The sequence below is a fragment of the Hemiscyllium ocellatum genome (assembly GCF_020745735.1).
Source record: "Hemiscyllium ocellatum isolate sHemOce1 chromosome 27 unlocalized genomic scaffold, sHemOce1.pat.X.cur. SUPER_27_unloc_1, whole genome shotgun sequence".
Lineage (NCBI taxonomy): Eukaryota > Metazoa > Chordata > Chondrichthyes > Orectolobiformes > Hemiscylliidae > Hemiscyllium > Hemiscyllium ocellatum.
Window position 1 is genome coordinate 2,584,033 of NW_026867476.1, and position 72,089 is coordinate 2,656,121.

At 52.5% G+C, this 72,089-nt stretch overlaps 1 protein-coding gene across 8 annotated transcripts; it reads left to right on the forward strand.

The window, feature by feature from the left end:
- The first annotated feature begins 662 nt into the window (after positions 1-662).
- Positions 663-31,299, forward strand: LOC132807018 (interferon regulatory factor 1-like). 8 transcript variants are annotated; one of them, XM_060821306.1, is made up of 16 exons: positions 663-748; positions 5,260-5,460; positions 6,235-6,418; positions 7,236-7,351; positions 8,157-8,307; positions 9,273-9,388; positions 11,172-11,322; positions 14,234-14,346; positions 19,411-19,558; positions 23,496-23,570; positions 24,086-24,130; positions 24,409-24,468; positions 25,054-25,113; positions 28,200-28,259; positions 29,628-29,687; positions 30,985-31,299. In XM_060821306.1, exons 2-16 carry the CDS (start codon positions 5,284-5,286, stop codon positions 30,999-31,001), a joined length of 1,533 nt encoding a protein of 510 aa, XP_060677289.1. In that variant the 5' UTR covers positions 663-748; positions 5,260-5,283; the 3' UTR covers positions 31,002-31,299. The 8 variants fall into 8 exon arrangements, 7 of the variants coding, with proteins under 7 accessions (XP_060677289.1, XP_060677292.1, XP_060677291.1 ...); XM_060821309.1 differs by having other exon boundaries at positions 11,175-11,322; XM_060821308.1 differs by having other exon boundaries at positions 8,160-8,307.
- The last annotated feature ends 40,790 nt before the right edge of the window (positions 31,300-72,089 follow it).

The following is a 72,089-nucleotide window of genomic DNA, read 5'->3' on the forward strand; positions in this document are numbered from 1 at the left end:
AACTGAATGGCAGAGTGGGCTCAAGGGGCTGAAAGGGGTACTCCGGTTCGTATTTCTCACAGGCTGATGGTCTCTTTTCCTTTCTTGGCAAAGGCACCGCCAAGCATTCCCCAGTTTCACAAATGCTGTCAGACCTGCTGAGTTCCTGAGCAATTTTCCTTTAAGTCAAAACAAACAAAATAAGATCTGTGCACATGCATAAACACATGCACATAAATGCACTCATACAGAGAAATACAAATACGCACACATATAAATATACACTCACATTTACATACATATAATTACATACAAAACATATCAAGATATGCACACAAATTCACATATAAATACACGCTCACATTTACATACATGTAATTACACACATGTAAATACATGCACACAGAAATTAACAGACACAAATGCATACAGACATATATATGCAGACATGCGTGCATACACCGTGTGTTTGTTTTTATATGTACACTTCCATGGCAGACCCTCCCATTCAGGAAATGGCTCAGTTGGAGGGGCTGAGACGAAAGAGAGCGCGCGTGCGAGGAGAGGGGCGCATGGGCACTGCCCCCGGCGCCGGGAACGACACGCATGCGCGGGGGCTGCGCGAGTACACTCGCATGCGCGGTTGGCCCAACGGTCGACGCTGAGCCGACGCCGTCGCCATCGGGGACGGAAGGTCGGGGGGAGAGAGGAGACACACACGTCCTCAAGACCCAGAGACGGAGCAAACCAAAACCTCCCCATCCAACCGGTAACCGAAACGTCACGCTAACCGACCCTCCAACTCGGGAGTGGTGATGTTTGGGGGGAGAGGGAGGGGGGGGGCTAATGTTTCGCGGGATGGGCGGAGGGAGGTGTTGGACGGCTGGAGCCGAGCGCCATGTTCCCTCGAGCACCCGTTCGGGTTCTGTCCTCAAAATGGTGGCGCTCCCGGCCTGCCCCGCGGGCCAGGGCGGGGTGCAGTGCGCCTGCGCCGCGCCCGCAGATAGACCGCTTTCAGCCGCGCGGTGCATTGTGGACGCTGCTGCCCGCCATCGCCAGCCTCGCTAGCCCCGCCCCCCCGCTCGAGATCCCGCAGGCGAACCTTGCTCTGTCTCTGGGCGGTGTCGAGCTTCCCCAGTGATGTTGGAGCTGACCCCTCAGCCCACCCCATCCGGGGCAAGTGGGGAGTATTGCCTCACCCTCCTGACTTGTGGGACAGGGCTTTGGGGAGAGTCAGGAGGGGAGTGACTCCCTGTGAGAGTCCCAGCCTCTGACCTGCTCTTGTAGCATTGTATTAATGGTCAATGTTAATGCTTGATCAATGGTAACCCTGAGGATAGTGGGGAAATCAGTGATGGTAGCACCATTGAATGTCAAGGGGCAGTTGTTAACATGTCTCTTGTCAGTAATGGCCATTATCTGGCATTTGTGTGATGCAGATGTTACTTATCAGTCCAAACACTTGATTACTAGTGAGGCCGAGCCATTGAGTAAATTCAAGGGTGTGACGGACAGCTCCTTGGTCAGTAATTGAATCAAGGGTTATGGGGGAAGTGCAGGAAAGTGGGGTTGAGGAGTTTTGAATCAGTTGTGATTTTATTGAGTGGAGGACTTGATGCCAACTTCTGGTCCTATGTCTTATGATCTTCATTGAGTAGGAGAAAGTGAGGACCGGAGATCAGAGCTGAAAAATGTGTTGCTGGAAAAACACAGCAGGTCAGGCAGCATCCAAGGAGCAGGAGAATCGGGCTTATGCCAGACACGTCGATTCTCCTGCTCCTTGGATGCTGCCTGACCTGCTGTGCTTTTCTAACAACATACTTTTCAGATCTTCATTGCCAAAAACTGAGAAAATGGCTGCCAGCGCTTGTACAGATGGGTTGGCTACATGAGCTGGCTACAATGCTCTTTCTTTGTATGGATGTACTGGTTCCTAGCACTGCTGCCTGACAGCGTCAGGGACCCAGGTTCAATTCCCGCCTCAGGCGACTGTGTGGAGTTTGCACGTTCTCCCTGTCTCTGCGTGGGTTTCCTTTGGGTGCTTTGGTTTCCTCCCGCAACCTAAAGATTTGCGGGTCAGGTGAACTGGCCGTGCTAAATTTCCCATGGTGTTAGGTGCATTAGTCGGGGTAAATATGGGGAATGGGTCTGTGTGGATTATTCTTTGGAGGGTCGGTGTGGATTTGTTGGGCCAAAAGGTCTGTTTCCGTACTGTAGGGAATGTAATCTAATTTACATTGGATGGTAGCATTCATGCGCAGCAGGTCAGGCAGCATCCAAGGAGCAGGAGAGTCGACGTTTTGGGAATGAGCCCTTCTTCAGGAATCATGCCCGAAACGTCGACTCTCCTGCTCCTTGGATGCTGCCTGACCTGCTGTGCTTTTCCAGCAACACATTTTCAGCTCTGATCTCCAGCATCTGCAGTCCTCACTTTCTCCTGGTAGCATTCATGATAAACCCACCCTTACAATAAAATGCAACATTTCACTTGCCTTTTAAACCTTTGTGATTCATGTACAACAACACCCAGAGCATTCAGCAGTCTCATCCCCCCTTTTAAGGATATCTTGCTTTTTCTAATATTCTATCCCATTAGAACATTCTAATATTCATCAAATGGAAACTGCTGATTTTCACGCATTATGATGAGCCTGGCAAATTAGATTAGATTACCTACAGTGTGGAAACAAGCCCTTCGGCCCAACAAGTCCACACCGACCCGCCGAAGCGCAACCCACCCATACCCCTACACTTACCCCTTCACCTAACACTACGGGTAATTCACCTGACCTGCACATCTTTGGACTGTGGGAGGAAACCGGAGCACCCGGAGGAAACCCATGCAGACACAGGGAGAATGTGCAAACTCCACACAGTCAGTCGCCTGAGGCGGGAATTGAACCCGGGTCTCTGGCGCTGTGAGGCATCAGTGCTAACCACTGTGCCACCGTGCCTCCCAATTGTTGCCAACTAATCTTTGTCCTTTTGCACATTCTTTGTATCGTTCTGCCAAACCTCCTGATGAAGTGCTTTTGCCCGAAATGTCGATTTTCCTGCTCCTCGGATGCTGCCTGAACTGCTGTGCTTTTCCAGCACCACTCTAGTCTAGACTCTGGTTTCCAGCATCTGCAGTCCTTGTTTTTACCTACAAACCACTTATTAGATTACTTACACCGACCCTCCGAAGAGCAACCCACCCAGACCCATTCCCCTACATTTACCCTTTTACCTAAAACTAAAGGCAATTTAGCATGGCCAATTCACCGAACCTGCACATTTTTGGAGTGTGGGAGGAAACCAGAGGAAACCCACACAGACAGGGGGAGAATGTGCAAACTCCACAGTCAGTCGCCTGAGGTGCTGTGAGGTAGCAGTGCTAACCACCGTGCCACCCCACTGCCACTGTGCCACCCCACTGTGCCAGCTGCAAATTTGATGATGGTACAATCAGTCCCTTCATCAAGGTCATTAATAAGGATGAAAATAGCTGAGATTTCGGCATTGCTGCCTGTGGCATTAGTTACAGTCTGACCTGTTTATTCTGACCGTCTACTTCCTGTTAGTCAGGAAATCCTCTATCCACGTGAATGCATCACTCTCCAACACCAGGTACTTTTGTCAGGCGTGATAACCATTCTACATGACACCCTGAGTGACTTTTGAAAATCCAAATACCTCACATCTACTGACTCCCCATTATCTACCCTGCTTAGCAGATCCTCAAAGGATTCTAGTAGATTCATCAGCCACCATTTCACTTTCCCAAAACCATGCTTACTCTGCCTGACTGTACTAAAACTGTCTAAATGCATTTTCATTAAAAATAGATTCCAGCATTTTCCCAATGATAGAGGGATTAGCATCCAAGATCAGTGGGATGGGGAAGGCAAATGGAACATTGGTCTTTAAGTCAGAGGGATATGGGCAAGTTTTGCTAAATCTGTGTGAGGCATATAATCAGACCACTGCGAACAGTTCTGGGCCCCTTATCTAAGGAACGACATAATAGCATTGGAGATAAGGTTCACTCGGCTGATCCTGGACATGGAGGGACTATGTTATGCGGAGAGGTTGAGTAGTCTGGAGGTGTTGGAGTTTAGAAGGGTAGCGTTGGAAAAGCACAGCAGGTCAGGCAGCATCCGAGCAGCGGGAGAGTCTATGTTTCGGGCACGAGCCCTTCATCCTGATGTCGTCTCTCCTGCTGATCAGGTACTGCCTGACCTGCGGTGCTTTTCCAACACCACCCTTCTCAACTCTATCTCTCCAGCATGTGCTGTCGTCACTTTCTTCATGTTGGTGTTTAGAAGATTGAGAGGCGAGAGGAAACATACAGGATCCTCTGGGGGACTTAACAGAATAGATGGGGAGAAGTTGTTTCCCCTTCCGGGAAAGTCTAGGCATCAGAGGGTATCATCTGAGTGGGCGGGACACCCATGAAAGGCAGAGATAAGGAGGAATTTCTTCACTCCTGGGTGGGGGTGGGTGTAACTGTGCGATTCTTACCATGGAGTGCTGCTAAGAAAGGGAAAGCTTGTGATCGAGTGAGTCTATAAAGGGGAGGGCGGGAGACTGGCATTAGACAGTCAGAGCAGAGGCAGTGAGCTGGGCGACACTGAACTTTTCACAAACAACAAATAACAGAGCAACCCAGCTGCTGCCAAACCGGGACCAGGATCAGGGGAAACGTAAGTCTGCCAGGGAGAAATCTCAATTGTTTTTCCTTAAAACCAGCATCAAATCCTGAACATGGATTTGGGGTAAAGGAGGTGGGACGTCATCTTGGAGAGACTAACTGGTTAACCCTGTCATTGCTTATCTGGGCCTGGTTGACCCGGTCAGTGAAACTCAGTGAGTCCCTACCTCCCCTCCCTCTGTCTCTTCCACAGAGATCGCCTCACCCCCTCCAGCCCTTAACCTTACTTATGCACCCCGTCCACAAACCTCCCCCATCCTCCTGTCCCTTCGCTGCACTCCATCCATCCTCGCTCTATTTCCTTCTTCCCTCTATCCACTCACTGTCCTTACAGTCCTTCCACTGTCCGCTGCACCTTTCTGCTCCACACTCTCACACCCTCAGAGTGTGACCCAGGGAGGGCTCGGAGGGTCAGGATGAGAGGGGGAGGATGCTGGATGGGCCATGGTGAGGGTGGTTCAGGAGGTCACATTGAGGTGAGTGGGGGGAGTTGGGATATTCACACTCAGGGACTCTCGCCTTCTCTCTCTCTCTCTCGTCCCTCCCCCTCCTCCCTCCCTCTCTCTCCCCCCTCCTCCCTCCCACAGCCTTGACTCTCTGTGCCTCTCAGGATGTCGGGTGTACCGAGCAGCACTCCCAGGCTGAAGCAGTGGATGATCGAGCAAGTGGACAGTGAGAGGTACCCGGGCCTGGTCTGGGAGGACCGCAATCTCGGAATGTTCCGGATCCCCTGGAAGCACGCCAATCATCAGGACTACAGGCACGACAAGGATGCCGCCATTTTTGAGGTGAGACCCACGCCGTCCCCTTCTTCAATCCAATAGCAATGAGAGGCTGGGGGTCAGGGGTCATGACTGGAGTAAACGGGGTCATTCCCATTAAGGGGAATTCCTCCTGCAGTTAGGTTCCAGTGGACAGCAACAACCCTTCAGAGATTTTCAACATGCCCTTGCTGCTTCATGGGCGCCTAGGTCAGACAACACGTGATCCTGACTCAGACGCTGCACTGGGCTCCTGGGACAGTGACCGAGACCTTGGCCCATCAGCCGGATTGTAAATGGGGAAGAGAGAGAGAGAGAGAGAGAGCGAGAGAGACGGAGAGGGAGGGAGGGAGAGAAAGAAAGAGATTCGAACGTTCAGGGAGAGATGTCAACCCAGGCAGCCCCACTCTGTCCCTGTCCCTGGGAGTGTTTGATGGGGGGGACAGTGTAGAGTGAGCTTTACTCTGTATCTAACCCCGTGCTGTCCCTGTCCCTGGGATGGGGGGACAGTGTAGAGTGAGCTTTACTCTGTATCTAACCCTGTGCTGTCCCTGTCCCTGTCCCTGGGAGTGTTTGATGGGGGGACAGTGTAGAGGGAGCTTTACTCTGTATCTAACCCCGTGCTGACCCTGTCCCTGTGAGTGTTTGATGGGGGGGCAGTGTAGAGGGAGCTTTACTCCGTATCTAACCCCGTGCTGGCCCTGTCCCTGTCACTGGGGGTGTTTGATGGGGGGGTCAGTATGTATCGGGCATTGGTCTGTCTCGGTCTCTGCACTAACAGCCCGAGCTCTCTCTGTCCAGGCCTGGGCCAGGTTCAAGGGGCCGTGCCGGGATTGGCGGAGCCTGAATCCCCGCACCTGGAAATCGAGGCTGCGGTGCGCGCTCCACAAAAGCAGTGATTTTGTGGAGGTCCCAGAACGCTCCCAGCTCCACAACTTCCATCCGTACAAAGTCTACAGGATCATCGACAGCAGTTTCAGTCAGGGTGCGTGCTTAGCTATTGCTGCAGGACGGGCATAGACATGCAGGGCCAGCTGTGGCTCTGCCGCTGTGTGTGTGTGTGTGTGTGTGTGTGTACGCGTCTGTGCACGCATGTGTCTGTGTGCACCCGTGTCCATGTCTGCATGTGTGTATCTGTGTGAGTGTGTGCGTGTGTTTGTGACTGTGCGCATATATATCTGTGTATGCATGTCTGTGCTTGTGTGTCCATGTCTGCATGTGTGTCTGTGAGCATGTGTGTGTGCATGTGTCTGTGTACATGCACATGTCCATGTCTGTGTGTGTGTGTGTGTGTGTGTCTCTGAGTGTGAGCATGTGTGCATGCTCATGAATCTGTGTTTGTGTGTGTGTGTGTGTGTCTGTGCACACGTGTGCATCTGCCTCTGTGTGTGTGTGTTTGTGTTTGCATGCACATCCTGGTGCCTGTGTGTCCACATGTGAGCATCACCATGTGTGTCTGTCAGTCTGTCATGTGAGGTGGGTGGGGTGAGGGGAGTCGGTGAGAAAGCGAGTGAGAAGGGAATAAGCAAGGGAGAGGGAGGAGCAAGTTGGCGAGGGAGGGAGTTCGTGAAAAAGTGAGGCTTTTTTTGATTCGGCAGGAGAACTTCTTGGTGAGGGAAGGGGAGTGAGAATGGAATCACCCACAAATATGAGAACATTGGAGTGCGAGGGAGGAGTTGATTTCTTAGCCAAGTAGGGGATTCATCATCATCAAGGTAAAATTCCTCTCCGATGGGAGAGGTTATGGGGAAAGCCATGTCTCGCTGTCTGTTCTGACCTTTCTCCCCGGGGTATATTCTCAGAGAGGATATCGCCATCCATTCACCTGCTCGCAGTGAAACTGGAGATGAATGACAGCAATGGTATGGAGAGTTCACAGTACAGCTTACCCAGAAGGCTGCTGCGAGTGGCCGAGCAGGTGAGGAAAGGGGCAGGAGTGACCCGTGGTGGCGTTTTAAAGAAGGAGACACTGAGGGGAAGCAAGCAGAAAGGGAGGAGCACCAGAAATATGAATGTTGCCATTCCGTGCCAAATAGTGACGTTCCTGTTCCCCATTTCCCAGCAGGTAGAGACCGATGCTCCTGTTCCCCGTGTCCCAGCAGGTACCGAGTGACACTCCTATTCCTGTTTCCCAGCAGGTAGAGAATGACGCTCCTGTTCCCCGTGTCCCAGCAGGTAGCGAGTGATGCACCTGTTCCCCGTGTCCCAGCAGGTAGAGAGTGACGCACCTGTTCCCCGTGTCCCAGCAGATAGAGAGTGACACGTCTGTTCCCCGTGTCCCAGCAGATAGAGAGTGACACGTCTGTTCCCCGTGTCCCAGCAGGTAGTGAGTGACGCACCTGTTCCCCATGTCCCAGCAGGTAGAGAGTGACCTCCTGTTCCTGTGTCCCAGCAGGTAGAGAGTGACGCACCTGTTCCCCGTGTCCCAGCAGGTAGTGAGTAACACACCTGTTCCCCATGTCCCACCAGGTAGAGAGTGACACACCTGTTCCCCGTGTCCCAGCAGGTAGTGAGTAACACACCTGTTCCCCATGTCCCACCAGGTAGAGAGTGACACACCTGTTCCCCGTGTCCCAGCAGGTAGTGAGTAACGCACCTGTTCCCCATGTCCCAGCAGGTAGAGAGTGACGCTCCTGTTCCTGTGTCCCAGCAGGTAGAGAGTGACACTCCTATTCCTGTTTCCCAGCAGGTAGAGAATGACGCTCCTGTTCCCCGTGTCCCAGCAGGTAGAGAGTGAGGTTTCTCCTCTCCATTACCAACAGGCTGAGAGTGACAGCAGCTGTGAGCCCTTTTCTGGGTGCGAGGCGTCCCCTCCTGAAGAAGCGTGCCTTGAAAATACCTCCTTGCCGTGGAGACTGCTGGCCCACAACCGAGGTAGGGAGTGAGTGTTCCTTGCCTGAGCTGGGCGGGTTTGGGAGCGTGGATGGTGGTGTGAGGCTGGGTGGCAGGGATGGAGGTGGGGCTGGAGGGGAAGACTGCTGGCAGGTATGGGCGAGTTTCAGACTGGGTCGAGCTGGGTCAATGCCGACGTGGACTCTCCGGATCCTGACCTCTGTGCTTTGGATACCATGCCCATAGTGTGGATGGCATCAGAGGAAGACAGTAAGGGCAAGGGGACCTGATGAGGCCATGTGCAGTGTCTCAGTGGGTCTGTCTGTGCTGATCTGTCCCAGTGAGAGTGGCAGAGTCCGGCAGCTGGGCCGACAGTGACACAGTTCTGCAGGACATGGTTTCTAAGGGTAGAGATGGGGGACGGGGCAATGAAATGGAATCCAACGTGGACACAGGACAGTATCGGGATGGGAAGCGACAGTGGGGCAAGAATGGACAGAGGTGCTGCTTCGGCAGGCACCAAACTGGGCAGCAGCAGAACCCCTCAACCTCGGGACTGTTAGCGGAGCCTTGTGTCAGTTTGAGGGAGGGAAGGCTGCCAGTGGAGGAGGTGACAGAGAGGGTCAGGCAGGGGGTGGACAGGGCTTCCTCGTGGGAGGAGATGCTGCCAGCAATAATTGAGAGCAGTCAATGAGGAGTGTTTCCTGAGAGAGAGGGAGTGTTCGTGTTGGGGTGGGAAGATCTCTCAATGAGAAGGGTGGTGTTAGGGTGAAGTGTTTTCAGGAGCCAGTCTGTATCTCCGTCAGTGTGTGTGTCTGTCTTTCTCTCTGTCTCACTCTGTGTGTGTCTCTGTATATGTGTGTGTGTCTCTCTCTCTCTCTGCATTTTTTCCTCTGTGTGTCTCTCTCTCTCTCTCTCTCTCTCTCTCACCCCCCTGCGACTCTCTGTCATCTCTCGCTCTTTCTGTCCTTCTGCGCTGACCTGTGTTTACTGGACTCTGTTCCCAGAGAGGCCATCACTCGCCATTGACCTGAGCACAGTGAAGGTGGAGGAGAGTGGGAGCGCTGGAATGGAGAGCTCACAGCCCAGCTCCCCCAGCAGGGGTGTGGTGACATCGCACCAGGTGAGGGACGGGAAGATGCTGCATTCCGAACAGCTGGGGATCGATCACAGGGCTGAAGGGGAATGGGGAGGGTCCTGAAGGGACTGACAATCTGGTTTGCCAGTAAACCGGGAACAAAGTGACCCGGTCACCAGGTGGGAATCACAGGTTCAAACTATGACACGAAATTTGAGAAAATTTACATTTGGTGGTTCAGTAAGGAATTGGAAGCTGGTCTCAGTCATGGGACCATGACAACCGTCATCGATTGTGGTTTAAAGACAAACTCCTCCTCACACTCCCATCGTCAGGTTTACTAATGCCTCTTTTAATAGAGGAAATGTGCCCTCCTTGCCCAGTATGGGCCTCAGCATTACTCCAGCCTCCCAAAGCTTTTCCGAAAGGTTGATTCTTGCATTCAGTCCCGATGAGCACAAAGCTTCAGATCTCTTTATAGCAGTGGTTCAATAGGTAGCGAATTTCACTCCTTTTCCCCTTTCCCAGCGGGTAGGGAGTGACTGTCTTATTCCGCTTTCCCAGCAGGTAGAGAGTGACGCTCCTGTTCCCGTGTCCCAGCAGGTAGAGAGTGAAACTCCTGTTCCTGTTTCCCAGCAGGTAGAGAGTGAAACTCTTGTTCCCATTTCCCAGCAGGTAGAGAGTGACGCTCCTGTTCCCCGTGTCGTAGCAGGTAGAGAGTGATGCTCCTGTTCCCGTTTCCCAGCAGGTAGAGAGTGACGCTCCTGTTCCCGTGTCCCAGCAGGTATAGAGAGTGACGCTCCTGTTCCCATGTACCAGCAGGTAGAGAGTGACGCTCCTGTTCCCGTTTCCCAGCAGGTAGAGAGTGAAACTCTTGTTCCCGTTTTCCAGCAGGTAGAGAGTGACGCTCCAGTTCCCGTATCCCAGCAGGTAGAGAGTAACGCTCCTGTTCCCCGTGTCCCAGCAGGTAGAAAGTGATGCTCCTGTTCCCGTGTCCCAGCAGGTGGAGAGTGACGCACCTGTTCCCGTTTCCCAGCAGGTAGAGAGTGAAACTCTTGTTCCCATTTCCCAGCAGGTAGGGAGTGAAACTCCTGTTCCCATGTCCCAGCAGGTAGAGAGTAACGCTCCTGTTCCCCGTGTCCCTGCAGGTAGACAGTGACGCTCCTGTTCCTGTTTCCCAGCAGATAGACAGTGACACTCCTGTTGCTGTTTCCCAGCAGATAGACAGTGACGCTCCTGTTCCCCGTGTCCCAGCAGGTAGCAAGTGACGCTCCTGTTCCCCGTGTCCCAGCAGGTAGTGAGTGACGCTCCTGTTCCCCATGTCCCAGCAGATAGAGAGTGATGCTCTGTTCCCCGTGTCCCAGCAGGTAGCGAGTGACGCTCCTGTTCCCCGTGTCCCAGCAGGTAGCGAGTGACGCTCCTGTTCCTGTGTCCTTGCAGGTGGAGAGTGACGATCATGTTCCTGTTTCCCAGCAGATAGACAGTGACACTCCTGTTGCTGTTTCCCAGCAGGTAGGGAGTGACGCTCCTGTTCCCCATGTCCCTGCAGGTAGAGAGTGACCTTCCTGTTCCTGTGTCCCAGCAGGTAGCGAGTGACGATCCTGTTCCCCGTGTCCCAGCAGGTAGCGAGTGACGATCCTGTTCCCCGTGTCCCAGCAGGTAGCGAGTGACGATCCTGTTCCCCGTGTCCCAGCAGGTAGCGAGTGACGATCCTGTTCCCTGTGTCCCAGCAGGTAGAGTGTGACGCTCCTGTTCCCCGCGTCCCAGCAGGTAGAGAGTGATATTTCACTTTACCAGCAGAAAGTGACATCCCCTTCTCCTTTCCCAGCAGGTAAAGAGTGAAGGTCCAGCTCCCACTTCCCAGCAGGCGGAGAGTGATAGCAGCTGTGATCCCAGTTCTGACTCCGAAAGATCTATTCCCAAGGAATGTTCTGTTGGAAGCCCCTTGCCAGACCCAGAACTGGATCCCTGTGTGGAAGGTAGAGTCTGTGAGGAGGGGAGGTACCATCAGGAAGTGGTCAGGATTGGGACTGAGGTGAACGCTGTGCCCTTATTGAAGAAGGGCAGCAAAGAAAAGCCTGGGAACTACAGACCAGTCAGCCTAACATCTGTGGGAGGCAAGTTACTGGAGAAGATGCTGAGGGATAAGATATCCATGCATTTGGAAAGAGAGGGTTTGATTAGAAGTAGTCAGCACGGCTTTGTCTGTGGGAGATCGCGCCTCACAGATTTGTTAGAGCTCTTTGATGAAATGACCAGGAAGGTTGACCAGGGCAGGGTGGTAGATGTAGTCTATGTGGATCTCAGTCAGGCTTTTGATAAGGTCCCACATGGTAGGCTGCTCTGGAAAGTTAGATCGCATGGAATCCAGGGGGACCGAGCAAACTGGATACACGATTGGCTCGATGGTAGGAAGCAGAGAGGGGAATAGTGGAAGGATGCTGGTCGGACTGGAGGCCTGAGACGAGTGGAGTCCCTCAGGGTTCGGTGCTGGGCCCATTACTGTTTGTTATCTAGATCAATGATTTGGATGAGAATAGGGCTGTTAAGAAGACGTACGATGTGTTAGCTTTTATTCATAGAGGGATTGAGTTTCGGAACCATGAGGTCATGCTGCAGCTGGACAAAACTCTGGTGTGGCCGCATTGTGGAGTATTGCGTACAGTTCTGGTCACCGCATTATAGGAAGGATGTGGAAGCTTTGGAAAGGGTGCAGAGGAGATTTACCAGGATGTTGCCTGGTCTGGAGGGAAGGTCTCATGAGGAAAGGCTGAGGGACTTGAGGCTGTTTTTGTTCGAGAGAACAAGGTTGAGAGGTGACTTAATAGAGACATATATAAGATGATCAGAGAGTTAAATAGGGTGGACAGTGAGAGCCTTTTACCTCCGATGGTGATGGCGAGCATGAGGGGACATAGCTTTAAATTGAGGGGTGACAGATATAGGACAGATGTCAGAGCTAGGTTCTTTACTCAGGGAGGAGTAGGGGCGTGGAGCGCACTGCCTGCAACAGTTGTAGATTCACCAACTTTAAGGGCATTTAAATGGTCATTGGATAGACAGATGGATGAGAATGGAATAGTGGAGGTTAGATGGGCTTCAGATTGGTTCCACAGGGTCAGTGCAACATGGAGGGCCTGTACTGCGCTGAAATGTTCTATGTTCTAAGGCGTGATTAGTAAGTTTGCTGATGACTCGTGGACAGTGAGGAAGGTCCTCAGGAATTGCAGCAGGACCTTGGTCAGCTGGGATGGTGGGCCGAGAAATAGCAAAGGGAGTTTAATATCGATATGTGTGAGGGCTCGCATTTTGGAAAGTCAAATCAAGGCAGGAGTTTTATGGTCACTAGTGGGACAGAGGGACCTTGGAATTCAGGTGTACAGTTCTCTGAAAGTGGAGTCCCAGGTAGACAGGGCAGTGAAGAAGGCTTTTGGCAAACTGGCCTTCATCAGTCAGGGTACTGAGTATAGAGGTTGGGAAGTTGTGTTGCAGTTCTACAGGACGTTGGTGAGGCCGCACTCGGGAGTACTGTGTTCAGTTTTGGTCACCTTGTTATAGGAAGGATGTTATTAAACTGGAAAGAGTGCAGACAAAATTAACAAGGATGTTGCCAGGACTCACCGGTCTGAGCTACACGGAGAGGTTGGGCACGCGAGGACTTTTTTCTTTAGAGCGTAGGAGAGTGAGGGAGGGACCTTATAGATGGGTATAAGATCATCCGAGGCACGGAGAGGGTGAATGCACTCAGTCTTTTTCCCAGGGCTGGGGAATCAAGGGCTCGAGGGCATCAGTTGAAGGTTAGAGGGGAAAGAATAAAAGGGAACCTGAGGGGCAACTTTTTTACACAGAGGGTGGTGTGCATCTGGAGGTGGTTGAGGCGGGTACATTAACAGCATTTAAAAGGACATTTGGACAAATACATGGATAGGAAAGGATTAGAAGGATATGGGCCAAGTGCAGGGAAATGTGGTTAGTGTGGATGGAAACTTTTTAGAGCAAGGACCAGAATGGGCTGAATGGCCTGCTCTCCATGCTGCAGGACTCTGTGACTGAAGTATCATTGAGACTCCAAATACTTGGTGTTAGCGGGTGGACTCACTGCAAATATCTAGTCCCCCCCCCCTCCGCCGCACACACTAAAAGGCCACATTCCCCGCCTCCCTCTGTCCCAGTCCCACGGGCCCCGCCCCCCCTTTGTCCCAGCCCGACGGGGCCCCGACCCCCCGTCCCAGTCCCACGGGCCCCGCCCCCCTCTGTCCCTGTCCCACGGGGCCCTGCCCCCCCTCTGACAGAACCCCGCCCCCCTCTGTCCCTGTCTGACTGGACCCCCACCTCCTCTCTGTACAGGCAGGTTTCCGGATCTGTCCCAGGATCCTGTCAGTGAGGGTGCGGACTCGGTCTGGCTTAGCTGGACCCCTGCTGGTCTCCACTGCTTCCCTCAAGTCCCTTTCTTCTCCCACCCAGCTCGCCTGCCCCCTTTTGGGGACACGAGAGTCAATTGTGGCCCGAGCGTTTTGTACTGTGTTCTGTGATGAACGTATCTGCCTGAAAGGACCGCAGGCTGTCGTCTGGCTGTCTTGGTCCTGCAGTTCAGTTCAGGACAGGGCCAGTTGGTGTGTCCTGTGGTCAATGAGCTCTGAAGGTTCAGGGAGATGATGGACGTAGGGTCAGCAAGGTAGGGGCTGTGTTGGGAAGGAGCAGTGGGATGAGGGAGGCTATTGTCAGCTGGATGGGGTTTCTCCCCAGCAGAGGGAGGATTTCAACGGACATGCCTTTTATTGGGCACGGTATAGGTTGTTTGGTGAAGGGGTGATTTTTCTTTCATGTTTTCTCTATGAAGCGTTGATTCTGTGCACTCTGACCTGTTGTTTTCTATACTCTTGTCGACAGTGAGGACATGGTCTGACTCTGAACTAAGCGTAAAGAGGGAGGAGGAGAGCAGTGGTGGAGAGAAGGATGTACTTCCCCTCACCTCCAGCGGGCAGCTGGGAATGTTGGTGCAGGTGAGGTGTTGCGGGGGAATGAGTTATGAAGAGAGCCATGCTCCTGTTCACATTCCCCAGCAGGTAGAGAGTGACGCTCCTGTTCCTGTGTCCCAGCAGGTAGAGTGTGACGCTCCTGTTCCCCGTGTCCCAGCAGGTAGAGAGTGATGCTCCTGTTCCCCGTGTCCCAGCAGGTAGAGAGTGATGCTCCTAGTCCCCGTGTCCCAGCAGGTAGAGAGTGACGCTCCTATGAACCTAGGATCAGAGAGATCTGCTGTTCATGTCGTGGGGCCTCCATCCGATTCCAGTCCCACAGTCACGTACGGGACTCCTATCTGCCCTGTTGGCTACTGGGGACGGTCCCAGCGGTGACAGCCACCTCTGACGAACAAGTAACATCATTCTCTTGTGTATAACTACCTGAAAGGTCTTGACATCATCCACATCATCCCTTAATTTTCTGAATAACGGGGATAACGGAGACGTGGCTTCAAGTGGACAGGGCATGGGAACTGAATATTCAAGGCTATATGTGCTATTTTAAGGACAGACTGACGGGCAGGGGGGTGGGGTGGTCCTGTTGTTAAGGGAGGATATTCAGTCCTTTGTGCGGGGGGACCTAGAATCAGAGGGTGTAGAGTCAGTACGGATAGAGCTGAGAAATTCTACGGGTAGAACGACTCTCATGGGAGTTATCTACAGGCCCCTAAACAGTAGTCTGGGTGTAGAGTGTAAGTTGAATCAGGAGCTGAAATTGGCCAGTCGCAAAGATGTTACTACAGTTGTTATGGGGGATTTCAACATGCAGGTAGACTGGGAGAATCAGGATGGTACTGGACCCCAAGAAAGGGAGTTTGTGGAGTGCCTCCGAGATGGATTCTTAGAACAGCTGGTGCTGGAGCCTGCCAGGGAGAAGGCAATTCTGGATCTGGTATTGTGCAATGAACTGGATTTGATCAGGGGCCTCGAAATGAAGGAGCCATTGGGAAGTAGTGACCATAATACAATAAGCTTCAATCTGCAATTTGAGAGGGAGAGGGTATAATCGGAAGTGACAATATTTCTGTTGAATAAAGGGAACTATGGAGCTATGAGGGAGGAGCTGGCCAAAGGTCAATGGTGCAATACCTTAGCAGGGATGACCGTGGTGGAACAATGGCAGATATTTCTGGGTATAATGCAGAAGATGCAGGATCAGTTCATTCCAAAAAGGAAGATCCTAGGAGGAGGCAGGGGTGGCTGTGGCTGACGAGGGAAGTTAAGAAACATATAAAATTAAAATAGAAAAAGTATAACATAGCAAAGATAAGTGGGAAAACTGAGGACTGGGAAGCTTTTAAAGAACAACAGAGGATTACTAAGAAGGAAATATGCAGAGAAAAAATGAGGTACAAAGGCAAACTGGCCAAAAATATCAAGGAGGATAGTAAAAGCTTTTTTAGGTATATAAAAGGCAAAAAAATGGTTAAGACTAAAATTGGGTCCTTGAGGACAGAAACAGGGGAATATATTACAGGGAACAAAGAAATGGCAGAAGAGTTGAATGGGTACTTCAGATCTGTGTTCACTGGGGAAGACACAAGCAATCTCCCTGAGGGAACAGTGGCTTAAGGACCTGAACTGAAGGGAATTTATATTTGCCAGGAAATGGTGTTGGAGAGACTGTTAGGTCTGAAGGTTGATAAGTCCCTGGGGCCTGATGGTCTACATCCCAGGGTACTGAAGGAGGTGGCACGAGAAATCGTGGATGCATTGGTGATCATTTTCCAATGTTCGATAGATTCGGGATGAGTTCCTGCGGATTGGAGGGTGACTAAAGTTGTACCACATTTTAAGAAAGGAGGGAGAGAGAAAGCAGGAAATTATAGACCAGGTAGTCTGACCTCAGTGGTGGGAAAGATGCTGGAGTCAATTATAAAGGATGAAATTAGGACACATCTGGATAGTAGTGACAGGATAGGTCACAGTCAGCATGGATTTATGAAGGGGAAATCATGCTTGACTAATCTTCTGGAATTTTTTGAGGATGTAACTCTGAAGATGAACAAGGAAGAAGCAGTAGATGTAGTGTACCTGGACTTCCAGAAAGCCTTTGATAAAGTCCCACCTAGGAGGTTAGTGAGTAAAATTCGGGCGCATGGTATTGGGGGCAAAGTACTAGATTGGATTGAAAGTTGGTTTGCTAACAGGAAACTAAGGGTAGTGATAAACGGCTCCATTTCGGAATGGCAGGCAGTGACCAGTGGGGTACCGCAGGGATCAGTGCTGGGACTGCAGCTTTTTACAATATATATTAATGATATAGATGATGATGTTAAAAGTAATATTAGCAAATTTTTTGATGATATAAAGCTGGGTGGCAGGGTGAAATGTGAGGAGGATGTTAGGAGAGAGATTGCAGGGTGACCTGGACAAGTTAGATGAGTGGTCAGATGCAGTTTAATGTGGATAAATGTGTGGTTGTCCACTTTGGTGGCAAGAACAGGAAGGCAGATTACTACCTAAATGGAATTAATTTAGGTAAAGGGGCAGTACAGATAGATCTGGGTGTTCTTGTACACCAGTCAATGAAGGCAAGCATGCAGGTACAGCAGGTAGTGAAGAAGGCTAATAGCATGCTGGCCTTCATAACAAGAGGGATTGAGTATAGATGCAAAGAGGTTCTTCTGCAGCTAAACAGGACCCTGGTGAGACCACACCTGGAATATTGTGTGCAGCTTTGGTCTCCAAATTTGAGGAGACATTCTGGCTATTGACGGAGTGCAGCGTAGGTTCACGAGGTCAATTCCTGGAATGGCGGGATTACCTTACACTGAAAGACTGGAGCGACTGGGCATGTATACCCTTGAGTTTAGAAGACAGAGGGGATCTGATTGAGACATATGAGATTATTAAAGGATTGGACACTCTGGAGGCAGGAAACATGTTTCCGCTGATGGGTGAGTGCCGAACCAGAGGACACAGCTTAAAAATACGAGGTAGACCAATTAGGACAGAGATGAGGAGAAACTTCTTCACCCAGAGAGTGGTGGGTGGATGGAATGCTCTGCCCCAGAGGGCAGTGGAGGCCCAGTCTCTGGATACTTTCAAGAAAGAGTTGGATAGAGCTGTTAAGGAGAGTGGAATCAAGGGTTATGGGGATAAGGCAGGAACAGGATACTGATGAAGGATGATCAGCCATGATCATATTGAATGGTGGTGCTGGCTCGAAGGGCAGAATGGCCTACTCCTGCACCAATTGTCTATTGAACTCCAGTTGGAACAAGCCTGGTCCGTCCATTCTTGGTAAACCTCCTCTTTCCTTCGATAGGAAATCGACTCCACCCCCAGTATTCGATGGTGTCATCGCTGCCCTGTAGTGAAGTGTGCCATCCTGTTGTTCATATTCCGTTCTTCTTCTTTGCAAAGCGGATAGCATCCCATTCACCGCCTCGATGACGTGCTAGCCCTGGGTTTACTGACCCTATGTGGTCTCAGTCTCCTTGCACCTCGGAATTTCCGACAATTGTTTTCCATTTAATTCCGGCTGATTTCTTGTATTGTTGGGGCCAAAGGAACAACTTCACGTTCTCCCGTGTTGTGCTCTGACCTGCCAACTGTTTGTGCCTTTGCTCAGCGTACCCCTCTTTCTCCAACTGCAGCCTCCCGGTGTCCTCTTCGTCGCACCCTTTTCCCCTTTAATCTGGGAGTTACTTGCGAATTTAGCTCCCATTGCCTTCACGACCCACCACGTCCACTTCCAGATCATTGATATCAAACAGTTCAGAGGCCTGTGGGACTCCCCTCATTACATCCTGCCAGTCAGCCATTTATGGATCCTGTCCAGCAGCCAGGCAGCCTTCTGCGTGTGCTGCTTATGGACTTGTATTTCTCCACAGTGCCACCTTATCGCACGCAGCCTGGAAATCTCCTGAACCAAGGGCGTCTCAGAGCACCGTGCAAAATGCCATCCTTAGCTAACAGTTCTGCCCCTTGACCCAGCTCCCTAGTTTCTCTCCGGCGCCATGTATCCCTCAATATTCAGCGCTCAATCCTTATTGTCCAACAGCCACATCACTCTAATGGTAAGATTGACTTCAGCATGAATCGTCAGTTTGTTCAGATACGGAGCCTTCGGTTCTGTCTTTTTGTTTTGTTGTCTTCGTAACACCTCAGGTTGACTGTCGGTGCTTTCTTAGATTTACTATCTTGCTGTCCCTTCCCTCAAACCCTCAGTTCCTGTCTTGCTGTGAGCGGATGTCCTGAATTCTGTCCACTGTCTTCCCATCAACCCACCTTCTCCTCCCGGCACCTTCCCCTCAATCCTGTGCTCACACCTGCCCATCCTCACCTCCATCCAAGGCCCCAAAGGAGCCTTCCACATCCAGCAGAGATTTATCTGCACCCCTACACACATCAACTACTGTGTCCCTCGCTCTCGATGCCGTCTCCTCCACATCAGGGAGAGAGGACGTCAAGTTGCGGAACGTTTCAGAGAACATCTCTGGGACACCCACACCAATTAACCCCACTGCCCCATGGCTGAACACTTCAACACCCCCTCCCACTCTGCCAAGGACGTGCAGGTCCTGGGCCTCCTCCATCGCCACTCCCTCACCACACGACGCCTGGAGGAAGACCGCCTCACCTTCTACCTCGGGACCATCGAACCACATGGCATCAATGTGGATTTCACCAGTTTCCTCATTTCCCCTGCCCCCCACATCAACCCAGGTCCGACTCTCCAACTCGACATCACCCTCTTGATCTGTCCATCTTCCGTCCCACCCGTCCTGTCCACCCTCCTCTCATCCTGATCACCTTCACTTCCATCTACCTGTGACATTCCCAGCTACCTTCACCTCCCCACTAACCACCCCCAACCCCACACCCATCTACCTCTCAACTCCCTCTTCCCCCACCTCACATTCCTGATGAAGGGCTTATGCCGGAAATGTTGATTCTCCTGCTCCTCGGATGCTGCCTGACCTGCTGTGCTTTTCCAGCGCCGCACTTTTCGACACCGTCTGGTCTCTCGCTCTTTGCTCTGGGGATAAGGCCTACCCGCTGTTTCTGTGCTAACGCCTGCGTTCCTTGTTCCACCAGGCACCAGGCAACATGCCAGCCCGTGGTTCTGCACGGGCGGAGGGAGACAGCAACGGCGAGCCCCGCTCTGACTCCAAGGTGTCTGCTCAAGAGGAAGGCCCCGATGGGGCCCCCCGGATGGAGTGTAGCCCAACGCCCAGTGCTGAAGGTAGGGCACGGCCGGCAGTGGTTCCAGAAGCCGGAACTCAGGAGAAGGCTGACCCCTTCCTGCCTGCTCCTGCCCGCTGACCTCCAGGCAACAGGGGCCAAAAGGTCACCGGCGGGTAAGGGCGCCCTGTGCCCCTTCTGAGCCAGGCGAACCCAGGGTCAAAGAGGCACCAGGATTGTTGGGCAGTGTCCTGTGGGCCTCACCAAGACCATAGCGAGAGTCTGGAGGCAATAGGACCGGGAGTGTATGGAGCAGCCGTAGGCCATTCAACCCATCGAGTCCGCTCCTCCATTCTCTCATCATCCTCAACTCCCACTTTCCTGCCTTTATTCCCCATAACCTTTGATTCCTTTCCTGATTTAAAAATTTCTCCGCCACAGCCTTGAATACCCTCAATGCCCCGGCCCTCCATTCCCCTTCCTGGTTAAATCTCTCTCATTGGCTATGCTAAATTACCCATAGTGCCCAGAGATGTGTAGGTTAGGGTGGATTGGCCATGCTAAATTACCCATAGTGCTCTGGGATGTGCAGGTTATGGTGGATTGGCTGTGCTAAATTACCCATAGTGCTCTGGCATGTACAGGTTAGGGTGGATTGGCCGTGCTAAATTACCCATAGTGCCCAGGGATGTGCAGGTTCTGGTGGATTGGCCATGCTAAATTACCTATAGTGCTCTGAGATGTGCTGGTTAGGGCGGATTGGCCGTGCTAAATTACCCATAGTGCCCAGGGATGTGTAGGTTAGGGCGGATTGGCTGTGCTAAATTACCCATAGTGCTCTGGGATGTGCAGGTTATGGTGGATTGGCCATGCTAAATTGCCTGTAGTGCGCAGGGATGTGTACGTGTGTTGTATTAGTCCTGGGTAATGTAAAGTAATTGGTTGGGAGAATCGGTCTGGGTAGATTATTGTTCCGAGGGTCGGTATGGACCTCTTGGGCAAAGTGGCCAGTTTCCACGCTATAGAGATTCTATGATTCTATGAAATCTTTTCCAAACTCTTTCAAGTTTAACTATCGCTGAGGGACCAGAATTGCACACAGTAATCCGAAAGTGACCTCACCAATGTCCCCTACAGCTGCAACATGACCTCCCAACTCCTATACTCAGTGATTCCTGAAGAAGGGCTCATACCCGAAATGTCGATTGTCCTGCCTGACCTGCTGCGCTTTTCCAGCAACACATTTTCAGCTCCTATACTCAATGTTCTGACCAACAAAGGCTTGTCTACATGAGAGTCCATTTTCAAGGAGCCATGAGCCTGCATCCTAAGGTGTCTCTTTTTCGGCAACACAGTCGAGGCAGCAGAAAGACAAAGGCAGGCTGGGAGGGTGGGCAAAGAAGGAGCAGATGGAATCTAATGTGGGAAAGTGAGATTTATGCACTTTGGTCGGAAGAATAGAGGAGTAGACTATTTTGTGAACGGGTACAGGCTTCGGAAATCTGAAACTCAAAGGGACCTGGGAGCCCCAATTCAGCATTTTCTTAAGTTCAACATGCAGGTTCAGTTGGTAGTTAGGAAGGCAAATGCAATGTCAGCATTTATTTGTGGCACAATGGTTAGCACTGCTGCCTCACAGCACCAGGGACCCAGGTTCAATTCCCACCTTGGGTGACTGACTGCCTGTGTGGAGTTGGCACATTCTCCCCGTGTCTGCGTGGGTTTCCTCCGGCTGCTCCAGTTTCCTCCAAAGATGTGCAGGTCAGGTGAGTTGGCCATGCTAAATTGCCCGTAGTGTTAGGTGCGTTAGTCAGAGGGGTCTGGGTAGGTTACTCTTCGGAGGGTCGGTGTGGACTTGTTGGGCCGAAGGGCCTGTTTCTATACTGTAAATAATCTAGTCTAATCTTATTTCATGAGGGTTAGAATACAAAAGCTGAGCTGGACTGTCGAGGCTGTATAAGGCTTCGGTCAGATCACATTTGGAATATTGTGAGCAGTTTTTGCGCCCTATGTCTCAGGATGGGCAGACGTTGGAGGGTGTCCCACAGAATTTCACGAGAATAATCCCGGGATGAAGGGCTGGTCATATTAGGAGCGGTGGAGGACTCTGGGTCTGGACTCGATGGAGGTTAGAAAGATGCAGGGGTATCTGATTGAAACTTCTAGAATACCAAGAGGCCTGGGCAGAGTGGCCGTGGAGCAGGTGTTTGCACCTGTAGGAGAGACAGGGCGAAGGGCCGACCCTTTCGAACTGAGATGGGGAGGAATTCCTTCAACCAGACGGAGGTGAATCTGTGAAACCCATTGCTGCAGAGAGCTGTGGAGGCCGGGACACTGAGTGTATTTAAGACAGAGATAGTTAGGGGATCAAGGGTTACGGGGAGAATGCAGGAGAATGGGGTTGAGAAGCATTTTCAGATATTGCACAATATGGACGTACGTTTCCTCACTGAGCTGGAAGGTTCACTTTGCGACGTTTCGTCACCATACAAGATAATGTCTTCAGTGAGCCTCCAGACGAAGCACTGGTGGTGTTTCCTGCTTTCTATGTTTGGCACCACACCTGAACACTATGGGTAATTTAGCACGGCCAATCCACCCTGCGTTTGTGAGAAGATTTGTAGCTCGGGTGCTCGTTGTTGTGGTTCTGTTCGCCGAGCTGGGAGTTTTTGTTGCAAACGTTTCGTCCCCTTTCTAGGTGACATCCTCAGTGCCTGTAAGCCTCCTGTGAAGTGCTTCTGTGCTGATTCCTCTGGCATTTATACTGGTTTGAATCTGCCGCTTCCGGTTGTCAGTTGCTGTCCGCTGCAGTGGCCAGTATATAGGGTCTAGGTCGATGTGTCTGTTGATAGAATTCGTGGAATCCATCTGTAGAATCCATCCACAAATTCTAACAACAGACACATCGACCTAGACCCTATATACCGGCCACTGCAGCGGACAGCGACTGACAACCGGAAGCGGCAGATTCAAACCAGTATAAATGCCGGAGGAATCAGCACAGAAGTGCTTCACAGGAGGCTCCCAAGCACTGAGGATGTCACCTAGAAAGGGGACGAAACGTTTGCAACAGGACCATGCCCCCCCCCCCCCCCCCCCTGTCCCTAACAATCCACCCTAACCTGCACATCCCTGGGCACTATGGGTAATTTAGCATGGCCAATCCGCCCTAACTTGCACGTCTTTGGATTGTAGGAGAAAACTGGAGCACCCGGAGGAAACCCACGCTGACACAGAGGGGGTGTCATCCGATGCTGGAATTGAACGTGGGTCCCTGATGCTGTGAGGCAGCGGTGCTAACCACTGAGCCACTGTGCTGCCTGTCACTAAACTTGAAAAGGTTCAGAAAAGATGTACAAGGATGTTGGAGGGTTTGAGCTACAGGGAGAGGCTGAACAGGTTAGGACTGTTTTCCCTGGAGCGTCGGAGGCTGAGGGGTGACCTTATAGCGGTTTATAAAATCTTGAGGGGGCATGGATAGGGTAAATAGACAAGGTCTTTTCCCTGGGGTGGGGGAGTCTAGAACTAAAGGGGCATAGGTTTAAGGTGAGAGGGGAAGGACATAAAAGGGACCCAAGGGGCAACGTTTTCACACAGAGGGTTGTGCGTGTGTGGAATGAGCTGCCAGAGGATGTGGTGGAGGCTGGTACAATGACAGCATTGAAAAAGAATGGGACATGAATAGGAAGGGTTTAGAGGGATATGGGCCAAGTGCTGGTGAATAGGACTTGATTGGGTTGGGATATTTGGTCAGCACGGACCAAAGGGTCTGGTTCCCTGCTGCCAGAATGCTTTTGCTCGGTTATGATCCAGGTGAGTCAGGCAGGGGTGGTTCTGTTTGGGAATCAATGGGGGCATTCTCGGAGTTACAGTCTATCAGTTTGAAGGGCTTTTGGCTCCTGCTGCCCTGGATTCCGGGAAGGGGTCGGGGCGGTGGGCCGGGGGAATGGCGTGCGGATCCACCTAAAGCCCCCTCTTTCTCCCCCCTGCCTCTGCAGTCACCAGGAATTGCACCGTCAACATCAACCCGACGCCAGCAAACCTCCCAGAGAAAAGCAGCACTTCTTTGAGATGTAAGTGTTTTTTTTATTTCTGTCTCTCCCTTGTTCACATCGGGGTCTTGTGGGGGGGGGCCTCTAGAGTCCAGGCAGTTCCCCCTCGCTCCCTCCCTCCCCTGCCCCCATCCTACACTTAGGTCAGGTAGATGTGAGGTCAGAGGTCAGGTAGGCTCTACCAGGTTGTGTGTGAATTCCCCCAGGGTCTGTGAACACGTTCCCCCCCCCCCCCCCCCACCTCCTGGTGTAGTGACCGCCGGGCCCAAATATATCCCAGTAAGGTCACAGCGATCTCCGCTCGAGTCCCCCAGGCTGGGCCCTCAGGGACCGCCGCTCCCACCATGAGGCCACACTTTACTGCTCAACCTTCAGGGAGACACGCTGGGACTGGGGGGGGGCTGGCAGGTGGAGGAGAGGGGAGGGGGCTGATGAGGTTGAGGGGAGGGGGCTGGTGCGGGTGAAGTAGGGGTTTGTGGTTTGTGAGTAAACCTGCTGTTCTTTTCCCTCTGCCCGTCCCTCCCTCCTGCTCGCAGGCATCAACAATTTCACCATCAACATCGGCGGGCCATCTGACAGAGGTAACCCACGGCCTCTATACCTCCTTCCCACCCACTCCCCCTGCCTTGCCCCCTTTCCCTCCACTTCCTTTCCCCCCCCCCCCCCCCCCACCCGCCCCCCCCCAACCACCGCCTTCCCCATCTCCCCTTCTGCATGTATGTGTGTGGGCGCGGGGGTGGGGGGGCAGGGGGGGTTGCAGTGAGTGTGCGTGATGGATCGGGCTGTTGTGCAATGTGTCCCTTAACGTGAGCCACCCTCTTTGTCTGTCTCTCTCACTCTCTCTCCCCCCCGCTCACAGTGCCACACAATTACACGGTGAACATCCATTGCCCGCCGCTGGCTGGCCCTACGGAGAAAGGTAATCTCTTTACCTCCATTTTCCCCTTCCCCCTCTTCTACCCTCCCCCCCCACCCATCCCCCTCCCTCTTTACCCCTCTCTCCTCCCTCCCGTCCCTCTCCCCCTTCTCCCCCCCCCCCCTCCCCCCACCCCTCCCTCCACCCCTCCCTCCCACCTTGTCTCTTGTTATTATTGCTGCTTCGCTCTGGGGGAAGTTGGTGAGGGTGAGGGGGAGGCACAAGGGAGCAGGAGTTAGTCCAGAATCCTGGAGCTCCTGGACAAGATCACCCAGGCCCCATTGGGCCCCCCGCAAGTCCTGGGACAGGGCGGTTCACTGCCCCCCCCCCCCACATCGAGGCAGGTCAGTTCTTCCCGCCCTCCCCAGTCAGGCTGTCTCAGGCCCTGTCAGGGTCACTCACATCCCCCTCGGCAATGTGCCGTGTTGTGACAGTGTGTTCTGGGAGTGCGGTGAGCTCCAGGCAGCTCGGGGCGGCGTCGGTGTCTCTAACCGAAAGGCTGTCCGGTTGGTTTCGGGGCTGTCGGGGATCTAGGAGGGGGTTGGTGTAACTTCTGTAACTTCTCCCTCTTTGTCTCCTGGCTCACAGCAATGAGCAGTTACACCATTAACATCGGCAGCCCGACCCTGACCAGCCTTCCGGACAGAGGTAAGGCATTCTCTGGGCTGCAGGCCTTCTGTTTTGTTTTGTTCTCTTGCTGATAAGAGGTGTAGATGATGTTACCTTCCTCCAGTATGCTGCCACACTGAGACATGCTCTTGTTGCTGGGGTCAGCTAACCCTCAGCGGTGCCTTCAGTTTGGCACTCAGTCACAGAGTCAAACAGCACAGAACCTGTCCATGCTGACCCAGACATCCCTAACCTAATCTAGTCCCATTTGCCGGCGTTTGGCCCATATCCCTCTAAACCTGTCCTATTCATAGCATACTCTGCATTCATATCACTAGCTCAATGTTGCGCTGACCCTGTGGAACCAATCTGAAGCCCATCTAACCGTCACTATTCCATTCTCATCCATCTGTCTATCCAATGACAATTTAAATGCCCTTAAAGTTGGTGAGTCTACTACTGCAGCAGGCAGTGCGTTCCACACCCCTACTACTCCCTGAGTAAAGAACCTACCTCTGACATCTGTCCTATATCTGTCATCCCCTTGTTTAAAGCTATGTCCCCTTGTGCTAGCCATCACCATCTGAGGGAAAAGGCTCTCACTATCCACCCTATCTTAACTCTCTGGTTATCTTGATTAGATTAGATTACTTACGGTGTGGAAACAGGCCCTTCGGCCCAACAAGTCCACACCGACCCTCCGAAGAGCAACCCACCTCAACCCATTCCCGTACATTTACCCCTTCACCTAACACTACGGGCAGTTTAGCATGGCCAGTTCACCGTAACCTGCACATGTGGGAGGAAACCCACGCAGACACAGGGAGAATGTGCAAACTCCACACAGACAGCCGCCTGAGGCTGGAATCAAACCTGGGCCTCTGGTGCTGTGAGGCAGCAGTGCTAATCTTGTATGTCTCTATTAAGTCACCTCTCAACCTTCTTCTCTCTAACGAAAACAACCTCAAGTCCCTCAGCCTTTCCTCATAAGACCTTCCCTCCAGACCAGGCAACATCCTGGTAAATCTCCTCTGCACCCTTTCCAAAGCTTCCACATCCTTCCTATAATGCGGTGACCAGAACTGTACACAATACTCCACAATGCGGCCGCACCAGAGTTTTGTACAGCTGCAGTATGACCTCATGGCTCCGGAACTCAGTCCCTCTATGAATAAAAGCTAACACACCGTACGCCTTCTTAACAACCCTATCAACCTGGGTAGCAACTTTCAGGGATCTATGTACTTAGAGAGTACTAAGATCTCTCTGCTCATCCACATTGCCAAGAATCTTCCCATCAGCCCAGTTCTCTGCATTCCTGTTACTCCTTCCAAAGTGAAACACCTCACACTTTCCACATTAAACTCCATTTGCCACCTCTTAGCCCAGCTCTGCAGCTAATCTATGTCCCTCTGTAACCTGCAACATCCTCTGTCACTATCCCGAACTCTTCCGACCTTATTGTCATCTGCGAATTTACCAACCCATCTTTTTACACCCTCATTCAAGTTGTTTATAAAAATGACAAACAGCAGTGGCCCCAAAACAGATCCTTGTGGTACCCCCCTAGTAACTGAACATTTCTCATCAACCACCACCCTCTGTCTTCTTTCAGCTGGCCAGTTTCAGATCCAAACCGCTAAATCACCCTCAATCCCAAGCCTCTGTATTTTGTGAAATAACTTACCGTGGGGAACCTTATCGAATGCCTTACTGACATCCATATACACCACATCAACTGCTTTACCCTCATCCACCTGTTTGGTCACCTTCTCAAAGAACTCAATAAGGTTTGTGAGGCATGACCTACCCTTCACAAAACCATGGTGACTATCCCTGACCAACTTATTCCTTTCTAGATGATTATAAATCCTATCTCTTATAATCCTTTCCAACACTTTACCCACAACCGAAGTAAGGCTCACTGATCTATCATTACCAGGGTTGTCTCTACTCCCCTTCCTGAACAAGGGAACTACATTTGCTATCCTCCAGTCTTCTGGCACTATTCCTGTAGATAACGATGACATAAAGATCAAAGCCTAGAGACTCTGCAATCTCCTCCCTGGCTTCCCAGAGAATCCTCGGATTAATCCCATCCGGCCCAGGGGACTTACCTATTTTTATGCTTTTCAGAATTGCTAATACCTCCTCCTTGTGAACCTCAATCCTATTGAGTCTAGTAACCTAGATCTCAGTATTCTCTCCAACAACATTGTCTTTTACGAATGTGAATACTGATGAAAAATAGGCACTTCTCCTCTCTACTTGGACTCCACACACAACTTCCCACTACTGTCCATGATTGGCCCTGATCTTACTCGAGTCATTCTTTTATTCCTGATATTCCTATAGAAAGCCTTAGGGTTTTCCTTGATCCTATCTTCTCATGTCCCCTCCTGGCTCTTCCTAGCTCTCTCTTTAGGTCTTTCCTGGATAACGTGTAACTCCCAAGCATCCTAACTGAGCCTTCACGTCTCATCCTAACATAATCCGCCTCCTTGCTCTTGACAAGAGATTCAACTTCTCCAGTAAACCTCGGCTCCCTCGCTCGACCACTGCCTCCCTGCCTGACAGCTACATACTTATCAAGGACTCGCAGTAGCTGGTCCTTGAATAAGCTCCACATTTCGATTGTGCCCATCTCCTGCAGTTACCTTCCCCATCCTGTGAATGCTAAATCTTGCCTAATCACATCCCTATCCCTGTCCCCATCCACCTTTTAAATGCTGTCATTGTACCAGCCCCCACCACTTCCTCTGGCAGCTCATTCCACACACGGACCACCCTCTGGGTGAAAACATTGCCCCTTAGGTCCCTTTTAAATCTTCTCCCTCACACCCTAAACCCTTCTAGTTCTGGACACCGCAGGGAAAAGACCTTGTCTATTTACCCAATCCGTGCCCCTCAGAAAAATGCAAGAGACCGACAGCCTGCTGACTGTTAAGATAAGAATCCACATTTACAGACCGCAGCCCAGAGCTGCCCGAAGACGGTGGTGGGCTGTGGGGGTTACAGAAGGAGGGTGGTGACACTCTCCATTAGTAACGGAGCTGAGTTGTGGTTGTGGTGGAAAAGCTATGTCCCTGACTGTAACGTCTCCGTCTTTCTCTCCCGGCTGACAGCGGTGAACAGTTACACCATCAACATCGGCAGCCCATCCCCAGTGAGCCGACTGGACAGAGGTAACACATTATCCCTCCCTCCCCGTCCGTTCTCCCTCCTTCCCTCCCTCCCTCCCCGTCCGTTCTCCCTCCTTCCCTCCCTCCCTCCCCGTCCGTTCTCCCTCCTTCCCTCCCTCCCTCCCCGTCCGTTCTCCCTCCTTCCCTCCCTCCCTCCCCGTCCGTTCTCCCTCCTTCCCTCCCTCCCTCCCCGTCCGTTCTCCCTCCTTCCATCCCTCCCTCCCCGTCCGTTCTCCCTCCTTCCATCCCTCCCTCCCCGTCTGTTCTCCCTCCTTCCATCCCTCCCTCCCCGTCTGTTCTCCCTCCTTCCATCCCTCCCTCCCCGTCTGTTCTCCCTCCTTCCCTCTCTCCCTCCCCGTCTGTTCTCCCTCCTTCCCTCTCTCCCTCCCCGTCCGTTCTCCCTCCTTCCCAATCTCCCTCCCTGTCCGTTCTCCCTCCTTCCCTCTCTCCCTCCCTCCCTCCCCGTCTGTTCTCCCTCCTTCCCTCGCTCCCTCCCCGTCCGTTCTCCCTCCTTCCCAATCTCCCTCCCTGTCCGTTCTCCCTCCTTCCCTCTCTCCCTCCCTCCCTCCCCGTCCGTTCTCCCTCTGTCTCTCCATCCCTTTTCTTCGGTGCCAACGGTGGGTGAGGGTGGGAGGGTAGCCCCACGGCCTGGGCGTGGGGTGGGTCACATCCTCTCCCCACCAGGCCCCACCCCACCCCACAAGGCCACAAAGGACCCCTCCGGTTTTGTGTGTGTCTCCTGCATCTCCCCCCGCTCCAAGGGTCACAGACTCTGACAGAGGAGGCTGTTCAGCCCCTCTGGTCAATGCTATCCTACCTCCATATGTCCCGACTTGCTGATGCGGGGCCCGAACCCTGTCTCGGACTGTCCGTTCGGACGTTTTGAGTGCTTGTCAGCTTGTTTAAAGGGTGTGAGGTTTCCCACCTCATCCCCTCTCCCTGGCGGTGGATTCCCCATTTACTACCCCCTCCCTCTGGGTGGAATCATTCCTCCTGAGCACCGCTCCGGACCTCCTGCCTTTCACTCTCCCCCACCACCCCCCCCCACCCACCCCTTCGATAAGGAGGAGCAGCTGCTTCCTACCTGCCCAGTCCATGCCCCCCATAATCTTATCCACCTCCACTCAGCGCATCCCAACCCGGCTGTCCCAGAGCTGAGCCCCTGAGGGTGTGCTCTGAACCAACCAACCTCGAGTCAGGCTCAGTTTCGGCAAACTAGCTGTGGTTTGGGTTGGGCTGGCGGGTGGGTGGGTAGCAGTGGGGTTTGGGTTAGGGGTGTGCTGATGGGGGTACCTGGGGGAGGTTACTATCACTGTCAAGCTCAAGATGTCCCTGACTGTAACGCCTCTGTCTTTCTCTCCCGGCTCTCAGTGGGCAACAGTTACACCATCAACATCGGCAACACAACACCAGCAAGCCTTCCAGACACAGGTAACACAGCTCTCAACCTCTTCTCTGTCTATCCATTCATCTGTCCATCCCTCTCTTCTCTCTCTCTCTTGCCTCCCACCCCTTCCTCCCTCTCTCTCCCCCTTCTTTTTCTCTCTCTCTCTCCCCCTCTCACTCACTCTAAATCTCTCATTCTAACTCTGTGACTCACTCTCTCTCTGTCTCTGTCTCTCTCTCTCTCCTCTGCCTTTCCCTCTCTGTATGTTTGTCTCTCTCTCTGTCTCTCTGTCACTTTTCTCTAACTCCCACTCTAGCGTTCTCTCTCTCTTCCTCTCTCTCTCTCTCTCTCTGTCTCTCCCCACTGAAGGAAGAGCCAGGAGTGGAAGAGCTGGGTTAAGGTGTGAGGAAGTGGAGGTCCGGTCCTGTCCGGGCGGAGACGCCCTCCCCCTGGGAGCGATGGTCCGGCCGGAGACGCCCTCCCCCTGGGAGCGATGGTCCGGCCGGAGACGCCCTCCCCCTGGGAGCGATGGTCCGGGCAGAGCGAGTTCGGACGCCTGGTGTTCTGATTGGGCGAGGACTGTATTTTGCTGACTATTTCCTGGTGGGACATGATCATCCCTGGCCACTGCCCATCTCTCAGGCCGTCTGTGTCGTGTAGGGCCCTGTCCGGCTCCCTCAGGCCCCCTCAACTGCTTTGAGGTTTCCTAACCCTGGTGTGGGTCCCCTGTGTGGGCTGTGTCCAGGCCCGAGCCGGGGGGGAGGTGCTGCAGCAGCTGGGACACACTGAGGGCTGACCGTCTGCTGACAGCAGCTGTTCCACCAACAGGGAGCAGCAGGAGGCCACTCAGCCCCTCCAGACCAACCACCCCCTCCCCATCCCGTACCATGGTCCTCAAGCCCTGATTCCTGACCACCTTTCCCATCAAACCCCTCCCCGATGGAGCAGGAATCCATTGAACCCAGCCTTAAACATGTCCAAGGAGTTCACCGCTGGCCCCTTGGGGACTCTCTCCCCTCCCAAAGACCCTCGGAGAGCCCCCCTCCTCCCCCACCTCTGTGTTTCCCTGGGCCTCCCCTCGTTTTCAGATGGGAGCCGGTGTTTTTGCTTTAGCGCAGGGGGAGGAGGGGGATTGAGTAGTGACCGAGCGGCAGAGCAGCAGACCCGATGGGCCGAGTGGCCTCCTTCTGCTGCGGTGCCTCGGGCCGGGAGACCTTGACCGGTGCTGGCCGGATGTGGATCCGTTCCGGCAGCTTGGAACAGACAGAGCCGCGTGGGTCTGCCCTCCGCGTCCGCGCTGTACCCACAGCAGGATCGACATTCCCGGTCTTGCCTCCGCAGAATCCGGAAACCTTTGACGACAACCGGGGGCAGCAAGCCATGACCAGCGAGGCCTCCCCTTGCCGAATAGGTCCACCAAGAGGCGAGAGCACATGCTGGGCCCCACCCGCGAAGGGGAGCCCCTTTGAGGGGGGTCTGTGTGGAGGTGGGCTGGCCCCTGTCCTCAGCCCTTGTGGAGAAGGGGCACAGGCAGAGCGACAATTGACCTCCCGCCACCAGGCAGCAGCAGACTCAGGAAAGCAGCGAAGCGAGGTCGGTGCCTCAGCTCCGGGAACGTGTATTCGCTGAGGGAACCAAATACAACTTCAGTTTTTTAACAAACGTAACTGTCTGGCATTTTTGGCTCCTGGGGAAGGAACTAAGACACGGGGCCAGGCAGTGGTGATGTCCAGAGAGACACCAACATGCACACTGACACACACACACAGACACACACACACACACACATATACACCGAGAGAGAGAGACACACGGGGACATACTAACACCTTATACACACACACATGCACAGAGGGACACACTAACACCTATACAAACACACAGGGACACTAACACACACACACACACACACACACACACACACAGATATACACAGAGGTACACACTCACACCTACAAACACACACAGGGACACACTAACACCTATATACACACACACGGACACACTAACACCTGCACACAGAGGGACACACTCACGCCTACAAACACACACACACAGGGACACACTAACACCTACACACACACACAAATATACACAGAGGGACATGCTAACACCTATACACACACAGGGACACACTAACGCCTATACACGCACAACATACACCCACATACATGGACACACTAACACCAACACACTCTCTCTCACACACACAGCAGGACACACTAACACCTACACACACTCATGGACATACTAACACCAACACACTCACACACACAGATATACGCAGCGGGACACACTAACACCTATATACACACACACACACAAACACACAGACATACGCACAGGGTGAAACTAACACCTACACACACACACATACATGGACACACTAACACCAACACACACACACACAGAGATTTACACAGCGGGACACACTAACACCAACACACACACACATATGCACAGGGACAAGCGAACACCTATATACGCAGAGGGACACATTAACACCTACACATACAGAGGAACACACTAACAACTATACACACACACAGGTACACGCTAACACCTACACACACACACACACACACACAGGGACACACTTAACACCTACACACAAACACAGATATACACAGAGGGACACACTAACACTTACACACACACACACACACACACACACATACGCAGAGGGGCACACTAACAGCTATACACACACATAGATATACACAGAGGGACACACCAACACCTATATACACGCGCGCGCGCACACACAGATATACACAAAGGGGGACACTAACACCTATACACACACACAGCGGGATACACTAACACCTATACACACACACACACACACTCTCACATATACATGTACACAGACGGACACACTAACACCTACACACATGAACCCACACACAGATATACACAGAGGGACACACTAACACCTACATACACACACAGACATACGCACAGGGACAAACTAACACCTATATACACCCACACGCATACATGGACACACTAACACTCACACACACATATACACATCAGGACACACTAACACCTATATACACACACACAGACATACGCACAGGGAGAAACTAACACCCACACACACACACTCTGATCTAACAGAGGCACACACTAACACCTGTACACACAGTTTGGGAGAAGATTTGTAGCTCGGGTGCTCGTTGTTGTGGTTCTGTTCGCCGAGCTGGGAGTTTTTGTTGCAAACGTTTCGTCCCCTTTCTGGGTGACATGACAGAGGCGCTTCACAGGAGGCTCCCAAGCACTGACGATGTCACCTAGACGGGACGAAACGTTTGCAACAAAAACTCCCAGCTTGGCGAACAGAACCACAACAACCTGTACGCGCGCGCGCACACACACACACACACACACACACACAGACAGACATACTAATATCCACACACACAGATTTACACCAAGGGACACACTAACACCTACACACACACAGGGACACACTAACACCTACACGCGCACACAGATATATACAGAGGGATGCACTAACACCTACATACACACACACTGATATACACACACATAGGGACACACTAGCACTGACACACACACACGGGGACACACTTAACACCTGTATTCGCAAACACACACAGGATCATACTAACACTTGCGCGCGCACACACACACACACAGATATACACACAGGGACACACTAACACCTATATACACACACACAGGGACACACTAACACCTATACACACACAGGGAAACACTTAACACCTTCACATCCACACAGGGACACACTAACACCTATATACACACACACACATATACGCAGAGGGACACACTGACAGCTATGCACACACACGGGCACACTAACACCTATACACACACAGGGAAACACTTAACACTTTCACATCCATACAGGGTCACACTAACACCTACACACATACATGGACACACTAACACCAACACACTCACACACACACAGATATACACAGCGGGACACACTAACACCTATACACACACACATATACACATCGGGACACACTAACACCTATATACACACACACAGACATACGCACAGGGAGAAACTAACACCTACACACATACATGGACACACTAACACCAACACACACACACACACACACACAGATATACACAGCGGGACACACTAACACCTATACACACACACACAGATATACACAGCGGGACACACTAACACCTACACACATACATGGACACACTAACACCAACACACTCACACACACACGGATATACACATACACACCGATATACACAGCGGGGCGGCACGGTGGCACAGTGGCCGGGCGGCACGGTGGCACAGTGGCTGGGCGGCACAGTGGCTAGCACTGCTGCCTCACAGCGCCTGAGACCTGGGTTCAATTCCCGACTCAGGTGACAGACTGTGTGGAGTTTGCACGTTCTCCCTGTGTCTGCGTGGGTTTCCTCCGGGTGCTCCGGTTTCCTCCCACAGTCCAAAGATGTGCGGGTCAGGTGAATTGGCCATGCTAAATTGTCCGTAGTGTTAGGTAAGGGGTAAATGTAGGGGTATGGGTGGGTTTCGCTTCGGCGGGTCGGTGTGGACTTGGGCCGAAGGGCCTGTTTCCACACTGTAAATCTAATCTAATCTAATCTAAGACACACTAACACCTATACACACACACAGGGACACACTAACACCAACACACACACAGACATATGCACAGGGACAAACGAACACATAAACACACACACACAGAGGGGCACACTAACACCTACACACACACAGATATACACAGAGGAACACACTGACAACTATACACACACACAGGTACACGCTAACACCTACACACACACACAGGGACACACTTAACACCTACACACAAACACAGATATACACAGAGGGACACACTAACACTTACACACACATATACGCAGAGGGGCACACTAACAGCTATACACACACACATATATACACAGAGGGACACACCAACACCTATATACACATACACAGGGACACACTAACACCTACACACACACACAGATATACACAAAGGGACACACTAATACCTATACACACACACACAGGGACACACTAACACCTACACACACAGATATACACAGAGGGACACACTAACACCTATATACACACACACATATATACACAGATGGACACACTAACACATATACACACAAAGGGACACACTAGCACTTTCACACATGCACCCACACACAGATATACACAGAGGGACACACTAACAACTATACACGCACACAGATATAAACACAGGGACACACTAACACCTATACACACACACACAGATATACACAAAAGGATACACTAACACCTATACACACACAGACATATGCACATGGACAAACGAACACCTATACACACACACAGGTATACGCAGAGGGACACATTAACACCTACACACACAGATATACACAGAGGAACACACTAACAACTATACACACACACAGGTACACGCTAACACCTACACACACACACAGGGACACACTTAACACCTACACACAAACACAGATATACACAGAGGGTAACACTTACACACACACAGATATACGCAGAGGGGCACACATATACACAGAGGGACACACCAACATCTATATACACACACACACAGATATACACAAAGGGACACACTAACACCTATACACACACACAGATGGACACACTAACACCTATACACACACACAGATATACACAGAGGGACATACTAACACCTATACACACACACATATACACAGATGGACACACTAACACATATACACACAAAGGGACACACTAACACCTACACACATGAACCCACACACAGATATACACAGAGGGACACACTAACACCTATATACACACTCACACATACACACACACATATACACAGACGGACACACTAACACCTACACACATGAACCCACACACACATATACACAGAGGGACACACTAACACCTATACACACACACAGGGACACACTAACACCAACACACACACAGGGACACATATGCACAGGGACAAACGAACACCTATACACACACACAGACAGATATACACAGCGGGACACACTAACACCTATACACACACACAGATATTCACAGCAGGACACACTAACACCTACACACATGAACCTACACACAGATATACACAGAGGAACACACTAACAACTATACACACACACAGGTACACGCTAACACCAACACACACACACACAAACACAGATATACACAGAGGGACACACTTAACACCTACACACACACACAGATATACGCAGAGGGACACACTAACAGCTATACACACACACAGATATCCACAGATGGACACACTAACACCTATACACACATACACACACAAGTATACACAGATGGACACACTAACACCTTTACACACACACACACAGGGATACATTAACATCTACACACAAACACAGATATACACAGAGGGACACGCTAACAGCTATACACACACACAGATATACACAGAGTGACATACTAACAGCTGTCCACACACACACACAGATATACACAAAGGGACACACTAACACCTACACACACACGGGCACACTAACACCTACATACAACACACACATATAAACACAGGGACACACTAACACCTACACACACACACACAGATATAAACACAGGGACACACTAACACCTGCACACATACACATAGAAATACGCAGGGACAAACTAACAACTGTACACACACACATACATACAGGGACACACTAACACCTATACACACACACACACAGATATACACAGAGGGACACACTAACACCTACATACACACACAGACATACATACGCACAGGGACAAACTAACACCTATATACACACACACACATACATGGACACACTCACACACACACACACATATACACATCGGGACAACACTAACACCTATATACACACACACACACACAGACATACGCACAGGGAGAAACTAACACCTACACACACACACTCTGATCTAACAGAGGCACACACTAACACCTGTACACACAGTTTGGGAGAAGATTTGTAGCTCGGGTGCTCGTTGTTGTGGTTCTGTTCGCCGAGCTGGGAGTTTTTGTTGCAAACGTTTCGTCCCCTTTCTGGGTGACATGACAGAGGCGCTTCACAGGAGGCTCCCAAGCACTGAGGATGTCACCTAGACAAGGGACGAAACGTTTGCAACAAAAACTCCCAGCTCGGCGAACAGAACCACAACAACCTGTACGCACGCACACACACACAGGGACATACTAATATCCACACACACAGATTTACACCAAGGGACACACTAACACCTACACACACGTACACAGAGGGACACACTAACACCTATACACACACACAGATATACACAGAGGGACACACTAACACACACATACACACAGGGACACACTAACACCTACAAACACACACAGGGACACACTAACACCTACACACATACATGGACACACTAACACCAACACACACACACACAGATATACACAGCGGTACACACTAACACCTATAAACACACACATATACACATCGGGACACACTAACACACAGACATACGCACAGGGAGAAACTAACACCTACACACATACATGGACACACTAACACCAACACTCACACACACACACGGATATACACAGCGGGACACACTAACACCTACACACACACACGGATATACACAGCGGGACACACTAACACCAACACTCACACACACACACACACAGAAATACACAGCGGGACACACCAACACCTACACACATACATGGACACACTAACACTCACACACACACGGATATACACAGCGGGACACACTAACACCTACACACACACACAGATATACACAGCGGGACACACTAACACCTATACACACACACACAGATATACACAGCGGGACACACTAACACCTATACACACATACATGGACACACTAACACCAACACACACACACACACACACGGATATACACAGCGGGACACACTAACACCTACACACACACACATACACAGATATACACAGCGGGACACACTAACACCTATACACACACACAGGGACACACTAACACCAACACACACACAGACATATGCACAGGGACAAACGAACACCTACACACACACACAGATGTACACAGAGGGGCACACTGACAACTATACACACACACAGGTACACGCTAACACCTACACACACACACACAGGGACACACTTAACACCTACACACAAACACAGATATACACAGAGGGACACACTAACACTTACACACACAGATATACGCAGAGGGGCACACTAACAGCTATACACACACACAGATATACACAGAGGGACACACTAACACCTATATACACATACACAGGGACACACTAACACCTACACACACACAGATATACACAGAGGGACACACTAATACCTATACACACACACACGGGGACACACTAACACCTACACACACAGATATACACAGAGGGACACACTAACACACACATACACACAGGGACACACTAACACCTACACACACAGATATACACAGAGGAACACACTAACACCTACATACACACACACATATATACACAGATGGACACACTAACACATATACACACAAAGGGACACACTAACACTTTCACACATGCACCCACACACAGATATACACAGAGGGACACACTAACAACTATACACGCACACAGATATAAACACAGGGACACACTAACAACTATACACGCACACAGATATAAACACAGGGACACACTAACACCTATATATACACACACACACACAGAGATATACACAAAAGGATACACTAACACCTATACACACACAGACATATGCACATGGACAAACGAACACCTATACACACACACAGGTATACGCAGAGGGACACATTAACACCTACACACACAGATATACACAGAGGAACACACTAACAACTATACACACACACAGGTACACGCTAACACCTACACACACACACACAGGGTCACACTTAACACCTACACACAAACACAGATATACACAGAGGGACACACTAACACTTACACACACACAGATATACGCAGAGGGGCACACTAACAGCTATACACACACATATACACAGAGGGACACACCAACATCTATATACACACGCACACACACACAGATATACACAGAGGGACACACTAACACCTACACACACACACAGATATACACAGAGGGACACACTAACACCTACACACACACACATACACACAGATATACACAGCGGGACACACTAACACCTACATACACATACACACACATATACACAGATGGACACACTAACACATATACACACAAAGGGACACACTAACACCAACACTCACACACACAGATATACACAGTGGGACACACTAACACCTATACACACACACACAGACATACGCACAGGGAGAAACTAACACCTATACACACGGACACACTAACACCAACACTCACATACACACACACAGATATACACAGCGGGACACACTAACACCTATACACACACACAGGGACACACTAAAACCAACACACACACAGACATATGCACAGGGACAAACGAACACTTACACACACACACACACACACACACAGATATACACAGAGAAACATACTAACAACTATACACACACAGGTACACGCTAACACCTACACACACACAGGGACACACTTAACACCTACACACAAATACAGATATACACAGAGGGACACACTTAACACCTACACACACACAGAGATATACACAGATGGACACACTGACACCTATACACACACACACACACAGGGACACACTAACACCTACACACACACATACCCGCACACATACACACTGGGACACACTAACACCTACATACACACACAGGGACACACTAACACCTACATACACACACACACACACAGGGACACGCTAACACCTATACACACGCACACATACAGTAAAACACTAACACCTACACACACAAAGGGACACACTAACACCTGTCATGTTGCGGCTGTACAGGACATTGGTTAGGCCACTGTTGGAATATTCCGAGCAATTCTGGTCTCCTTCCTATCAGAAAGATATTGTGAAACTTGAAAGGGTTCAGCAAAGATTTACAAGGATGTTGCCAGGGTTGGAGGGTTTGAGCTACAGGGAGAGGCTGAACAGGCTGGGGCTGTTTTCCCTGGAGCGTCGGAGGCTGAGGGGTGACCTTATAGAGGTTTACAAAATCATGAGGGACATAATAGGATAAATAGACAAAGTCTTTTCCCTGGGGTCGGGGAGTCCAGAACTAGAGAGCATAAGTTTATGGTGAGAGGGGAAAGATATAAAAGAGACATAAGGGGCAACGTTTTCACACAGAGGGTGTTATGTGTATGGATGTGTATGGAGCTGCCAGAGGAAGTGGTGGAGGCCGGTACAATTGCAACATTTAAGAGGCATTTGGATGGGTATATGAATAGGAAGGGTTTGGAGGGATATGTGCCGGGTGCTAGCAGGTGGGACTAGATTGGGTTGGGATATCTGGTCGGTATGGACGGGTTGGACCGAAGGGTCTGTTTCCGTGCTGTACATCTCTACGACTCTATATACACAGAGGGACACACTAACACCTGCACACTCACACAGGTATACACAGGGATGCACTAACACCTGCACAGTCACACAGGTATACACAGGGACACACTAATACCTGCACACTCACACAGATATACACAGAGGGACACACTAACACCTGCACACTCACACAGGTATACACAGGGACACACTAACACCTGCACACTCACACAGATATACACAGAGGGACACACTCACCTGCAGACACACTCAAATGCACCCAGATACAGATATAAAGGCACATGCCAATACATGCAGACACACACACACAGACACATGCAGACAGTCACAGAGGCACACTCAAAAGCACACAGACATTCAGATCCACATTGACACGTGCACACGCACACAGATCACACAGACACACAGTAACATGAATGTGCACAGTCATACACACAAATGCACACAAAGACATATCCAAACACACGCTCGCCCACACACAGGAGTGAATGGGCCTTGCAGCGCTTTCTCATTCCTGCAATAACACATGCAGCTCATTCCAAGGATTGAAATAGTTCACGACCCAGTGTGAGAAGGTGAGAGCAATCCCGAGGCCCTGGCTCCCCTCGGATTGGGACACAGGCGAGTCTCTGCACCTTGGCCAAACATTTTACACCGAGGTGACCACGGGCCTGCGCCAGGGGCGTGTTCGTTGGCTCTGAGCCCACTGCTTGGAGATGCGAGCACATCCTGGCCAGGCATGGCATTTGTCGGCCATCCCCAACTGCCCCTTGAACTGAAAGGGTCCGTTTCAGAGGGAAGGGATTTCAGACGCAAACACATTTAAACTAACCCCACCAGATTCCTGACCCGATTGACAAGGCTGGTTTCAGTGGTGAGGGACATCAGTCACTGGCTGTGTGGAGTTAGTATGTTCTCCCCCTTGTCGACATGGGTGTCCTCCCACAGTCCAAAGCCGTGCGATATTTACCCATAGTGCCCAGGGATGTGCAGGTTAGGGTGGATTGGCCATGCTAAATTACCCATAGTGCCCAGGGATGTGCAGGTTAGGGTGGATTGGCCATGCTACATTACCCATAGTGCCCAGGGATGTGCAGGTTAGGGTGGATTGGCCGTGCTAAATTACCCATAGTGCCCAGGGATGTGCAGGTTAGGGTGGATTGGCCATGCTAAATTACCCATAGTGCCCAGGGATGTGCAGGTTAGGGTAGATTGGCCATGCTAAATTACCCATAGTGCCAAGGACTGTGCAGGTTAGTGTGGATTGGCCATGCTAAATTACCCATAGTGCCTAGGGATGTGCAGGTTAGGGTGGATTGGCCGTGCTAAATTACCCATAGTGCCAAGGACTGTGCAGGTTAGTGTGGATTGGCCATGCTAAATTACCCATAGTGCCTAGGGATGTGCAGGTTAGGGTGGATTGGCCGTGCTAAATTACCCATAGTGCCCAGGGATGTGCAAGTTAGGGTGGATTGGCCATGCTAAATTACCCATAGTGCCCAGGGATGTGCAGGTTAGGGTGGATTGGCCGTGCTAAATTGTCCCCATAGTGCCCAGGGATGTATGGGTTAGGGTGGATTGGCCATGCTAAATTACCCATTGTGCCCAGGGATGTGCAGGTTAGGATGGATTGGCCATGCGAAATTACCCATTGTGCCCAGGGATGTATAGGTTAGAGTGGATTGGCCATGCTAAATTAACCATAGTGCCCGGGGATGTGCAGGTTAGGTTGGATTGGCCGTGCTAAATTACCCATAGTGCCCAGGGATGTGCAGGTTAGGGTGGATTGGCTATGCTAAATTACCCATAGTGGCCAGGGATGTGCAGGTTAGGTTGGATTGGCCGTGCTAAATTACCCATAGTGCCCAGGGATGTGCAGGTTAGGGTGGATTGGCCATACTAAATTACCCATAGTGCCCAGGGATGCGCAGGTTAGAGTGGTTTGGCCATGTTAAATTACCCATAGTGCCCAGGGATGTGCAGGTTAGAGTGGTTTGGCCATGCTAAATTACCCATAGTGTTGAAGTGCAATGATGTGGAGATGCCGGTGTGGGACTGGGGTGTACAAAGTTAAAAATCGCACAACACCGCGTTATGGTCCCAACGGGTTGCTTGGGAAGCACTCGCTTTAGGTGCGCTGCTCCAACCACCTGACGAAGGAGCAGCGCTCCGGAAGCTAGTGCTTCCCAAGCAACCTGTTGGGACTATTAGCCGGCGTTGCGTGTGATTTTTATTTTAAGTTGTGCTGGGTGCATTCGTCAGAGAGCAATGGGAATGGGTCCCGGGGTGGGTTTGCTCTTCGGATGGTCGGGGTGGGCTCAAGAGGGGTGGAATATAAAAGCAGCGATGTGCTGCTGAGACTTTATAAAGCTCTGGTTAGGCCCCGTTTGGAGTACTGTGTCCAGTTTTGGTCCCCACACCTCAGGAAGGACATACTGGCACTGGAACGTGTCCAGCGGAGATTCACACGGATAATCCCTGGAATGGCAGGTCTAACGTATGAGGAACGGCTGAGGATCCTGGGATTATATTCAATGGAGTTTAGAAGATTAAGGGGAGACTTAATAGGGACGTACAAGATAATACATGGCTTGGAAAGGGTGGATGCTACGAAATTGTTTCCATTAGGCGAGGAGACTAGGACCCTAGACAGCCTTGGAATTAGAGGGGGGTCAATTCAGAACAGAAATGTGGAGACATTTCTTCAGCCAGAGGGTGGTGGGCCTGTGGAATTCATTGCCACAGAGTGCAGTGGAGGCCGGGACGCTAAATGTGCAGGACGCTAAATGTCTTCAAGGCAGGGATTGATAGATTCCTGATGTCACCAGGAATTAAGGGCTACCTGGAGGATGCTGGTAAGTGGAGTTGAAATGCCCATCAGCCATGATTGAATGGCGGAGTGGACTCGATGGGCCGAATGGCCTCACTTCCACTCCTAGGTCTTCTGGGCTTGTAGGGCCGAAGGGCCTGTTTGCAGGCTGCAGGGAGTCTCAGCTCATTGCACCCGCTGCTCCATGAGGGGCCCCTGGGCCAGGGTCCCGCAGGGGAGGCGAGCTCGAGCTGAGCGCAGCGCGTGCGGTCACGTGCCCCTTGGAATGTTGCTACATCGGCAAGTGTGTCAATCCATCAGCCTCGCCCATCAGCGGGAGTGAGGGGGGGGAGGCGCTGAATGAGCCTCCAGAGCGGGGGTGTGAAATGTCACGGCCCACAGACAGAGGGAGAGCCAAGTATTTAAAAGGCTTCGGCAGAGGTTAATGAAAATAGAGGGCTCGGATTTTTAAACCGTCTTTCGGCCTCTTGATTTCCCAACCTTTCCCCCCCCCCCTCTCCTGTGGGTGGAGATGGAGAGCGCCGCGGACGCGTGGCCGGGGGGCGTGGCCCGGGGCCTGGCGCTCGCGCTCCGGGGGCTGGGGGTGCAGCGCGAGGAGCTGAGGGAGAGCGTGCAGCGGCTGCAGCGGGAGCGCCGGCGCGTCCTGAGCGGGGCCGCGCCCCGGGAGAGCTGCCGCTGGAGCGACGAGGTGTTGCTGCTGCTCCGGGAACCCGCCAGCGGCGCCCTGCAGCACGTCCGCTACGCCAGCGAGGGAGGGGGCGGCGGCGTCTACCGCAGCCGCCTGGAGCTCAGTCCCTGGATCAGCAGGAAGAGGCTGGCCAGGAGGTCAGCAGGCACGGCCGGTAAAGAGCTGGGGTGGAGAGGGCGACTGCAGTGACCGGTGGAGTTTCCCTCTCGGTGCATGTCTCTCTGTGTCTTTGTGAGTCCGCATGCCTGGGTGTATCTGTTTGTGTCTGTCTGCCTGCATGTGCATGTGTGCATCCGCGTCAGTATGTGTGCCTGTCTGCGTCAGTATGTGTGCCTGTCTGCGTCAGTATGTGTGCATGCAAGCGTCTGTATGTGTGCATGCAAGCGTCTGTATGTGTGCATGGATGCTGGATACAGAACTGGTTCAAAGGTAGAAGACAGAGGGTGGTGGAGGAGGGTTGTTTTTCAGACTGGAGGCTTATGACCAGTGGAGTGCCACAAGGATCTGTGCTGGGTCCTCTACTTTCCAGCATTTAAATAAATGATTTGGAGTTGAACATAAGAGGTGTAGTTTGTAAGTTTACAGATGACACCAAAATTGGAGGTGTAGTGGACAGTGAAGAGGGTTACAGTTGAAAATGTGTTGCTGGTTAAAGCACAGCAGGTTAGGCAGCATCCAAGGAACAGGAAATTCGACGTTTCGGGCCAGAGCCCTTCATCAGGAATGATTCCTGATGAAGGGCTTATGCCCGAAACGTCGAATTTCCTGTTCCTTGGATACTGCCTAACCTGCTGTGCTTTAACCAGCAACACGTTTTCAACTGTGATCTCCAGCATCTGCAGACCTCATTTTTTACCCTTAAGTGAAGAGGGTTACCTCAGATTACAACAGGATCTGGACCAGATGGGCCAGTGGGCTGAGAAGAGTCAGATGGAGTTTAATTCAGATAAATGCAAGGTGCTGCATTTTGGGAAAGCAAATCTTAGCAGGACATATACACTTAATGGTAAGGTCCTAGGGAGTGTTGCTGAACAAAGAGACCTTGAAATGCAGGTTCACAGCTTCTTGAAAGTAGAGTCGCAGGTAGATAGGATAGTGAAGAAGGCGTTTGGTATGCTTTCCTTTATTGGTCAGAGTATTGAGTACAGGAGTTGGGAAGTCATGTTGCGGCTGTACAGGACATTGGTTAGGCCACTGTTGGAATATAGTGTGCAATTCTGGTCTCCTTCCTAACGGAAAGATGTTGTGAAACTTGAAAGGGTCCAGAAAAGATTTACAAGGATGTTGCCAGGGTTGGAGGGTTTGAGCTACAGGGAGAGGCTGAACAGGCTGGAGCTGTTTTCCCTGGAGTGTTGGAGGTTTACAAAATTGTGAGGGGCATGGATAGGATAAATAGACAGTCTTTTCCCTGGGGTGAGGGAGTCCAGAACTAGAGGGGCATAGGTTTAGGGTGAGAGGGGAAAGATATAAAAGAGACCTGCGGGGCAACTTTTTCAAGCAGAAGGTGGTATGTGTGTGGAATGAGCTGCCAGAGGAAGTGGTGGAGGCTGGTACAATTGCAACATTTAAAAGGCATTTGGATGGGTATATGAATAGGAAGGGTTTGGAGGGATATGAGCCAAGTGCTCACAAATGGGTCTAGATTGGGTTAGGAATATCTGGGTGGGCATGGACGGGTTGGACCGAAGGGTCTGTTTCCATGCTGTACATCTCTATGACTATGTGTCTGCGTGTGTCCGTGCACATGCGTGTCAGTATGTGCAAGTGTCTGTGTCCGTGTGCATCTGTGTGCAGATGCATGTCTGTGCACATCTGTGCCTGTGTGCATGCGTGTCTGTGCTTGTGTACATCTGTGTGTGCATGCATGTGTCTGTATGTGTCTGTCTACGTGCACTCCTCCTGCTGACTCTGTGCTGCTCTTTCAGAACAGGCCATGGAGGAGGTAAAGCCTACCCAAGTGGGGTTTTTTATTCAGTCCAAGACAGACCCGAAGCCTGACGAGGAGAAACCTGAGGAGAGGCCCTGTGTCTGAAAGCTGCTGCTGGGAAACTCTCGCTCCTGTCCCGGGGGAGAGAGAGAAAACTGTCCCCGGGACCCAGCTCATCTGCCGAAGTCCGTGATACCTCAGACAGCGGCCGAGTGATCACACGGGCATTTCAGGAAGGGGCAACAAACTCCGGCCTCGGCAGTGACTGAATAAAAGAGAACATTATTTACTCCTGAACTTGCCTCTTTACTCTTAAACTTTACTTTGTTGTGGTAGCTGTGATGTGATGTGGGGTTTGCTACCTCCCCGGCGCCCCTCTCCCCACCTCCCTGTGGTTAACACAGGCCGGAGCACCTTTCCTGGGCGGGCTTTGACTCCATGGTTCAGACAAAGAACACAACGCCAGGTCCCCGTCTTTTTTCCAGGGAGGTGACATTCTGCCAGTGTACTCCCATGGACCACTCTCTGAGGTTTCAAGAAATAAATCCCTAGCTCACAGACAGTTTCACACAGTCCGATTGTGGAAGAGTACAGGGAATAATTTCTGGAAGAAATGGCAATGGGGAGTAGGGGTTCGGGTGAGTGGCTAGGAGGAGAAATTGCGGGGGGTGGTGTTCACAGGTACTTGGCCTAGAGTCATACATCATGGAAACAGACCCTTCAGTCCAACTTGTCCATGCCAACCCAGATATCTCTAACCTAATCCAGTCCCATTTGCCAGCACCCAGCTCATAGCCCTCAAACCCTTCCTATTCATGTCCCCATCTAGGTGCCTTTTAAATGTTGCAATTGTACCAGCCTCCACCACTTCCTCTGGCAGCTCATTCCATACACGTACGACCCTCTGTGTGAAAAGGTTACCCCTTGGGTCCCTTTTATATCTTTCCCCTCTCACCCTAAACCTATGCCCCATTTAGTTCTGGGCTCCCTGACCCCAGGGGAAAGACATTTGTCTATTTATCCTATCCACACCCCTCGTGATTCTATAAGGTCACTCCTCAGCCTCCAACATTCCAGAGAAAACATCCCCAGCCTATTCAGCCTCTCATAGAACATACAACAATACAGCACAGAACAGGCCCTTCGGCCCACGATGTTGTGCCAAACATTTGTCCTAGCTTAAGCACCTATCCAATTGCCGCTTAAAGGTCACCAATGATTCTGACTCTGTCACTCCCACGGGCAGCGCATTCCATGCCCCCACCACTCTCTGGGTAAAGAACCCACCCCTGACATCCCCTCTATACCTTCCACCCTTCACCTTAAATTTATGTCCCCTTGTAACACTTTGTTGTACCCAGGGAAAAAAGTCTCTGACTGTCTACTCTACCTATTCCCCTGATCATCTTATAAACCTCTATCAAGTCACCCCTCATCCTTCGCCGTTCCAATGAGAAAAGGCCGAGAACTCTCAACCTATCCTCATTAGACCTATTCTCCAGTCCAAGCAACATCCTGGTAAATCTCCTCTGCACCCTCTCCAAAGCTTCCACATCTTTCCTAAAGTGAGGTGACCAGAACTGCACACAGTACTCCAAATGTGGCCTTACCAAGGTCCTGTACAGCTGCAACATCACCTCACAACTCTTGAATTCAATCCCTCTGCTAATGAACGCTAATACACCATAGATCTTCTAACAAGCTCTATCCACCTGAGTGGCAACTTTCAAAGAGCCACGAACAACCAAGATCCCTCTGCTCCTCCACCTGACTAAGAAGCCTACCGTTAACCCTGTATTCCGCATTCTTATTTGTTCTTCCAAAATGGACAACCTCACACCTGACAGGGTTGAACTCCATCTGCCACTCCTCAGCCCAGCTCTGCATCATATCTAAGTCCCTTTGCAGCCGACAACAGCCCTCCTCACTGTTCACAACTCCACCAATCTTTGTATCATCTGCAAATTTACTGACCCACCCTTCGACTCCCTCTTCCAAGTCATTAATAAAAATTACAAACAGCAGAGGACCCAGAACTGATCCATGCGGAACTCCACTTGTAACTGGGCTCCAGGCTGAATATTTACCATCTACCACCACTCTCTGACTTCGACCGGTTAGCCTGTTCTCTATCCAACTGGCCAAATTTCCCACTATCCCATGCCTCCTGACTTTCTGCATAAGCCTACCATGGGGAACCTTATCAAATGTCTTACTAAAATCCATGTACACTACATCCACTGCTCTACCCTCATCCACATGCTTGGTCACCTCAAATAATTCAATAAGACTTGTAAGGCAAGACCTACCCCTCACAAATCCATGCTGGCTGTCCCTAATCAAGCAGCGTCTTTCCAGATACTCATAAATCCTATCCCTCAGTACCCTTTCCATTACTTTGCCTACCACCGAAGTAAGACTAACTGGTCTGTAATTCCTGGGGTTATCCCTATTCCCTTTTTTGAACAGGGGCACAACATTCGCCACTCTCCAGTCCCCTGGTACCACCCCCGTTGACAGTGAAGACGAAAAGATCATTGCCAACGGTACTGCAATTTCCTCTCCTGCTTCCCACATAATCCTAGGATATAGCCCGTCAGGCCCGGGGGACTTGTCTATCCTCAAGTTGTTCAAAATGCCCAACACACCTTCCTTCCTAACAAGTATCTCTTCTAGCTTACCAGTCCATTTCTCCTCTTCAACAACACAGCTGCTCATTTGTAAATACTGAAGAAAAGTACTCACTCAAGACCTCTCCTATCTCTTCCGACTCAATACACAATCTCCCACTACTGTCCTTGATCAGACCTACCCTTGTTCTCGTCATTCTCATGTTTCTCACATACGCATAAAATGCCTTGGGGTTATCCTTGATCCTATCCGCCAAGGATTTGTCATGCCCTCTCTTAGCTCTCCTAATCCCTTTCTTCAGCTCCCTCCTGGCTATCCTGTATCCCTCCAACATTCTGTCTGAACCTTGTTTCCTCTCCCTGTAGCTCAAACCCTCCAACCCCGGCAACATCCTTGTAAATCTTTTCTGAACCCTTTCAAGTTTCACAACATCTTTCCGATAGGAAGGAGACCAGAATTGCACGCAATATTCCAACAGTGACCCTAACCAATATCCTGTACAGCCGCAACATGACCCTCCCAACTCCTGTACTCAATACTCTGACCAATAAAGGAAAGCATACCAAATGCCTCCTTCACCATCCTAGCTACCTGTGGCTCCACTTTCAAGGAGCTATGAACCTGCACTCCAAGGTCTCTTTGTTCAGCAACACTCCCCAGGACCTGACCAGTGTAAGTCCTGCTCTGATTTGCCTTTCCAAAGTGCAAAGAGAGAGACTCAGCAACAGCAGAACATGATTAGAATAGTTAGGTGATTATTTTGTACTGCAAATGTGTTGCTGGTCAAAGCACAGCAGGCCAGGCAGCATCTCAGGAATAGAGAATTCGACGTTTCGAGCATAAGCCCTTCATCAGGATTATTTTGTACTGACAGGCGCAGTGGGCTGGAGATCCTTTTTTCGGTGTTAATCGTGAACGAGACTGAGAAAGCCACAAGGGAAACTGACGGGAAAGACAAACCTACACAGACAGGGTGTCTCTGACAGTGACACTGACAGAGAGGGTGATGGGGAAAATGGTCTAGCAGAAACTCGTTCTCCCAAATTCACAATGAACAGTCCGATGAAACACAAACAGGGCCAGAAGCTCCTTTAGAAATAAATTATTTATTTAGTTTAAATAGGAATAGAGATCAGCAATGAAAATATTAACTGGATGCAAACTGGTCAAAGTTAATCTGAGCAATAACAGACTGGAACCACGGGAATTTTAAAAGGAACACAGACACCTCATTACAATAAAACCTGTCGCACACCACTCAGCGTCTGATTTAAGACGTGTTAATGTGCACCAATTTAAAATCTCCACCTCTCACCATTCCTCTTTCTTGTTGTTACTGGGGAATCGCTGAGGGAGTCTACTGCAGAAATTCATGGAGGGGGGGGGCTCCTTAGACAGCACCTTCCCAAAACCCCACACCACTCTACCATCTAGAAGGACAATGGACAGCAGACACACGGGAACATCAACCCCCTGCAAACTACCCTCACCTGCCCGGGCGCCACTCCCAGTCCCAACTCGGAAATATAGCTGTCTTTCCTTCCTGGGTCAGAATGCTGGGACTCCCCTTCCTGAGGGGCATCGTGGGTCTGCCCACAGCACATGGTTAAGATGGCAGCTCATCCCCACCTTCTCAAGGGGTGGGGGGGGGGTTGCAAATTGGGATGGGGGTGGTGAATGAATGCTGGGCACCCAGCCAGCGACCTCCACATCCCGCGAGTGAATAAAGAAAGTCGCTCATGCAAGAGCTTAATGTCAAGATGGCCACAGTCCCAGAGGATCATGGGATTGCTTGCTGCTGAGGGACAGCGAGAGAGAGAGAGAGAGAGACTGCTGGCTCTCTCTATCTCTCTATTTTGGAGAGGCGAATCAGGGCAGGACTTAAACCATGTTAATGTCCTGGGGAGTGTCACTGAACAAAGAGATCTTGGAGGGCAGGTTCATGGTTCCCGCGGGTCACCGCACCTCAGGCAATGGGGAGGGGGAGAGGGGTGAAGAGGCCGAGGAGGTGACCTCAGCTGATTGTGAGAACCGGACCCAGGGGAGTGTGGCGTGACTGACCGAGCTAACAGAACCTCCCTCCCTACCCACAATCCCCTCCCTCTGAGCACCCGAAAGTAACATGGGACGACCAGCAAAGGGATGGGACAGAATGGCGCTGCAGTACAGGCAGCCAGGGGGAAGGGGGCGCCGCGTTTACCCGAAACCGCCACCGACTTAGCGGAACAGGAGAGCCCCTTCCCTGGCCTGACGCCCCATTTCAGACAGCGAAAGAAAGAGTGGTTCGTTTCCCGCCAACTTGGGAGGGGTGCAGCGGGACCACGGGGAAGATCAACTCAACCCACACCTGTCCTTTCACCCGCAGTGGGGCAGTGTTCCCTGATTCCCCATTGGGGACTGGGTGGGACAGTGTTCCCATTGGGGACTGGGTGGGACAGCGTTCCCATTGGGGACTGGGTGGGACAGCGTTCCCATTGGGGAATGGGTGGGACAGCGTTCCCAGTTTCCCCATTGGGGGTTGGGTGGGATAGCGTTCCCATTGGGGACTGGGTGGGACAGCGTTCCCAGTTTCCTCATTGGGGGGTGGGTGGGACAGCGTTCCCAGTTTCCTCATTGGGGACTGGGTGGAACAGCGTTCCCATTGGGGTCTGGGTTGGACAGCGTTCCCAGTTTCCCCATTGGGGACTGGGTGTGATGGCGTTCCCATTGGGGACTGGGTGGGACGGCATTCCCATTGGGGACTGGGTGGGACAGCGTTCCCAGTTTCCCCATTGGGGGTTGGGTGGGATAGCGTTCCCTTTGGGGACTGGGTGGGACAGTGTTCCCATTGGGGACTGGGTGGGACAGCGTTCCCAGTTTTCCCATTGGGGAATGGGTGGGATGGTGTTCCCAGTTTCCCCTTTGGGGACTGGGTGAGACGGTGTTCCCAGTTTCCCCATTGGGGATTGGGTGGGATGGCGTTCCCATTGGGGGGTGGGTGGGACAGCGTTCCCAGTTTCCACATTGGGGGGTGGGTGGGACAGCGTTCCCATTGGGGACTGGGTGGGACAGCGTTCCCAGTTTCCTCATTGGGGGGTGGGTGGGACAGCGTTCCCAGTTTCCTCATTGGGGACTGGGTGGAACAGCGTTCCCATTGGGGTCTGGGTTGGACAGCGTTCCCAGTTTCCCCATTGGGGACTGGGTGTGACAGCGTTCCCATTGGGGACTGGGTGGGACGGCGTTCCCATTGGGGACTGGGTGGGACGGTGTTCCCAGTTTCCCCATTGGGGATTGGGTGGGACAGTGTTCCCATTGGGGACTGGGTGGGACAGCGTTCCCAGTTTTCCCATTGGGGAATGGGTGGGATGGTGTTCCCAGTTTCCCCTTTGGGGACTGGGTGAGACGGTGTTCCCAGTTTCCCCATTGGGGATTGGGTGGGACAGCGTTCCCATTGGGGACTGGGTGGGACAGCGTTCCCAGTTTCCTCATTGGGGGGTGGGTGGGACAGCGTTCCCAGTTTCCTCATTGGGGGGTGGGTGGAACAGCGTTCCCATTGGGGTCTGGGTGGGATGGTGTTCCCAGTTTCCCGATTGGGGACTGTGTGGGACAGTGTTCCCTGATTCCCCATTGGGGACTGGGTGGAACAGCGTTCCCATTGGGGTCTGGGTTGGACAGTGTTCCCAGTTTCCCCATTGGGGACTGGGTGGGACGGCGTTCCCATTGGGGACTGGGTGGGACAGCGTTCCCATTGGGGACTGGGTGGGACAGCGTTCCCATTGGGGACTGGGTGGGATGGTGTTCCCAGTTTCCCGATTGGGGACTGTGTGGGACAGTGTTCCCTGATTCCCCATTGGGGACTGGGTGGGACAGTGTTCAATCTTTTCGGACAGAGGGAGATTTTTTCCTGAGGAGGAGGGGCCGAGCAGATGAAACCTGTGCTCCTTGGGGTTCAGGAGAGTTGAGAAATGGCCTGATGTAGAGAGTCATCGCTTGAGAGGGTGGGAATGACTGTTCCCCCTCGTGGAAAGGGTTGGCGGGGGAGGGGGCGGAGACGCAGAACTGTGGGATAACACCGTTTAAAAATACGACAGGGACAAGGGCAAATTTCCTCCCTCCCCAGATGATCCTTTTTGGCAATTTCCTGCCCCCTCCTGGGATATGGCGAGTCAGTTTAACAATGAAAAGGGGGGGAGGTCTCTCCCGTTGCAGAGGGAGAGCAGGAGGAATTCCCTTACCCGGAGAGTGAGGGAGGGAGGGGGCTGTCTCACGAAACATATTCAAGGCTGAGGTTAGAGAGAGGGTTCCCGTCGAGGAGGGAGTCGAGGGGAGAGGAGGGGGTGGTGAAAGAGACCACAATCAGCTGAGGCAGCCTCTTGTTTGGAGACGGCAAGACCCAGGGGGAGGGGTGGGCGGGTGGGCCGGAAGAACACAGCAAGCCAGGTCCTCTCTCTACCTCCTGGGACCGAGTTAAAAATCACACCGCACCAGGTTAGAGTCCAACAGACAGCCGCACACAGGGCAGCTCACACCTTCAATACCCTATCTGGGCCGACATAACACCAATCGTTAAAGTACACTTGAGAATCTAACTTTTTAAAAAAGAAGTTTTGCGATTTACATTTGAAAGAAGAGAAACTAACAAGGCCATTCTAAAAGATGAGAGACTTAACAAACAATCCAGGCTATTTTCAATACATAATCCCAGTTAAATCATGCTGTAAACTTTTGCTATAAATTCTGTGTCCTATGATCTTATTCTCCACAACCACCCGATGAAGGAGCGTCGCTCCGAAAGCTAGTGCTTCCAATTAAACCTGTTGGACTATAACCTGGTGTTGTGAGATTTTTAACTTTGTCCACCCCAGTCCAACACCGGCACCTCCACGCTACGTCTACTTTGGATTCTGGCCTCTGCAGCTCTTTGCTTTTTCATCGCTCACAGCGAGACACGGGAGCGGGCAAAGGCGAGGACATTCGGCCCTTCGGGTCCGCTCCTGCCCCTTGGACGGGCGGCCAACGGGTTCCCCAACCCCGTTCTCCTCGGTGGCAGGATAGAGGGGCTGAGTGGCCTCTTTTGCTCCCACTTAATCACAGTGTTGGGGAGTGGGGGGAGGGAGGTTTGGAGTCCCCAGTCGGAATACCACAGGAACATTCCGGGGTGCAGAGAGAGGGGGGGAAAGGAGCAGGCTGGGGATGGAGGGAGGGGATAGGTGTGCAGGAGGAGGAGCAGGCGAAGGCCATTTGGCCCCAGCCGTGCTGATACCCTCGAGCGACAGACAGTGCCGGACCATCTCCCCCTCCATACGATCGTAACGTTTGGAAGGTATGGAGGAACGCAAGGACCAGAGGAGGGGCAGAAGGGAGCTGAGGGGAGATAGGAGCTTCAGGATGGGTTGAATGGCCTGTTTCATGTGCTGTCCCCTTCCCTGGGCAGGGAGAGCTCCCTCGGATTCCTGCCCACGCCCCCAGCCCGGCCAGGTCTCGCTCGAGATCACCCGTCCAACTGCTGGGAGGCTGCAGGGAGCGGGCTGTCTCCGAGGGGCCGAGTGTCCTCCGCCTCTGCTTCTCCCCACCAACCCCCTCCATCCACCACCGTTACCGGGGCGACCGGCCTCACCAGCCCGTCTCGAAGTTAGGGCCGGGCCGGATGGTGATCCTCCCGTACGGCTCGCTCTGCTCCAGGGAGAGAACCTGCTGCGCTGCCAATACTGCTCCAGGGTAGGAGGGCACAGAGAGAGAGAGAGAGAGTTAGTGAGGGGAGTGGGGGGGCACAGAGAGAGAGTTAGTGAGGGGAGTGGGGGGGCACAGTGAGAGAGAGTTAGTGAGGGGAGTGGGGGGCACAGAGAGAGAGTTAGTGAGGGGAGTGGGGGGGGACAGAGAGAGAGAGTTAGAGAGGGGAGTGGGGGGCACAGAGAGAGAGTTAGAGAGGGGAGTGGGGGGACACAGAGAGAGTGAGGAGAGTGAGGGGGCACAGAGAGAGAGAGTTAGTGAGGGGAGTGGGGGGACACAGAGAGTGAGGAGAGTGAGGGGGCACAGAGAGAGAGAGTTAGTGAGGGGAGTGGGGGGTCACAGAGAGAGAGTTAGTGAGGGGAGTGGGGGGACACAGAGAGAGAGAGTTAGTGAGGGGAGTGAGGGTAGTGGGGGGCACAGGGAGAGAGAGTTAGTGAGGGGGGGGACACAGAGAGAGAGTTAGTGAGGGGAATGGGGGGGGCACAGAGAGAGAGTTAGTGAGGGGAGTGGGGGGACGAAGAGAGAGAGAGTTAGTGAGGGGAGTGGGGGGGCACAGAGAGAGAGTTCGTGAGGGGAGTGGGGGGGCACAGGGAGAGTGAGTTAGTGAGGGTAGTGGGGGGCACAGGGAGAGAGAGTTAGTGAGGGGAGTGGGGGGACACAGAGAGAGAGAGTTAGTGAGGGGAATGGGGGGGCACAGAGAGAGAGTTAGTGAGGGGAGTGGGGGGGCACAGAGAGAGAGAGTTAGTGAGGGGAGTGGGGGGGCACAGAGAGAGAGTTCGTGAGGGGAGTGGGGGACACAGAGAGAGAGAGAGTTAGTGAGGGGAGTGGGGGGACAGAGAGAGAGTTAGTGAGGGGAGTGGGGGGGCACAGAGAGAGAGTTCGTGAGGGGAGTGGGGGGGCACAGAGAGAGAGAGAGTTAGTGAGGGGAGTGGGGGACACACAGAGAGAGTGCGTTAGTGAGGGTAGTGAGGGTAGTGGGGGGCACAGGGAGAGAGAGTTAGTGAGGGGGGGGACACAGAGAGAGAGTTAGTGAGGGGAATGGGGGGGGCACAGAGAGAGAGTTAGTGAGGGGAGTGGGGGGACACAGAGAGAGAGAGTTAGTGAGGGGAGTGGGGGGGCACAGAGAGAGAGTTCGTGAGGGGAGTGGGGGGGCACAGGGAGAGTGAGTTAGTGAGGGTAGTGGGGGGCACAGGGAGAGAGAGTTAGTGAGGGGAGTGGGGGGGGACACAGAGAGAGAGTTAGTGAGGGGAGTGGGGGGACACAGAGAGAGAGAGTTAGTGAGGGGAATGGGGGGGCACAGAGAGAGAGTTAGTGAGGGGAGTGGGGGGGCACAGAGAGAGAGAGTTAGTGAGGGGAGTGGGGGGGCACAGAGAGAGAGTTAGTGAGGGGAGTGGGGGGCACAGAGAGAGAGAGAGTTAGTGAGGGGAGTGGGGGGGCACAGAGAGAGAGTTAGTGAGGGGAGTGGGGGGGCACAGGGAGAGAGAGTTAGTGAGGGGGGTGGGGGGGACACAGGGAGAGAGTTAGTGAGGGGAGTGGGGGGGCACAGAGAGAGAGTTAGTGAGGGGAGTGGGGGGATACAGAGAGAGAGTAAGTGAGGGGAGTGGGGGGGTCACAGAGAGAGAGTTAGTGAGGGGAGTGGAGGGGAGGGACACAGAGAGAGAGAGTAAGTGTGGGGAGTGGGGGGGCACAGGGAGAGAGTTAGTGAGGGGAGTGGGGGGGCACAGAGAGAGTGTTAGTGAGGGGAGTGGGGGGGCACAGAGAGGGAGCTAGTGAGGGGAGTGGGGGGTCACAGCAAGAGAGAGTTAGTGAGGGGAGTGGGGGTCACAGTGAGAGAGTTAGTTGAGGGGAGTGGGGGGGCACAGGGAGAGTGAGTTAGTGAGGGTAGTGGGGGGCACAGGGAGAGAGAGTTAGTGAGGGGAGTGGGGGGGGACACAGAGAGAGAGTTAGTGAGGGGAGTGGGGGGGCACAGAGAGAGAGAGTTAGTGAGGGGAGTGGGGGGGCACAGAGAGAGAGTTAGTGAGGGGAGTGGGGGGCACAGAGAGAGAGAGAGTTAGTGAGGGGAGTGGGGGGGCACAGAGAGAGAGTTAGTGAGGGGAGTGGGGGGGCACAGGGAGAGAGAGTTAGTGAGGGGGGTGGGGGGGACACAGGGAGAGAGTTAGTGAGGGGAGTGGGGGGGCACAGAGAGAGAGTTAGTGAGGGGAGTGGGGGGATACAGAGAGAGAGTAAGTGAGGGGAGTGGGGGGGTCACAGAGAGAGAGTTAGTGAGGGGAGTGGAGGGGAGGGACACAGAGAGAGAGAGTAAGTGTGGGGAGTGGGGGGGCACAGGGAGAGAGTTAGTGAGGGGAGTGGGGGGGCACAGAGAGAGTGTTAGTGAGGGGAGTGGGGGTGCACAGAGAGGGAGCTAGTGAGGGGAGTGGGGGGTCACAGCAAGAGAGAGTTAGTGAGGGGAGTGGGGGTCACAGTGAGAGTTAGTTGAGGGGAGTAGGGGGGCACAGAGAGAGTTAGTGAGGGGAGTAGGGGGGCACAGAGGGAGAGTTAGCGAGGGGAGTGGGGGGTCACAGCAAGAGAGAGTTAGTGAGGGGAGTGGGGGGGCACAGAGAGAGAGTTAGTGAGGGGAGTGGGGGGGATACAGAGAGAGAGTAAGTGAGGGGAGTGGAGGGGAGGGACACAGAGAGAGAGAGTAAGTGTGGGGAGTGGGGGGGCACAGGGAGAGAGTTAGTGAGGGGAGTGGGGGGGCACAGAGAGAGTGTTAGTGAGGGGAGTGGGGGTGCACAGAGAGGGAGCTAGTGATGGGAGTGGGGGGTCACAGCAAGAGAGAGTTAGTGAGGGGAGTGGGGGTCACAGTGAGAGAGTTAGTTGAGGGGAGTAGGGGGGCACAGAGAGAGTTAGTGAGGGGAGTAGGGGGGCACAGAGGGAGAGTTAGCGAGGGGAGTGGGGGGTCACAGCAAGAGAGAGGTAGTGAGGGGAGTGGGGGGGCACAGAGAGAGAGTTAGTGAGGGGAGTGGGGGGGATACAGAGAGAGAGTAAGTGAGGGGAGTGGAGGGGAGGGACACAGAGAGAGAGAGTTAGTGAGGGGAGTGGGGGGGCACAGAGAGAGTGTTAGTGAGGGGAGTGGGGGTGCACAGAGAGGGAGCTAGTGAGGGGAGTGGGGGGTCACAGCAAGAGAGAGTTAGTGAGGGGAGTGGGGGTCACAGTGAGAGAGTTAGTTGAGGGGAGTAGGGGGGCACAGAGAGAGTTAGTGAGGGGAGTGGGGGGACAGGGAGAGAGTTAGTGAGGGGAGTGGGGGGACAGGGAGAGTTAGTGAGGGGAGTAGGGGGGCACAGAGAGAGTTAGTGAGGGGAGTGGGGGGACAGGGAGAGAGTTAGCGAGGGGAGTGGGGGGTCACAGCAAGAGAGAGTTAGTGGGGGGAGTGGAGGGGGGACACACAGAGTGAGAGAGTAAGTGAGGGGAGTGGGGGGGCACAGAGAGAGAGTTAGTGAGGGGAGTGGGGGGGACACAGAGAGAGAGAGTTAGTGAGGGGAGTGGTGGGGCACAGAGAGACAGTTAGTGAGGGGAGTGGGGGGACAGGGAGAGAGTTAGTGAGGGGAGTGGGGGGACAGGGAGAGTTAGTGAGGGGAGTAGGGGGGCAAAGAGAGAGAGTTAGTGAGGGGAGTGGGGGGGGACACAGAGAGAGAGTTAGTGAGGTGAGTGGGGGGGCACAGTGAGAGAGTTAGTGAGGGGAGTGGGGGGGCACAGAGAGAGATTTAGTGAGGGGAGTGGGGGGACACAGAGGGAGAGAGTTAGCGAGGGGAGTGGGGGGGCACAGAGAGAAAGTTAGTGAGGGGAGTGGGGGGGGGCACAGAGAGACAGTTAGTGAGGGCAGTGGGGGGGGACAGAGAGAGAGTTAGTGAGGGGAGTGGGGGGACACAGAGAGAGAGTTAGTGAGGGGAGTGGGAGGGGCACAGAGAGAGTGAGGGGAGTGGGGGGACACAGAGAGAGAGTCAGTGAGGGGAGTGGGGGGGCACAGGGAGAGAGTTAGTGAGGGGAGTGGGAGGGGCACAGAGAGAGTGAGGGGAGTGGGGGGGACACAGAGAGAGAGTTAGTGAGGGGAGTGGGGGGGGCACAGGGAGAGAGTTAGTGAGGGGAGTGGGGGGGGACAGAGAGAGAGTTAGTGAGGGGAGTGGAGGGGACACAGAGAGAGAGAGTTAGTGAGGGGAGTTGGGGGGCACAGAGAGAGAGAGTTAGTGAGGGGAGTGGGGGACACAGAGAGAGAGAGTTAGTGAGGGGAGTGGGGGGGCACACAGAGAGAGAGTTAGTGAGGGGAGTGGGGGACACAGAGAGAGAGAGTTAGTGAGGGGAGTGGGGGGGCACAGAGAGAGATTTAGTGAGGGGAGTGGGGGGGACAGAGAGAGAGTTAGTGAGGGGAGTGGGGGGCACAGGGAGAGAGTTAGTGAGGGGAGTGGGGGACACAGAGAGAGAGAGTTAGTGAGGGGAGTGGGGGGGCACACAGAGAGAGAGTTAGTGTGGGGAGTGGGGGGCACAGAGAGAGACAGAGTTAGTGAGGGGAGTGGGGGGGGCACAGAGAGAGAGAGTTAGTGAGGGGAGTGGGGGGGCACAGGGAGAGAGTTAGTGAGGGGAGTGGGGGGGACATAGAGAGACAGAGAGTTAGTGAGGGGAGTGGGGGGGGGCACACAGAGAGAGAGTTAGTGAGGGAAGTGGGGGGGCACAGGGAGAGAGTTAGTGAGGGGAGTGGGGGGGGGGACAGAGAGAGAGTGAGGGGAGTGGGGGGGCACAGAGGGACACAGAGAGAGTGAGGGGAGTGGGGGGGCACAGAGAGACAGAGTTAGTGAGGGGAGTGGGGGGGGGACAGAGAGAGAGTGAGGGGAGTGGGGGGGGCACAGAGAGAGAGAGAGTGATGGGAGTGGGGGGGCACAGAGAGAGAGTTAGTGAGGGGAGTGGGGGGTACAGAGACAGAGTTAGTGAGGGGAGTGGGGGGTACAGAGACAGAGTTAGTGAGGGGAGTGGGGGGGGACACATGGAGAGAGTTAGTGAGGGGAGTGGGGGGGACACAGCGAGAGAGTTAGTGAGGGGAGTGGGGGGGACAGAAAGAGAGGGTTAGCGAGGGGAGTGGGGGGGCACAGAGAGAGAGAGTTAGTGAGGGGAGTGGGGTGGGGGGCACAGAGAGAGAGAGTTAGTGAGGGGAGTGGGGGGGGCACAGAGAGAGAGTTAGTGAGGGGAGTGGGGGGGACACAGAGTTGGTGGGCGGCACGGTGGCACAGTGGTTAGCACTGCTGCCTCACAGCGCCAGAGACCCGGGTTCATTTCCCGCCTCAGGTGACTGACTGTGTGGAGTTTGCATGTTCTCCTCGTGTCTGCGTGGGTTTCCTCCGGGTGCTCCGGTTTCCTCCCACAGTCACAAAGATGTGCGGGTCAGGTGAATTGGCCATGCTAAATTGCCCGTAGTGTTAGGTAATGGGTAAATGTTTGGGTGGGTTGCGCTTCGGCGGGTCGGTGTGGACTTGTTGGGCCGAAGGGCCTGTTTCCACACTGTAAGTAATCTAGAGAGAGAGTTAATGAGGGGAGTGGGCAGTACAGAGAGAGAGTTAGTGAGGGGAGTGTTGGGGCACAGAGAGAGAGAGAGAGAGAGTCAGAGGACACTGAGAGAGAGAGAGAGAGAGAGTGTGCCAGTGGGGACAGAGAGAGAGAGTGTGTCAGTGGGGAGTGAGAGAGAGAGTGTGTGTCAGTGGGGACTGAGAGAGAGAGAGAGTGTGTCAGTGGGGACAGAGGGAGAGTGTGTCAGTGGGGACAGAGAGAGAGAGTGTCAGTGGGGACAGAGAGAGAGAGTGTGTCAGTGGGGACAGAGGGAGAGTGTGTCAGTGGGGACAGAGAGAGAGAGTGTCAGTGGGGACAGAGAGAGAGAGTGTGTCAGTGGGGACAGAGAGAGAGAGTGTCAGTGGGGACAGAGAGAGAGTGTGTCAGTGGGGACAGAGAGAGAGAGAGAGTGTCAGTGGGGACAGAGAGAGAGAGTGTGTCAGTGGGGACAGAGAGAGTGTGTGTCAGTGGGGACTGAGAGAGAGAGAGAGAGAGAGTGTGTCAGTGGGGACTGAGAGAGAGAGAGAGTGTGTCAGTGGGGACAGAGGGAGAGTGTGTCAGTGGGGACAGAGGGAGAGTGTGTCAGTGGGGACTGAGAGAGAGAGAGAGTGTGTCAGTGGGGACAGAGGGAGAGTGTGTCAGTGGGGACTGAGAGAGTGTGTGTGTCAGTGGGGACTTAGAGACTGTGTGTTTGTGGGAATTGAGGGAGTGTATCCGTGGGGACAGAGAGAGAGAGATTGTTTTAGTTGGGACAAACGAATAGAGACAGTGTGAAAAGGGACAGTGATAAGAAGTGCTTAAAACAGCATGAGAAATGGTGTGAGAAAGAAATGGAGATAGATGAGACGGAGATGGGGAGATGAATGAACAAGGAGGTGAAGGAGAGAGATGGATGGGAGAGTGAGGAGTGAGGGTCCCACTCAGTGACATCCCTTACCTAGGCAAATGTAGAACATCCGGCAGATGTCGATCCGAGAGATGGTGGGGGGAAGGATCGAACCAAAGGAGGTTTCCCCACTGTCGTCCAGACCACTGGTCACCAGGCTGCAGGGACAGGGGAGAGAGAGTGAGACACAGACTCACGGAGGGGAGAGAGAGAGTGGGACGGAGGGAAAGGGAGTGAGGCACAGACTCATGGAGAGAGAGTCGGAGTGAGTGTGGGACGGAGGGAGAGGGAGTGAGACACAGACTAATGGGGGAGAGAGAGAGATGGAGAGAGAGTGAGAGTGAATGTGGGACGGAGGGCAAGAGAGTGCGACAAAGACTCATGGAGAGAGAAAGAGAGAGTGAGATGGAGAGAGATGGATAGAGAGTGTGGGACAGAGGGAGAGAGAGAGAGATGGAGAGAGAGTGAGAGTGAGTGTAGGACGGAGGGAGAGAGTGTGAGACACAGACTAATGGGGGGAGAGAGAGAAAGAGAGATGGAGAGAGAGTGAGAGTGAGTGTGGGACGGAAGGAGAGAGAGTGAGACACAGACTCATGGGGAGACGGAGAGATGGGGAGAGAGTGTGGAATGGAGGGAGAGGGAGTGAGACACAGACTAATGGGGATGGGGGGGAGAGAGAAAGAGAGACAGACAGAGATGAAGAGAAATAGTGAGACACAGACTGAAGGAGAGAGACAGAGACACACACAGACTGGGTGGGGGGAGACAGTGAGAGAGAGAGATGGAGACAGAGAGTGATACACAGACTCACGGAGAAAGAGAGACAGATGGAGAGAGAGTGGGAGACGGAGGGAGAGTGAGAGACAGAGATGGAGAGAAAAAGAGGGAGGGAGAGTGAGACAAACAGAAGGGGAAGGAAGAGAGACAGAACAAGGGAAGAACAGTGAGACACAGAGTAAGGCTAGGATAGAGAAATGCAGAGAAAGACAGTGATGGGGGAAAGAAGAGAAAGAGAGAGACAGAAACACGGGGGGAGAGAGAATGAGTGTTGGGGGCAGAGAGAGGGAGAGAGAAAGGGAGGGAATGAGAAGGGGAGGGAGAGAGAGAGAAAAAGAAAGTAGTGAAAGAGACACAGGGAGAGAGAGAGAGTATGGATGTCACAGGCAGAGATGAAGAGAGAAAGAGAAAGGGAGGGAGGGAGTGAGACACAGTGAGGGAGGGAGAGAAAAACAGAGGGAGAAAGGGAGAGCAGGGCACAGAGAGGGGGGAGAGAGACACACACAAACAGTGTGTAAGAGAGAGAGACACACAGAGACAGAGAGATAGTTTCAGGCAGAGAAACCCAGAGAGAGGGAAAGACAGAAAACAGACAGAGAGACAGAGGGGAGTGTGAGGGGAGGGGAGTGTGAGGAGAGGGGGGTGTGAGGGGAGGGGAGTGTGAGGAGAGGGGGGTGTGAGGAGAGGGGGGTGTGAGGAGAGGGGGGTGTGAGGAGAGGGGGGTGTGAGGAGAGGGGGGTGTGAGGAGAGGGGGGTGTGTGGAGAGGGGGGTGTGAGGAGAGGGGGGTGTGTGGAGAGGGGGGTGTGAGGAGAGGGGGGTGTGTGGAGAGGGGGGTGTGAGGAGAGGGGGGTGTGAGGGGAGGGGAGTGTGAGGGGAGGGGAGAGTGAGGGGGAGGGGAGTGTGAGAGGGGGAGGGGAGTGTGAGGGGGAGGGGAGTGTGAGGGGGAGGGGAGTGTGAGGAGAAGGGGAGGGGAGTGCGAGGGCGAGGGGAGTGTGAGGGGGAGGGTATGGATACTCACTCCAGCACAAAGTGGGAGGTGACGACCGGCTCCACGGGGGGCAGGCCGCGTTCCGGGGACACCTCCAGGGTCTCGCTCACCTCCATCACCGTGGGCAGCTTCTCTTCCAGCTCAGCGGGGGGGAGGCTGCGGGGGGAGGGGGAGGGGGGAGAGGGAGGGCCCCAGAGTCAAACAGCGACCGCATACCCGGCACCGCAGAGCTCCGGCCCAGGGTCTTCCCCAACGCCCCACCACCACCTCCCACCGTCTCTAACCCCAACCCCGACCCCCACCCCCCGAAACTCACCCACGTCTCATCCCAGTCTCCCAACCACCGATCCCTGTCCCCCCCACCCACACCCCCATCTCCCACCCCCTCCCATCGAACCCCGTCTCCCTCCTGGTCTCCGCCGTCTGCCCCCTCCTCATTCTCCCCCCAATCCAGTCTCCCCCCCTCAGCCCCGTACCCCTTCCCCTCCACCCCGTCTCCCTGCAACTCGCGTCCCTCCCGCTCCCAACCCCACACCAGTCTCACACTGTCTACCCTCCCCACCCCCCGACTCCCCCCCCTCGCACCCATCTCCCTCCCCACCCCCACGAAACCCCTCCCTCACACCCATCTCCCACCCGCTCCCCCGACTCCCCTCCCTCACACCCATCTCCCACCCGCTCCCCCGACTCCCCTCCCTCACACCCATCTCCCTCCCCACCCCCCCCGACTCCCCTCCCTCACACCCATCTCCCACCCGCTCCCCCGACTCCCCTCCCTCACACCCATCTCCCTCCCCACCCCCCCCGACTCCCCTCCCTCGCACCCATCTCCCACCCCATCCCCCGACTCCCCTCCCTCACACCCATCTCCCTCCCCACCCCCCGACTCCCCTCCCTCACACCCATCTCCCACCTCCCGCCTCGTCTACCCCCTCAGCCATTTCCACCCCTCACCCCTGGCCCACATCCTTATCCCAACAACACCGTCGCCCCTCACCTCACCCCACTCCCCCTTACCCTATCTCCTCCGGGGTTTTGATGAGCGTCCGAGAGATTTCGGGTTCTGACTCCTCCAGTGAGGCTAAGGCCAGAGCACAGCGGGCCCGCATTAGCTCAGAGATACACAGTAAAGCTCCTTCTACACTGTCCCCCCCCATCAAACATTCCCAGGACAGGGACAGCATGGGGTTAGATACAGAGTAAAGCTCCCTCTACGCTGTCCTCCCCATCAAACATTCCCAGGACAGGTACAGCACAGGGTCAGATACAGAGTTAAGCTCCCTCTACACTGTCCCCCCATCTCAGGGACAGCACGGGGTTAGATACACAGTAAAGTTCCATCTACGCTGTCCCCCCCATCAAACACTCCCAGGACAGTGACAGCACAGGGTTAGATACAGAGTAAAGCTCCTTCTACACTGTCCCCCCATCTCAGGGACAGCACGGGGTTAGATACAGAGTAAAGCTCCCTCTACACTGTCCCCCCCAACAAACACTCCCAGGGAAAGGGACAGCACGGGGTTAGATACAGAGTAAAGCTTCCTCTACACTGTCCCCCCATCAAACACTCCCAGGTACAGGGACAGCACGGGGTTAGATACAGAGTAAAGCTCACTCTACACTGTCCCCCCCATCACGCACTCTCAGCACAGGGATACACGGGGTTAGATACAGAGTAAAGCTCCTCCACACTGTCCTCCACCCCCCCATCAAACACTCCCAGGGACAGGGAGAGAGCAAGAGAGAGAGAGAAAGAAAGAGAAAGAAAGAAAGAGAAAGAGAGAGAAAAAGAGAGAGAAAGAGAGAGAGAGAGAGAGAGAGAGACAGAGAGAGAGGATTAGCGAGACGGTACCTGTCGGAGCGATTATCCGAACGGAGACTTATTCTGGTCCCTTCAGGAAGGAGGTTAATATTCCTATCTCTGGTGAACAGTAAGTTACAGGGAGAGGCTGGATAGGCCGGGAAATGTTTCCCTGGAGCGTCGGAGGCTGAGGGGTGACCTTATAGAGGTTTATAAAATCATAAGGGGGGGGGGGGGGGGGGGCACTGCCTGCAACAGTAGTAGTCTCGGCAACTTTAAGGGCTTTATGTTCTTCTCTCCCCCCGCCCCTCCTCATTTGCATTAGGTGAGTGGCAGGTGGTCTTTCCCCTCGGGTGGGGGAGTTCAAAAGTATTTTGAAGGTGAGAGGAGGAAGATTTGCAACAAAAAAAAAGACACGAGAGGCAACCTTTCTTTTTACACAGAGAGTGGTTTGTGTGTGGGATGAATTCCGGACGAAGTGGTGGGTGTGGGTGCAGTTACAACGTTTCAGTGACATTTGGAGAAGTACGTGAATGAGAACCGTTTGGAAGGGATATGCCCCGGGAGCAGGTCGGTGTGGGCTCGTTTAGTCTGGGGCTAGGTTGGCACGGACTGGTCAGCACATAGAATACTCCAGCGCAGTACAGGCCCTTCGGCCCTCGATGCTGCACCAACCCTGTGGGACCAATCTGAAGCCCATCTAACCTACATTATTCCATTCTCATCCATAGGTTTATCCAATGCTCTTAAAGTTGGTGAGTCTGCTCCCGTTGCAGGCAGTGCGTTCCACGCCCCTACTACTCCCTGGGTAAGGAAACTACCCTGACATCTGTCCTATATCTGTCACCCCTCAGTTTTAAAGCTATGTCCCCTCGTGCTAGCCATCACCGTCTGAGAGAAAAGGCTCTCACTGTCCACCCTGTCTAACTCTCTGATTATCTTATGTGTCTCAATTAAGTCACCTCTCAACCTTCTTCTCTCTAACAAAAACAGCCTCAAGTCCCTCAGCCTTTCCTCATAAGACCTTCCCTCCAGACCAGGCAACATCCTGGTAAATCTCCTCTGAACCCTTTCCAAAGCTTCCACATCCTTCCTATAATGCGGTGACCAGAACTGTACACAATACTCCACAATGCGGCCACACCAGAGTTTTGTCCAGCTGCAGCATGACCTCATGGCTCCGGAACTCAGTCCCTCTATGAATAAAAGCTAACACAGTGGTTGGGCCAAAGGGACTGTGGCTCCATGACGTCTGATGGCGTGTGCCCCGAAAAACAGCTGTGATGGTCCCCCGACTGGGGACAACTTGGGAAACGGGTAAGCCCCATCCTGTACACACCCACTTGGAAGAGTAAAGAACTAACCAGGTAATGGGGGCGTACCCTGCTGCAGGAAGGACGTTGTGAAACTTAAAAGGGTTCAGAAATGATTTACAAGGATGTTGCCAGGATTGGAGGGTTTGAGCTACAGGGAGAGGCTGAACAGGCTGGGGCTGTTTTTCCTGGAGCGTCGGAGGCTGAGGGGTGACTTTACAGATGTTTATAAAATCATGAGGGGCATGGATAGGATAAATAAACAAAGTATTTTCCCAGGGTGAGAGTGTCCAGAACTAGAGGGGCATAGGTTTAGGGTGAGAGGGGAAAGGGACCGAAGGGGCAACGTTTTCACTCAGAGGGTGGTGCGGGTATGGAATGAGCTGTAGGAGGAAGTGGCGGGGGCTGGTACACCTGAAATATTTAAAAGGCATCTGGATGGGTATATGAATGGAAAGGGTTTGGAGGGATATGGGCCGGGTGCTGGCAGGTGGGTCTAGATGAGGTTAGGAGTATCTGGGTCGGCACAGGCGAGTTGGACCGAAGGGTCTGTTTCTCTCCTGTATGGCTCAATGACTCTACGACAGGGCAGCACTCACCTGTCAGTGTCAGCTGACCGACACTGGGCTCCAGGGTCTCCCGCAGAACCTGCAGAGATACAAGTGAGTGAAAGATGGCTGTTACCATCATGGCACTGGGGATCCTTGGTGAGAAACTGGAGGGCGGCACCACGGCTCAATGGTTAGCACTCCTGCCTCACGCCACCAGGGACACAGGTTTACACCCACACTCCGCCGACTGTGTGAAGTTTGCACACTCCCCTGCTGTCGGCGTGGGTTTCCTCCAGCTGCTCCAGTTTACTCCCAATGACGTGCAGGTTAGGGTGGATTGGCCGTGCTAAATTACCCATAGTGCCCAGCAATATGTAGGTTAGGGTGGAATGGCTGTGCTAAATTACCCATAGTGCCCAGGCATGTGCAGGTTAGGGTGGATTGACCGTGCTAAATTACCCATAGTGCCCAGGGATGCGCAGGTTAGGGTGGATTGGCCGTGCAAAATTACCCATAGTGTCCTGTGATGTACAGGTTAGGGTGGAATGGCCATGCTAAATTACCCATAATGCCCAGGGATATGTAGGTTAGGGTGGATAGACCGTGCTAAATTACCCATATTGCCTAAGGATGTGCAGGAGAGGGAGGATAGGCTGTGCTAAATTACCCATAGTGCCCAGTGATGTGCAGATTAGGGTGGATTGGCCGTGCTAAATTACCCATAGTGCACAGGGATGTGCAGTGAGAGTGGATTGACCGGGCTAAATTACCCATAGTGCCCAGTGATGTGCAGGTTCAGGTGGATTGGCCATGCTAAATTACCCATAGGGCCGAGGGATGTGCAGGTTAGGGTGGAATAGTCATGCTAAATTACCCATAGTGCCCAGGGATGTATAGGTTAGGGTGGATTGACCGTGCTAAATTACCCACACACACACAGGCACACTCACACTCTCTCCCACACACACACACAAAGGTACAGACACACATATTCCCCCCTCCCCCCGATGGTGCTGCTGTCTGAATGCAGTGCCCCCGGGGGAGTGTGCGGGCTGAAAGGGTTACCTCCATCTCAGCGGCTTCCTGCCGCCGCCTGGCTCTGTAATCGACGGGTTCCGTGACAGCGCATCTCCTCCACAGATCCTGCAGCTCTGGAGCAGTCCAGCCCCCTGAGTGTCATCGGGGACAGGGTGGGTGGACAGGGGGGTAGCGGGGGACATAAACGAGACTGGGGTCAGAGGGTGCTCCAATCTCATGGGATCTGACAGCGCACGCGGCTTTGGGGATCCTGCCACTCTCTGGCGGTGTCCATACTCAGCACATCATCTTCCCGACTGACCCCATCACACCGCACACGCCTTTCCCCTCGGTCACACAACACGGAGTGTAGGCATGGGATCCTGACTGGGAGCTCCTCCAGGGAGCAGATTCCAACAGGATCCACTGGGGTGTTCCTATCAGTGATGCCAATAGGGATCTACTGGTGTCTGTATGTCTACATTCAATGATGATCTGTAGATGTCTGTGCGTGTGTGTGTCTGTATGTTACTGTGTCTATGTCTGTGTGTGTGTGTGTGTGTGAGAGAGAGTGTGTGAGAGAGTGAGCGCGAGCGAGTGTGAGAGAGAGAGAGTGAGAGAGAGAAAGTGAGTGAGAGACAGAGAGCGAGTGTGAGTGAGCAAAAGAGAGTGAATGAGAGCAAGTGTGTGTGTGTGTGTATGAGAAAGAGAGAGTGTGAGAGAGAGAGAGTGCGACAGAGAGAATGCGAGTGAGAGTGTGTGAGGGAGAGAGTGAGGGAGAGAGTGTGTGTGAGAGAATGTGTGTGTGAGTGTGAGAGTGAGAGTGTGAGAGTGAGAGTGAGAGCGAGAGTGTGAGAGCGAGAGCGAGAGTGTGTGTGAAAGAGAGTGTGAGTGAGAGTGAGAGCGAGGGGGAGAGTGTGAGTGTGAGAGAGAGTGTGAGTGAGGGAGAGTGTGTGTGTGAGGGAGAGTGTGTGTGTGAGTGTGTGTGTGTGTGTGTGTGTGTGTGTGTGTGTGTGTGTGTGTGTGTGTGTGTGTGTGTGTGTGTGTGTGTGTTGTGTACAGGGTAGGAGGTGACAGCCCAGTGGGATTATTGCTGGACTGTTAATCCACAGACTCAGGGAACGTTTCGGGGACTTGTGCTCAAATCCCGCCACGGCAGACATGCAATCTGAATTCAATAAAAAATCTGAAAGTCAGAGTCTAATGGTAACCATGTGTCGATTGTTGGGAAAACCCCATCTGGTTCACTAATGTCCTTCAGGGACGGAAACTGTCATCCTTACCCGGACTGGCCTACATGTGACAGCTGACCCACAGCGACATGGTCAACTCTCAACCGCCCCCCCACCCCCAACCCTGGGCGATTAGGGACGGGGCAATAATAAACAAATCAGAATGAAGGCAGCACACGAGGGTAGACGTCACTCTGGGGGTCAGGGCCATGTAGCGTGCTGGACTGAGGGAGGGAAACGTTCACCTTCACTCACCATAGGCAGGGTTCCGGAACAGATACGTGGGGGGTTTTCTCTGTATCCGCGGGGGATCAATAGCCGTCTGAAAGGCAACAGAGACGGTGATGTGTACGTGTGACACCCACCCCACAGTCAGGCTTCACTCACCAAATCCGGGCTGCGGCATTACTAACATGAAAACATGGGGTTAGACACAGAGTAAAGCTCCCTCTACACTGTTCCCCCCCCATCAAACACTCCCAGGGACAGGGACAGCACAGGGTTAAATACAGAGTAAAGCTCCCTCTACACTGTCCCCCCATCAAACACTCCCAGGGACAGGGACAGCAAGGGGTTAGATACAGAGTAAAGCTCCCTCTACACTGTCCCCCCATCAAACACTCCCAGGGACAGGGACAGCACAGATTTAGATACAGAGTAAAGTTCGCTCTACACTGTCCCCCCATCAAACATTCCCAGGGACAGGGACAGCACGGGGTTAGATACAGAGTAAAGCTCCCTCTACACTGTCCCCCCATCAAACACTCACAGGGACAGGGACAGCACGGGGTTAGATACAGAGTAAAGCTCCCTCTACACTGTCCCCCCATCAAACACTCCCAGGGACAGGGACAGCACAGATTTAGATACAGAGTAAAGCTCGCTCTACACTGTCCCCCCATCAAACATTCCCAGGGACAGGGACAGCACGGGGTTAGATACAGAGTAAAGCTCCCTCTACACTGTCCCCCATCAAACACTCCCAGGGACAGGGACAGCACAGATTTAGATACAGAGTAAAGCTCCCTCTACACTGTCCCCCCATCAAACACTCCCAGGGACAGGGACAGCACGGGGTTAGATACAGAGTAAAGCTCCCTCTACACTGTCCCCCCATCAAACATTCCCAGGGACAGGGACAGAATGGGGTTAGACTGGAGGCCTGTGACCAGTGGAGTGCCACAAGGATCGGTACTGGGCTCGCTACTTTTTGTCATTTACATAAATGATTTGGATGTGAGCATAAGAGGTACAGTTAGTAAGTTTGCAGATGACCCCAAAATTGGAGGGTGTAGTGCACAGCGAAGAGGGTTACCTCAGATTACAACAGGATCTTGACCAGATGGGCCAATGGGCTGAGAAGGAGCAGATGAAGTTGAATTTAGATAAAAAAAGGATTCTGGGTAATCCATAATTTGGAGGATGGGAAAAAATTTCTGGCTGTAAGAGCTAACCTTTTTTTTTGAGGTATTTTAGGTGCTGGAGGTGATTTCCTTGAATTGCAGGAACTGCAATTACAGTTTTATATGCTGTTGCATTGTTTTGAAACTTTGGAAAAAAGTCTAAGACAGACAAAGGAAGCACATGATGAGGACAGTGCAGAGGAGGGGAGAGTGGGGGAGAGAGAGAGAGAGAAAGAAAGAGAGAACCTGCACAGTTACTGCCTTTGCTGTTTGGAATTCATGTATCGCTGGACATCGGAGTGTGTCTGGGAAAATTAACAAACAGTGAAATTCACAACTAAACTTGGAGGAACCGGTTTGGGTGATGTTCACAGCACAGAATCAGATAAATTAGTCATGGTTTTAAGTCTGTCCAAGAGAAAGGCTGCAGTAGTGAGTAGAGTGGGTTCTTTCTTGATTATATGTTTTTGGAGATAAGTCTCTTGATTAAACTTAAAATATAAGCCATAACTATTAATTTAACGTGTTTTGTAGAGGAATGAGACGGTGTTATTTTCTGGGTCTGTAGATTGTGAAGGAGCAAAAAATGGCCTTTGCAGTGATATGTGCTTCTTGTCAGATGTGGGAGTTTAAAGACAGTTTAAGGGTTACTGCGGATTATATCTGCCATAAATGCATCTGGCTGCGAATTTTATCAGATCAAGTGGATCGGTTGGAGAGACAGATAGAAGCGATGAGGAATTTGCAACAACAACACTATGTGATGGATGGCAGTTATAGGAGGGGGGCAAGTCTCAGACACAGTCACATAGATGGGTGAACTCCAGGAATGGTGAGAGAGGTCGGCACCTAGGGCAGGAGCCTTCTGTAGCTATCCCCATTTCAAACAGATATGCTGTTTTGGAAAATGTAGGGGGTGATGGATTCTCAGGGGAACGGAGCACAAACAGCCATGTTTCTGGTATTGAGACTGGCTCTAATGCAATGAGGGGTACGTCGGGTTCCAAGAGATCAATTGTGTTCGGGGATTCTGTAGTCAGAGGTACAGACAGACGTTTCTGTGGCCAGCAGAGAAAAAGCAGAATGGTGTGTTGTTTCCCTGGTGCCAGGATCAAGGATGTCTCAGAGAGGGTGCAGAATGTTCTCACGGGGGAGAGGGACCAGCATGAGGTCATTGTCCACATTGGAACCAATGACATTGGAGGGGAAAAGGTTGAGATTCTGAAGGGAGATTACAGAGAGTTAGGCAGAAATTTAAAAAGGATGTCCTCAAGGGTAGTAATATCTGGATTACTCCCAGTGTTACGAGCTAGTGAGGGCAGGAATAGGAGGGTAGAGCAGATGAATGCTGACGAGCTAGTGCATGGGAGAAGAATTCACATTTTTGGATCATTGGAATCTCTTTTGGAGTAGAGGTGACCTATACAAGAAGGACGGATTGCACCTAAATTGGAAGGGGACTAATATACTGGCAGGGAAATTTGCTACAACTGCTCGGGAAGATTTAAACTAGTAAGGTGGGGGGGCACCCAGAGAGATAGTGAGGAAAGAGATCAATCTGAGACGGGTACAGTTGAGAACCGAAGCAAGTCAAACAGTCAGGGCAGGTAGGGACAAGATAGGACTAATAAATTAAACTGCATTTATTTCAATGCAAGGGGCCTAACAGGGAAGGCAGATAAACTCAGGGCATGGTTAGGAACATGGGACTGGGATATCATAGCAATTACGGAAACATGGCTCAGGGATGGGCAGGACTGGCAGCTGAATGTTGCTACAGGAAGGAAGAAAGGGAGGCAAAAGAGGAGGGGGAGTGGCATTTTGTGGCATTACAGCTGTGGTAAGGGAGGACATTCCCGGAAATACATCCAGGGAAGTTATTTGGGTGGAACTGAGAAATAAGAAAGGGATGATCACATTATTGGGATTGTATTATAGACCCCCCCAATAGTCAGAGGGAAATTGAGAAACAAACTTGTAAGGAGATCTCAGCTATCTGTAAGAATAATAGGGTAGTTATGGTAGGGGATTTTAACTTTCCAACCATCGACTGGGACTGCCATAGTGTTAAGGGTTTAGATGGAGAGGAATTTCAAGTGTGTACAAGACAATTTTCTGATTCGGTATGTGGATGTACCTATTGAAGAAGGTGCAAAACTTGACCTACTCTTGGGAAATAAGGCAGGGCAGGTGACTGAGATGTCAGTGGGGGAGCATAATTCTATTTATTTTAAAATAGTGACGGAAAAGGATAGACCAGATCTAAAAGTTGAAGTTCTAAATTGGAGAAAGGCCAATTTTGATGGTATTAGGCAAGAACTTTCGAAAGTTCATTGGAGGCAGATGTTCGCAGGTAAAGGGAAAATGGGAAGCCTTCAGAAATTAGATAACAAGAATCCAGAGAAAGTATATTCCTGTCAGGGTGAAAGGGAAGGGTGGTAGGTATAGGGAATGCTGGTTGACTAAAGAAATTGAGGGTCTGATTAAGAAAAAGAAGGAAGCATATGTCAGGTACAGACAGGATAGATCGAGTGAATCCTGAGAAGAGTATAAAGGAAGTGGGAGTATACTTAAGAGGGAAATCAGGAGGGCAAAACGG

What these genes read in the sequence shown, in the direction of transcription:
- LOC132807018 (XM_060821306.1), top strand. Translation starts at nt 5,284, where the DNA reads ATGTCGGGTGTACCGAGCAGCACTCCCAGGCTGAAGCAGTGGATGATC. An exon ending in AGGATGCCGCCATTTTTGAG is followed by an intron (nt 5,461 to 6,234) that starts GTGAGACCCACG and finishes CTCTCTGTCCAG; the next exon opens with GCCTGGGCCAGGTTCAAGGG. An exon ending in CGGCGGGCCATCTGACAGAG is followed by an intron (nt 24,131 to 24,408) that starts GTAACCCACGGC and finishes CCCCGCTCACAG; the next exon opens with TGCCACACAATTACACGGTG.